Source organism: Mixophyes fleayi, chromosome 4 (genome assembly GCF_038048845.1).
Source record: "Mixophyes fleayi isolate aMixFle1 chromosome 4, aMixFle1.hap1, whole genome shotgun sequence".
Classification (NCBI taxonomy): domain Eukaryota; kingdom Metazoa; phylum Chordata; class Amphibia; order Anura; family Limnodynastidae; genus Mixophyes; species Mixophyes fleayi.
In genome coordinates this window covers 249,658,622-249,730,710 of record NC_134405.1, presented here as the reverse complement: position 1 = coordinate 249,730,710, position 72,089 = coordinate 249,658,622, and the positions used below count along the sequence as shown (strand labels likewise).

Genomic DNA, 72,089 nt, shown 5'->3' with positions numbered 1-72,089 from the left:
ACTCTCAAAAACCACTCTTTGCTAATGTGACAGAACAGTTTTGTTTGCTACAAATCAAATAGCAAATACTTTTTAATCTGTCCGATTGATTTCTGTGTTATCACCGCAGACTAATCTCTATGTGTAATGATATTGCAAAATGTGATCATGTCAGCAATGTCTTTTATGGTTGACTGTTATCTTGTAATTACTAAAACTTATTTACGAATTTCAATGCATAAAACCGCAGTGCAAATGCTCCTTTGTGACATCACATGCCTGCTTTTACGCTACAGCACATGGTTGTTTGATGAAGCACGCAGAGCCGTCTTAACGCACAGGCATGCGTGGCAGTTGCCCGGGGGCCCCATGAGCATAAGGGCCCCATAGGTTTGCCAACTTTTCAGAATATTATTATGGGAGATTTATTCAGAACCTTCAAACCCTCTTTATTAAAACGTTTATGTGGACTAATCAACTCAGTATCAGCTGTTATCTGTACAAGCGATCCTGCTGTTGCGAATACATATCTTGACCTTGACGGAAAAAATGTACACATACTAAATGTACATAAGCAAGACAAAATCAAAACACATCATTTTTTGAAGCCATAAAGCTATAATAATTTTAACAGTCCATGTCAATAAATAAATAGTGATGATGTCAGTGGCCTCCTCCTGCTACCTACTAAATGGAAATAATGAAAGAAATTAAATGGAGCGTAATGAAGTTTGAAGGCTATGACGCTTTTTTTAATACTTAAACACTGATTTTGTTGTAGGTACCAATAAATATAAGCTTCATTTTATCGATAATTTACATTTTAATCCTGTAAGTGGTTGTTTAGGCACGGCGTCAGTGCTCTTCTCTGCACGGGGGCCTATAATGCTGTTAAGATGGCCCTGGAAGCACGTGAATTTGTGATGGTATCTGTGGGGTGCAAATTTTTTCACTAGCAGAAGGGAGTGGTAGGGTGGCTTGGAGATGTTGCTGGGCAGTTCAAATATTTTACTATGGAACCATTAAACCAATTGTAAACAGAGAGAGATAAGGGAATACACTCTTTTGGAAAGTGTCTAATCAATGATTAAGGGCAGGTAACATATTTATTTATTATTATGTATGTATTAACAGCTTTTTATATAACGCTTACATATTACAGGGTCATTCACATCAGTGACATGCTCAAATTTATTATATAAATCATTTTATGTTATATAAATTACTCAAACTTAAATACACTTTTTATATTGGCCTCTTTCATCTTTCACCATAATCTCATCTATGATAAACAATGTTTTTTTGCTCTTACTTTCCTACAACAAATTCACAAACACAGTGAATTAACAATTTGCTAGTGTACATAAAACAAAACAAAGATAAATGGTTTAATCAGTGCAGATAAAGTAGAACCATAAAATCTCACTAGTGCACTTAGTTGCCATAACAACAATGAACATATTTCAAAACATTGTCATGTTTTTGACGGGTGCAATGAAAAAAAAAGTACAAAGGAAACGTTTTAAAGAACTGTAAAATAAATAACTTAAAACAAAACCAATAGTATTGCAAAAGGCATATGTGAGCCGACCAAAACAAAAATGTATTACTTCTCCGGCCAAATGAATAGAGCAAATCATATTTATTTATAATGTATTTGGAGGTGGTTGGATCTCATTAGAACATCAAAATGAGCATCGTGCTAACCTCTGCCAATTTATAAAGCACCATATTATATGTTAATTTTAAAAACAATGGTAGCTTAAAATTACCCTGGCCCCTGAATTATATTAAAGAGATTGGCCAGACCACCCACTGCGTTAAAGCCCTCCTCCTGCACAGGCTATTTGCTATACCCAGTGTTGGCTCACCCACGGGGCTAAAGTTATAGATTACCTCTGACTCTTGAACTGGCTATTTACCATACCCAATGCTGGCTCAACTACTGGGCTGATGTCATAGACTCACTCTGACTCCTGATCTGCCTATTTACAATACCCAATGCAGGCTCACTCACTGGGCTAAAGTTATAGATTCACTCTGACTCCTGAACTGGCTATTTACCATACCGAATGCTGGCTCACTCACTGGGCTGAAATCATAGACTCACTCTGACTCCTGATCTGGCTGTTTACCATATCCAATGCTGGCTCAACTACTGGGCTGATGTCATAGACTCACTCTGACTCCTGATCTGGCTATTTACCACACCCAATGCTGGCTTACTCACTGGGCTGAAATCATAGACTCACTCTGACTCCTGAACTGGCTATTAACCATACTCAAAGCTGGCTCACCCACTGGGCTAAAGTTATAGATTCACTCTGACTCCTGATCTGGCTATTTACCTTACCCCAGTGCTAGCTCACCTACTGGGCTGAAGTCATAGACTCACTCTGACTCCTGATCTGGCTATTTACCATACCCAATGCTGGCTCAACTACTGGGCTGATGTCATAGACTCACTCTGACTCCTGATCTGACAATTTAACACACCTAATGCTGGCTTACTCACTGGGCTGAAATCATAGACTCACTCTGACTCCTGAACTGGCTATTAACCATACTCAAAGCTGGCTCACCCACTGGGCTAAAGTTATAGATTCACTCTGACTCCTGATCTGGCTATTTACCTTACCCCAGTGCTAGCTCACCTACTGGGCTGAAGTCATAGACTCACTCTGACTCCTGATCTGGCTGTTTACCATATCCAATGTTGGCTCACCCACTGGGTTGAAGTCATAGACTCATTCTGACTCCTGATCTGGCTATTTAGCATACCCAGTGCTAGATCAACTACAGGACTGAAATCATAGACTCACTCCTGCTCTTGAACTATTCACTACACTCAGTGCAGGATCATACAATGGGCTAGAGTCGTAGACTTCCTTCTGATCCTGAACTGGCTATTTACCACACTTAATGCCGGATCACCCATTGGACTATAGTCATATTCTCACTCTGAATCCTGAACCGACTATTTACCACACTCACACACTCAATGCCAGACAGCTCTCAACAACTCATTTACATATACCTTTCATTTTCACCTAAGAAATTGCTGTTCTATGGCCAAATTCACAAAGGTTATAAACAACTTTTATGAATTTATTGTTACTAATGTAAAAACAAATGCCTTATTATTTGTCATTGCAAAGACTGATATATTTACACATTTTATACTTAAATTTACTGTCAACTTTAGCTGTTCCCACTTTCCAGTCCAACTTTTAAGATCTTTTCTCATTTCCACTCTGGTCTTGGCTTTTGTGGGTGAGGTTTTAAGAACACATTAAAAAGCAATGATTTCATCTAACTCCACTATTGTGAATATAGCTCATAATGTTAACGATCTTCTCATAATTATATAATTAATTTACAATGTACTCTATATAGTACAATTAATTTTTTGTGGAACAATACAAAATATGGATATATTCTGAGGGATACTTTTATTAGACATATGGGAATTAAGTAAATTATTCATACCAGAGATAACATAATATTGTAATTAATGAAAGATGGTTAAAAGTATCCAAAAAATGTCCTTAAACACCAGAAATATGTCATTATACATATGATATCTTATTTAGCATTTTTCTAAAGCTCTGAGTTACAATGCAATTGTGTAACTTTTCTTTTGTCATTACATAGCGTAGTAGCAGTTTGTAATATCCAGTAACTAATACTTTGTTTGTAATATTGCAGAACAATTAATGTTCCTAAGCAACAGTCTTGCAAAACCGAAAGGAAATTGCAACCCCAGGACAAGTTATGGTGGTTATTGTTTGCTACTCAAAGTATCACTGTGACATGTTCATTACCATTGTAATAAAGGTTAGTGTAGGGTGTATTCTCTAACCTTGGAGCAGGTAGAAAGTAGAATTACATTGGTGGTAAAATAGTTATAAATGTACTCCATATACTGTGAAAATCCCCATACTTTTACATCCAAGATGATAGTAATGATATCCAGAAGTATAAGTGGTGATATTTAAGCATAGACTACAGCAGCATTACATTTCTTAGATTCTAATCACCTTGGGCCTGAGTCATTAAGGCACATATCTGACTGTTTTGAGTATAGCCTCCGCAAAATCGTTTTGCGCATGCACATAATCGTCTGGTTTTGGTTAAAAAAAAAGTTTACTACAGCCTATGTTTTAGGGGAGTGAACGGGGAGGGAAATGATTAACGTAGGCAATGTGCAGTAAGGGCGTTTCCGTGCAGGGATGGCAAAGTCAGCTTCCAGCGCACGGATTTCACCTGTATCCCCTGCATCAGCAAGGGGTCTAATCTAAGTGCTGTCCCTGATCTGCCGGCATTATAGTCGCCAGACCCGGCAGAATTAGACAGTTGTAAAATAAAGGTATTAAAAACAAAAATCCTCCAAACGATATTAAACCTTGTGCTGCCACCCTATTGCTAGTCACAGCAAAATTGGGGGGAAAGTGTGGGGTCCTCTGGTTTTACTTCAACAAACACTAGGTAAATGTATTAAAGTTTCCCTTTACAAGGCAGCGCCGCTTTAAATTTTAGCTGTCAACTCGCCGATTCCCGGCGAGTTGAAAAAACCGGACTTTAATACATTTACCCCTAGATATATAAAATAACTGGTTTATACAGGTCTAGAGTCGGGAGCCTGAGACACCAGGGCACTTCAAGGAACAATGACCAGAGGAATCAACCTATGGCACGTCGAGTTCTTGGGAGGTCATGACCCAGCGACCTATGAATGTGGACCTAAATACTGTAATATGGTATCTTTGTGATGTCACTGCTTTTTACAACTGTACAGTGTATAAACTGTTCACCACTGGCTTTGTAAACTAGAGAATTCTAATAGAAGCTTGTGTTATTGCTAACAAAAGCATGCGTATGCATACCACACTTGTAATACGTTGCAAATAAAAGCTTTGTGCTTTGGAACCACAGTGATCGCATTGGAGAATCTTTATTGCAAATGATGCAAATGATACATACGGACATAACACTACATACACGTTATGTGCTCTATTTGGATATATCTTTATATGTGAGGCTAGTATTATATTTCATGCAACAAACGCATTCTTTCTGGATTATTCTGTCTCATTGCCTTGCCCACTGTGGAAGGATCCATTATGAAGGACCCTTGTGATATCCAAGTATTATATCATGGCATTTTTGCATTCATTCAGTTCAGTTAGTTTCTCTCACAGTGGATGCTACAAGCAAATCCATTTTCATCAAGGTTAGATTAATCTCCATGAACAGTACTTGTTAAGTATCAGCCTGTGTAAGCTTAGGATGGCAAGTGAGAGGAGGCAGGGAAATTTAACCCATGAATCTCTGGGTCAAAAATAATTTGTCTGTACTGTACATAGGTTAAAAGGGAATGCAGGTCAAATCTAGGAAATGAAGGGAATATCAAAATCACTCTCTATATATAAAAGAAGAAGTTTGTTTGTTTGCTGGTGAATATCTTCCGCAGCTCTCATGATAAAGCTGTCAAATCCTACATAGTTATTTATTATTAAAAAGTAACCTATTAGACCACATAGTGACAGCGTGACAATGAGACAAAGCGACAAATATTGAAAATATAATTTTTTGTTGTAAATAATTGTTTGACTGCTGGAAGGAAACCCTGCCACAACACGACATAACGGCAATGCGACAAAGCAACAAATCTTATTTTATAAATAGCATTTTTGGTCTATTTACCAAAGAATTGACTAATATACTGTATAAAAACCGCTACACATTACAAATCAGGCCAGCGCAACACCAGGTGACCCTGCTAGTATATTATTAAACATATTAAGCAGAATAATTATTAACATGTTCAAAATATATTTGATAAAATAAAATAAATCATATGGATGAAAAGTACAAAAGTACATAGCAAAACATAAGCCACAGTACCTATAAAACAGCCACCACAACTGCAATGTTCATTATCCCATGGATTAGTAGTCCCTCCTTTCTGACTCTGAGGCATACAGACATGCAAAGTACCCTGACAATGTTTTTACATGTAAACTTCTGTGCCACCTGTTGATGTAGTACAAATGGAAATGAATTCAGGTCTTTTTACAGTGACATAAGCATAAATTTGCACATGGACAAACCATGTTATGATGTAAGAGTTGTAAATGTATTTGTTGCATTGGGCAGTTTTATTTTAACAATGCAATTTAGAGTTGAGCTAGGATGTGCCCCCTTTCCTTACTCTAAATCTATCTGCTCTCCTTCAACACAACCTAGATATTGCCAAGGTGCAAAATTGCACCTTCTATCTTCATTTACTCCTGACTCTAATGGAGGCCTGATGTGTTTTTCAAACAGGTTGGCTAGTATTAAAGTACAGGAAAAATTAATTAACATTAAAAAAACTGCTAATTTAAATGTGTATGCATAAGGAATAATAAAATAAAAGCTTAATTGCTTGAAGTAGAAGCATGGAGTGCATTCAACAAATCTAAGGTAATGTATGTTAGAGCACACCAACTATAAATCATCAATTGAAGATATTGCTTAAAGTGTGAAACCATATTAGGCAGATGTGCTGTCCTAATATTACAATAAACTTAATACTGGCAATTCTCTACAAATAGTAGTACATACATTGATGCATAAATTATAGCACAGTGCCAGAACTTAGAAGGGAGCTCCACACAAAACTTTTATGAACATTCTTATCCCCAAATTGATGATAAAATGTTTTTATTATATAGATATTATTATTATTATTATTATTATTCACCAGGGGCAGAACACGTCCTCCTGAGGCACCTGCTCTGCTCTTAGAGTTCTGGCTTGGGGCATCACTGCACCAGCCCTGTGCATGTTTGGAAAAGGCCCCATTCTGCCAATCTAAGCATGCACCAGACACCATATGCGCAGTGTGGCATCCCCTTCTAGGAGCACAACAGGGTCCTCCGGATAGTTTTCCTATATTGCTCGGACACTTCACCTCTTGACCCTGGCCGCAAACACTGCAATGGCGGCAGTCCTGCCACTGCTATTAACTTTTCTTATGAAATATAACCATATATTAAAGTTTATTATAAACAATTGAGGGGCAACAAGAATGAAATAGGTGGCATGTGCAGCCATCCAGCCATGAAAGTGGCTGCACGGAGGTAGGAGTGTACTACCTCCTACTCCCTGTATGCCGCGTGATCAACCTGCACTGTACAAAGGAGGTCATATGATGAGGAAGTAGGCTACCACCGTTCTGATAAGATTGGAAATAGCCAGCTGGTAGGCTGCCTTGTGCCCCTTGCTGTTCTGAACAGTCTAGTTTTGAGATACAGGTAAAGTATATTAATTCAGTTTGAAAATATAGTAGGCATAGTCTTTAGGCCAGTAACTCCCTGGCATTTAATTTGTATAAATTTTGCAAGTGCAAATCGTATGCGAAAATAGCACTATTCATTTGCAAATGCATCCGATATGCGGTTCACAATTTAGATACACATGGTTGATGCATGCGTTGAACATGTTTGCATATGTTTTCAAACAATGTCAAACAAATAATCTATCAAATAATGTAATCAATCAAAAACAAGTATACTATCATTACAAAAATATTTCTTTGTGTAAAAAGCCAACAAAGTCTTACATAAAATATATCTGACACCTAAATAGTTTGTAAATTAATCAGATATAGGGTGAACTAATGGTGGTACTGACTTGATGTTAAACATCTGAGGGTGGAAATCATTAACATAATAAAGTATTCTATGCAGGAAAGTAATACTTAGACAGGAAAGTGGTTTATTACAATAATGTTTTGAACAATTAACATGACAGGAAAATAAACTTAGAAGTGAAGAGTCTGCAGTGAGTAGCATGGTATATATGCATTGCTCTCCACAACAATAAATCACAAAGCACATTAAAGAAAAACTAACCAACAGTCAGACATGTAATATATTTATAGATGCATTGAATTTTATAGGTAAAGAAAAGCAAAAATGCATATGGAGAATGCATATAAGAGACTTAGGGGTAAATTTAGCAACCTGTGGGTTTGAAAAAGTGGAAATGTTGCCTATAGCAGCCAATCAGATTCTAATTCTAATTTATTTAGTACATTCTACAAAATGACAGCTAGAATCTGATTGGTTGCTATAGGCAACATCTCCACTTTTTCAAACCCGCAGCTTGATAAATTTCCCACTGGAAACCCCTTTGGAGTGTTTTAAACAGCTGTAAATATATTTGTAAGTCCCTATCTGTTTATTGAAATTATGGCAGAAAACCAGAAAGGTGTGATTTGTAAATATTTTTTTATTGATCAACCAAGCTACCCCCATAGGTAGACCAAAAAATCTGAAAAATAGCCTTTGTGGTGCTAAAAATATAATTACAATATACCAAACCATAATATACATTAGAAAAAATGGCTGCTGGTTAGGGTATATCCGTGATTTCCAAAATGGAAAACTATACATAAATATAATAGAAAACGACACCAAAAACAAATACCAATAGAAATTGTATAAAACTCTAAAACAGCAATATGAAACACGGGCCTCAATAAAAATAGATAGATCAAATATAATTTATTACAAAAACTAACATATCTATCTATCTGTCTGTCTGTCTGTCTGTCTGTCTGACTGTCTGTCTGACTGTCTGTCCAGTGGCGCACGCAGGGGGGATTTCTGAGTCTCTAGAAATCCCTCCCTGTGCTAACTAAGTGGCCACTGTCCTATACAGCAGCCGCGGCACTGTCAAAGAAGCGTCCGCGCCGGTGCTGTATTGTATACAGCACCGCCGCAGATGCTTCTTAGACAGCGCCGCGGCTGCTGTATAGGACAGCGCTGGCGAAACAGAGCTGCTGCGCATGCGCAGCAGCTCTCTTTCGTGTTTTTTTTTTTTTTTTCGGTCGGCGGGGAGAAACCCCCCCCCCGACAATCCTCCGTGCGCCCCTGCTGTTTGTCTGTCTGTCTATCTATCTATATATCTATATCCTATCGCAACCTGTAGGTAAAGTAATCGCAATTGCGACCAGTTTCCTAAAGACTTTTCTCCTATTGGAGCCATTGTCGCACCTGATGAATTTAAATAAAAAGTAATGCTAAATCATTTCTTATCATTTCAATAAGAAATTAAAATGAACATGAAGAAAATACCATTGGTATAGTTCCTAACCTATATTAGATTTTGTGTTTAGACTTTCCACCATATTAGTACAACAGGCTACAGTACACTCTCTCCTCCTGTAACATTTTTTTTTCTGTCTGAAGGTCACTCTGACCTCTGCTCAACCCAGGAAAATTATATGTTATTATAACAGGCAATACTTCCAAATTCATGCCAAAATATTTATCGTCACTTATTATGGATTTGTTTGGTCATTGAAGGTACTTTACCAAAATTATGTTTTTGTGGAAAAAATGAGCACTCTCCAAATGATCTCACCAAGTCATTTGCTGTTTTAAATAGAAGATGAAGTAAAAAAAACTTATGTAAATAACCTAATTCTCCATTACTGTTGAGCAGACTTATGACTATTAATGTTACTGGAGTATGTTTCGAGGACAGGGATTTTCAATGGATATAAAAAAGAAAAGATAAGAAAGTCAAGAAAGTCAAAGGAAAAGTACATCATGAGTATATTCACCACATGACATAGTTTTATAATATTAATATGTTACTCTTCATGAACAATGCACTAGATGATACTGAAGATATGAAAATCCTCTCTTCTGTCTCTTCATCAATCATTTTCTTATAACTTAGGTGCAGTTGTTTATAATTGTTGACCTCAGATACAACATATCTGTGCTATAATCTCTGCATTGAATACAATGGTATGTAGCGAGCAGCTTCATAACCAATATGTTTGTGTATAAATACAGGACTGGAAAGGGCAATAGAAACAAAAACATATTTAATTTCAAAGTGGGCAGCACGGTGGCTAAGTAGTTAGCACTTCTGCCTCACAGCACTGGGGTCATGAGTTCAATTCCCAACCATGGCCTTATCTGTGTAGAGTTTGTATGTTCTCCCCATGTTTGCATGGATATCCTCCGGGTGCTCCAGTTTACTGCCACACTCCAAAAGCATACTGGTAGGTTAATTGGCTGCAATCAAAATTGATCCTAGTGTCTGGCTGTCTCTGTCTATCTGTCAGTGACGGATCCAGGGGGGGCTATCGGGGCAATCGCCCCCCCCTAGCAGGGGCTTGCTGCAGACAGCTGCACAATGTGCAGGTCCGTTCGGCAGTGACAGTCTGCTGCCCGGCTACTCTGAGCAGCCGGGCAGCACACTGTCACTGTTGAGCAGACCTGCACATAGTGTGCAGTCGCCGGCAGCCTGAGAAGGCAGAAAGGGGGCGTGGCCTAAATCCCCCTCCCCCTTAAATCGCCCCAGGTAGAACAATTGTCTAGATCCGCCCCTGCTGTCTGTGTGTGTGTGTATGTTATGAAATTTTGACTGTAAGCTCCAATGGGGCAGGGACTGATGTGAATGAGTTCTCTGTACAGCGCTGCAGAATCAGTGGCGCTATATAAATAAATGATGATGATGAAAGTGTATGGCATACATTCTAACATGATCCGTTTCACTCACTCAGTGTACAACTTATTTCTTTAACTACTACGGTAGCATGAACTGAATTAATAAATTAATGTTACAGTTGATTTTTTTGCCCCATCCCATTCAATTTTTTACTCCCCCTCGGTTCTCACTATTGGCAGAACTTTTTTGGTGTCTGTAAAAGGTGTCAGCAGTGTTGGATATGGATGTTAAGCCACACATGTTTAAACTTAACCAAGGTGTCGGTTTATTGAAGATCTTGTAACAAACAATAATGCAGGTACTTACAGGGTTAATGGTTCTACAACAGTATTCTGTATACACTTCTATATGCAGGTTGTAAGCTCTTTTAGGTATACTGCACATCTGTACAGTAACGTTATGGGACAGGCTCCGCTTGTAACAGAGGCTCAGGTCACTTATATGATGCCTCCGATCACTAACGCATAAGTTGCTACTAACACTGGTTCTCTCCTTTTATATATCAAAAGAAAACCTGAACTTCCAGTCCACACATGCGCAGTAGCGTAATGCGAAAGGGCCACATGACTGCTCCACCTCCTACTCCACTAGACCAACAGGAAAAGACAGGAGACGGAGCGTGGCGCTCTATACTAACACCCTCATCCCTCCCAATTTGCCCCATCCCCTCTCTCCCTACCCAACTGAATGATAGAATTGAATTATCAGCCCTTCTAAGATAGATGGAACTGTAGGTCCTATACATTTTGTTATTTCAGCAATTATGGCAGCACGGTGGCTAAGTGGTTAGCACTTCTGCCTTACAGCACTGGGGTCATGAGTTCAATTCCCGACCATGGCTTTATCTGTGAGAAGTTTATATGTTCTCCCTGTGTTTGCGTGGGTTTCCTCCAGGTGCTCCGGTTTCCTCCCACACTCCAAAAACATACTGGTAGGTTAATTGGCTGCTATCAAATTGACCCTAGTCTCTGTGTGTGTTAGGAATGTAGACTGTAAGCCCCAATGGGACAGGGACTGATGTGAGTGAGTTCTCTGTACAGCGCTGCGGAATTAGTGGCGCTATATAAATAAATGATGATGATGATGAATTTGGATAGAATTTGTAGCATTCCGATTTAATTATGTACATTCTCAAGAGATGGGCGGGTCTAGAGGCCAGACCACACTAACAAATGGGATAGGACAGGTGTGTGTATATCCTTCTTTTACCATGAGAAAGTGTGGTTGTATCCATCTGTAACATCCCCCCATATGGGACTCAAATTTATTGTAATGTCTTCTGTCATGACAGAATGCTGCTGGTCATTTCAGTATAAAAAACTGGATATATAATGTGGTGAGAACTGTGGAATTTTCAGTCCCATAGGATTTACTAATCAAATGTTTGTTCCCTGACCTCGGTTCCTAACATATACATAAAACTGAAGGCATTGCTGATGTGCCACACTATAACAAAATACAAAAATAACTTCCAAAAATAAAATGTATATTCATGGTCAACAATGTATCAGTGATTGTGTTACGATTACACATGTATTTTATATAACACAGTATATAAATTAATGTTACTCTATGTTTTCTAGTGAGAAATAACTACAGAAAATTGCAATGTTATTTCCTTAGATATATTATAACAGAGTTACAGCGTGACACTCTAGTCTAGTGTATCTACGACTTGTGCAGTATTTGTTTCCTTCTGCCCCTCCCCTCTTACTCATATATGTAATATGACACATATAAACACACACACACACACAATGCACCTTCTGAGTCACAGTGACACGTCACTTTAATCTCATAGCCTCTCCTAGAAGTGTCACAATCATGTGACCGTTGTTCTAGCTGAAAGCTGTCGTATTACCTGAACTAAGTGTTCACGTCATGACCCGGAAAAGAACGACTTGTAAAGCCACCTGCTGTTGAATAAGATTTAGAAAAATATTAAGCAACTTGCACTGAATTGTCAAACTGTGAGGCTGTGGTTAGCATACAGCCAACAAGTTATGTGTAGGTCAAATGTTATTGTTTTTTGTTCTTTTCATTCCAACAGAGAAACCAATTGATCATTCTAATTTATATTAAGCCACACATGTAGGAAGCAATTTACAGAGAAAAAAAAATTAAACAATATGATAATAGTTAGGTAGAATAAGGGACAGCAAATTACAGATAGATAAAAGGACCTTATTCTATAAAATGTATTAAATAAATAAGCAGCATACTTACAATACAATGTGAGTTTTTCTTTAGACTAAGGGGCATATTTACTAAACTGCGGGTTTGAAAAAGTGAAGATGTTGCCTATAGCAACCAATCAGATTCTAGCTATCATCTATTTAGTACATTCTACAAAATGACAGCTAGAATCCGATTGGTTGCTATAGGCAACATCTCCACTTTTTCAAACCAGCAGTTTAGTACATCTAGCCCTAAGATGGGTTGAAATTTAAAAATTGCGCCTATATATAATCATTTGTGATCATTTATGTGACCAAGATAGTTAAGGTCATTTATGAAAGTGGAAAAGCACACAGCACTTATATATGTATAAATGCCCTTAAATGTCTGAGTGACACATGGTTAGCTACACGCCCTCATCACAATGTTTGGAACTGTCCCTAAAATATCTCTCTGCATTTACTTTTGCTGTTTTGCGAGTCTGACTGGAAACTTTTGTGTATTTGAATGCTTTTATTACAATGGTAGTTGCAAGAGGTGTGTCCCTATTGAAAATAAAGGACTACTACAGATTACCAGCACCCCCTGAGTATTCCTACAATTCAAGTCCCATTGCAGGGAGGGAAAATGTTGTATGCCCACCCAGAGATGTGTGATGTTGAGGTTTGTTTGTTGGAAAGGGGGGGCTGGACACTAGGACCAATCAGAAGCCCCAGGGGTATATTTACTAAACAGCGGGCTTGAAAAAGTGGAGATGTTGCCTATAGCAACCAATCAGATTCTAGCTATCATTTATTTAGTACATTCTACAAAATGACAGCTAGAATCTGGTTGCTATAGGCAACATGTCCACGTTTTCAAACCCGCAGTTTAGTAAACATACCCCTCAGTCTCCATGTTATCACAGAGACTGTGGTTACTGATTGGCCTTCCCACTCACACCCTTCTATGCAGCCAAGAAATGAGGAGAATAACTCCCATGGAAAGCTGGGAGTGATAGGATGTAGAACAGGCATTACTGGTTTTGCACTTGTTCTGTGACTGTCACAGTACAATTGTTCTTAATTAAGAAAGTGTATGGTAAATGAAATTCATTAAGCATGCTGGGCTAGCATTACATTTATTATGGTTTAATACACACATTTCTCACACTGAATGAAACACTTGACTTTAACCTCCATACTTACACACATTGAAATACTTGGTGAGTTTGTAAACATTATGTATTTTTCAGTCAAATAACCTAAATATATAACAAGATAATAACGTGTCCCATTATTTATTCAGCAATATGTATATGTAAAAGTCTTAGCATTAAGCTGTACACTTGTTGATCCTTATTCTACTTTGTATGTCTGAGTCACACTGAGATAAGCCCTTTCTCCCATCTGGTGTAAAATGTATGCATAGCCCGTTTGTGTGTTATATACAGGGCCAGATTTGAATAATATCTACTAGTCCTGGGTTATTTCAAAATTGATTAAAATTACGCAATCTTTTAAGAGGGAGGGTTTCTCTCCTACTGTAATAATTGGCAGATGAGCAGATGCTAGGATTTCCAAAAAGAAGTAGGACACAGGGGAGAGTTGGCACCTTTTATTCCCAGACTTGCTTGTTATGAAGGAAAACTCTAATTCTACATTAACAAACGTTGCATTGACTGCATTTTGCAGCTCAATGTGATTTGTAGGTGTCTCAATAGCAGGATATTGATATATATACATATAGTATAGTATTTGTAGAGTATTTATAGAGTTTGACATATTTTGCTCCCAGAACGTACGTATAAAAAAGCGTGATTGTTAAAATGTATTATTAAACGTCAGCATACTTCACAGCGCTTTACAATTGTAATAAAAGGCCTACTGGGTATTAACAGACAAAGTGATCAGAGGTCTCTCCAATCTATAGTGTATCTTGAGATACATCCAACTCAATGTACAGTAGTATTGCTTTGAAAGGTATACGTTACTCATACAAATGCATATACTTATGCCCATGATAGCGTGGAGAAGCTTGACAGAGTTAGCAGTAGGCACAAAAGAGGCATTACACTTATCGTACCAGTGGTCAAAATGTGCTGGTATACGTTGGTATGCCCTACCGCCACTTCTCCTACTGCCTTCATTGTAACACTCTCGAATTCCATCCACTTACATTAAATTTCGTTACTGCCACTTCTAAATTTCCACTGATTCATACACAATATAATGTAATGAGGTGTCATATAAACAAGAGAGAGTAATGTCTTTATATTGTTATTAATACATGTGAAATTCGCATTTTCAATGTAAAATATAATAAAATAAAAACACCTTTCCTGCAGAAACCCATAGTAAATTACAAATAAGTAATTTGAATAGATGGCCGTGAACTGATATTATAAACCTGTAGCACTAATAAATGCAGTTCTATCAGCTGGAGATGTCAATACGCAAGTAGCCTAGATATTGCTGCAGGTGTCACTTTCATCATCAAGTGTCATCACACCAGCCCTCCAATACAAAAGAAAAACCTTCTAAAAAGCATACCTGTGGATGCGCCAAGGGGTATATTTACTATACTGCGGGTTTAAAAAAGTGGAGATGTTGCCTATAGCAACCAATCAGATTCTAGCTGTCATTTTGTAAAATGTACTAAATAAATAATAACTAGAATGTGATTGGTTGTAATAGGGAACATCTCCACTTTTTCAAACCCGCAGTTTAGTTAATATACCCCCAGGTCTCATTATGTTGTAATTTCCAGGGGGTGCACTAAACTTACGTGTAAATGCCCTTAATCTTCTAATTGGCTTATTAGAACTAAGGCTAGGTACACACTGGAGCGTTTTTGTCCAATAATCTGACAAATCAGCCAACATATGACCGTTCGGTCGGAAGTTGGGTTAGTGTGTATAGTGACACAATGGTCGAAAGTCATTCCAAAGTGTCGTTTGTCAGCTCATTTGGTTGGTCGTACTGTTTAATGTTTTCCGACCAATCCACCTAATCATGTAGTGTGTATGAGGTTCCGATTGATCCACGAGCAACTGCCGATAGTTCCTCGAGCTGCGACTCCTTTGGGGGCGTGTGTATATTAATTTCTGATGCCTGTACCAGTCCCACATGGTGTGGTGTCCACACTTCACTCATTTGGTAATTAGGTGCTTCTGGCGTTAAAGCAATAGCAGGTATCTATTGCATTAATGTGTATAGCATATGTCTGCCATTTTAATTAGAAACCTTTGTCAGTGTGGTGTTATAAAAAGACAATATTTCACTTATATGTGTATTGCTTATGTCTGCCTCCTTAATTATAGTGATGTGTCACTTTATTGTACACTCGATACACATTAATATAGAGGCAAAATATGTGTATTACATTTGTATGCCTGCAACATTATATACATTTTTGTATATAACACGTTTTTGTGTTTCCTATAGTTGTGTATAGATGTGTATTTTATTTATGTATATACTCCAAAAACATAATGGTAGGTTAATTGGCTGCTATCAAATTGAGCCTAATCTCTCTGTCTGTGTGTCTGTGTGTGTATGTTAGGGAATTTAGACTGTAAGCTCCAACGGGGCAGGGACTGAGTGTGTTCTCTGTACATCGCTGCAGAATTAGTGGCGCTATATAAATATATGATGATGATGATAATGATGATATGTCTGGTTGCATATTAGTACACCTGTGTAAATGGTACACAGGTGGTACACGTGGTAACGAATGTATGAAGAAAACGTGTTACCTTCGCTTTTTTATGAGGTTTGGGGTGGTTACTATTGAACATGCTCTGCCCCTTATTTAAATTTATTGGTGATATTGTTCCATGGACCTCATAAGTTGTTTCAGTGTGTACAAAAATCTAATCTTTGCTCACGACAATATGGCTGTGATAAATCGCTGCCTGGATGGTCAGTCTCTCGTTAATCATCTAAAACGTGACTAGGGCGTGCGCATTAATTATCCGAGCGATTGGACCTTTGGTCCAAGGTAAAGTTATTGTAGATAACACGTCGGTCGGAAAATTCTTCAGTGTGTACCTAGCCTTAAATATGATCAGCCATCGACACACAATCACACCTCCCCATGTCTAAGTTAACAAGCTATTATTTGAAAAAATGAATGAGTAACAAAACATGATAGGCCAACGGCTATGTTCTTCTGCTTGATAATGGCTGTAGCTGTAGTTATTTTCTCTCTTTTTGACCTATTTATGAATGGCCATATATGTCCCCCATTAAATGTAATCCTTTATAGCATTTTATTATTTTATTAAAATATCATGCCAGGACAGCACATCCGATAGGAGGTTGACTTTGCTAACCTAACAACTCTGGGTTCTGCGCAGAGCCGTTTTGCTTTAGTTAATGGACGGGAGAGCAGGAGGGCTGGTGGAGAGGGATCCCTCTCCAGTGATGCTCTCCCCATAGGGCAGAATGGCTAACGCCATCTTCAGCCATTGGGGTAAATCTCTGAAAATCTAGTGTATTGTTTTTTTTAATTGGCCCAGTCCCCAGTCCCCATTGAGAATTAGACTTTTGATAAATAATAATGTTACTTAAAAATGCCTAAACCAGGCAGAAAAAAACTTTTCCGTATGGTTTATGGCTTAATAAATAGGCCCTTTTATGCCTTGTGAATAAATCTGCTGTTGGTCTGACCCAAGAGAACCATTAATAAGCCACACACATACATAGTCCCTGATTTCTAGAAATTGTGCCAGTTTTTAAAATGTGTTCCATGGAATTGTTTGCTTCTTTCAATGCCCTTGTTTGTTTGTTTGTTTGTTTGTTTGTTTGCTAGTTTGTTTTAAAATATTGCTCGGTTTCCAGTGCTATATTATATTTGTTTGGTTGCAGAGTGAATTTCTAAATAAATTAAAATGTATTAAAGTTTTAAAGTCCAGTAGCATGTATTATGATCATCTACAGTGGCTGGGTAGGTTTAGTTTCCTATGTTTTAATAGTATGAACTAGAACTGTATTACGATCATGTCCAGTAGTCATGTCAGGTTAGGTAGGTAGAGCATCCTAAGTTTGCCTAGAATATAATACAGTCATATTATGATCATGTCCAGTAGTCATGTCACGTTGGGTAGTTAGAGCATCCTATGTCTGTATAGTGTATAATACAATCATATTATGATCAGGTCCATTAGTCATGTCAGGATGAGTAGGTAAAGTGTGCAATGTCTGTATAGAGTCTGTATATAGTGTAATAGTATTCTATTAGTATACCCAGTTTCCATGCCATTTTGGATAGCTGGTAACATAGTAACATAGCTGATGAGGTTGAAAAAAGACACCAGTCCATCAAGTTCAACCTATTTTGGATCTCCTGCGATCCTGCACTTATATTTGAAATTGATCCAGAGTAATCAACCGCCAATCTGTTTCAATTGTGAAAATCCCCCCAGACTCAATATTGCAGTCCTATTTTTACCCTATTTCCACTACTATCCTACATTTTAATTAATTATCGTATCCCTGGATACACCTTTCCGCTAAAAATTTGTCTAACCCTTTCTTAAACATATCTATTGAATCTGCCATCACAACCTTCCCTGGCAATGAATTCCATATCTTGACTGCCCTTACTGTAAAGAACCCCTTCCTTTGCTGGTTGTGAAATTTACTCTCCTCTAACCTTAGAGGGTGACCACGTGTCCTTTGTATAGTCCTTGGGGTAAAAAGTTCCCATGAAAGTTCTCTGTATTGACCCCTAATGTATTTGTACATAGTAATCATATCTCCCCTTAGACGCCTCTTTTCTAAAGTAAACATGCCTAAACTGGCTAACCTTTCCTCATAACTTAATGACTCAATACCCTTTATCAATTTTGTCACCCTTCTCTGAACCCTTTCTAGTTCCAAATTATCTTTTTTATAGAGTGGTGCCCAGAACTGTACTGCATATTGAAGATGAGGTCTTACCAACGATTTATACAGTGGCAAAATTACACTGTCTTCCCTTGCATCTATGCCCCTTTTTATGCATGCCAATACTTTGTTTGCCCTTGCAGCTGCTGCTTGACATTGAGTGTACATTGGTATAAAGTGTATGATCTTCACATCCAGTTTTCCGGTCATGTAGTATATATGTAATTTCATATATTTACATAGAGTGATATGTAGTATTACAATCGGTATACTGTTATATACAACTCAAAACACCTTAAATCCCGAAGAACTTTGTTTGATACTTCACCAAACAAACAAAATCTGAAAAGGGAGGCACTAGTTGTTTTTTGCACACCTAGTGGTAAAAACATTTAGCGATTGTTACTGTGACCTGTGTAAAGTAACAAGTATTGACAGCAAACACTGAAATCACATCTGTGTCAGCAAAACATTTAAATGATTTGAATCAGCAGCGATTTGATTTAGAATTTAGATTGAATGTACTGATAAATTATATTAATATTTTGTGGCACTCATGCGCAATTTTATCTAAACTATGTCTAAATTACGTGATTAGATTCCTAATCAGGGTCAAATTTGCATCAAACACTCATTCATATATCACAACATCATATGTTTTTATCAGTGACTTATTTTGTAACATGTCACTCTAATTAGTACACAGTATTTTTTGCCTAAAAGCTTTGCTTCTAAAGTAGGTTAGAGATGCTGACTTCATTTCCTGTGACTCTCGTGATTCTGAGCTGTGATCCACCACAACGGAAACTGTCTCAATATGTCTGAAGTAAAATGCCTATTAGGTTTTCTTCAATGCTACATGTTGCTAAATTAGAACAAATTGTGTTAGCCACATATTCTATAATAGTGAAACTGCCACTTGTATTTATAGTCTGAGATCTAAAACCATTTTACACCGGAAATACTGAACCAACAGGTAAGAACAATGTAATGAAGAATAGACGTGGCATCATAGATTCAGTACTCCTTTATAAATTACACCTCTATAATTTAGTGCTGCTGTGTATTGATCATCATGAAGAATATAGATTATGTAGCCATAATTCATTGATATATGTTCTCCCCATGTTCATGTGGGTTTCACAGGTGCTTCAGTTTCCTCCCACAGTCTAAAAACACACTGGTAGGTTAACTGACGGAAGACAAAAAAATGCATACTAGTGTGTGTGTGTGTGTGTTTGTGTGGAGGAGAATTTAGTCTATAAGCTACATTGGGGCAGGGATTGATATGAATGATTAATACTCTGTACAACGCAGCATAAAATGGTGTTGCTATATAAATAATCAATTATAATAATATTTTTGATTATACAAACAAGAAAAAGAGCGCCAAGCTTAGTGTAGTATTATCGACTATTTAAAACCCCCCAAAAAACATAATACTGCACTATGCTTGGCGCTCTCTTTCTTATTTGTGTATTCTAGATTCATACCTGGAAGAGGTATCTCCGGCAAGACCAGCCTACTGTATGAAGCTAATTTAATTCTATTTGTTTATCTGTGTTATATATGAATATTTTGTTAATCCCCTAGCGGTATAAATTTTATTTTTGTGATATATATATATGTTTGAGTATGTTTAACTTGCATTCATGTGAGTTTTGACACTAAACGTCCGGCACTGTGAAATTTGTGGCGCCTGACAACTAAATGATGGTGATATGGCACCAAGATTAACGGCTACCTTGGTATGTTTTTCACCGAACTAACAAAAGTTTTTGTATACACAGAAATATCTAGAGCAGTCATGTAAAATGACCTTACTCTGAACGTAGTATGAGAGCAATAGGCAGTGCTTGGTTAATAATGGAGTGGAGCAAAAAGATATTGCATGTTTTGCCATTTGTTCTCATTTGGTCTGTTTGTGCTGTCTCAAGCTAATCTCCAAATGAAAGGTGTTAAGGTCACTCAGAAGCTCTGGTAGAACCCATTCACAACAAAACTGCCTTCTCTATTTCCTTGTAAAATAATCCCTTTGTTATAATACAAACCAGTGTTATTCTATGTCTAGCTATTGTGAAAAGTGGAGGTTTACAGTCACCATCCCCATCCCCCACAGCTCTTGGGACTGTTTTTCTAAATGTAGACCTTTGACATTTAACTGGTATGTCTAACTGCCTGTATGTAATACTCCTTTTATTACCATAAGGTCACTCACTTGGAAAGGAGACCTGTAAGGTACAACACAACATTTAAACAATCTGTTTTAAATTGCTTTCCTTCACAGAGTCATTTGAAGTAGAAGGCGACTGTATGAATAATCTAGCTAAATATTTATTAAGCTTATAGTAGGTGAGTGATGCTCCACTCACATTTTCTAGCTGTGAGAAGTTCTGTGCCCTTGATGGGTTAATGGTTAACTTTTATTTACTGTTTAGCTATTTCTTTATTGAAGTATCAATTTAACTGTTTTGTTACACTTTCTGTTTTCTGAAAGGACTTCTTATTTGCCTAAGAACCCACTAAAGGTTAAGCTTCCCACCCCCACATTATCCCAAGTATAATACATTAGAGGGTCTTTGCCCCATGGTCTCAGTTGCTTTCAAATGTCACTGCTGCTAGATCACTAGGGGTGTGGGAAAAGACGGGGGAAACAATGGGTTTAGAAAGTCTTTTCTTTTACCCATCATTGTAGGATATTGACATGGGTTGGGCAATGCGATTGTTTTTCTTCCCAGGATATTCACCTGTCCCTACACAACAGAGTTTAAAGGCCTGCAATACATACTAGGGACCTAGAAGTTAATTGCAGTGTCTACTGTGGTATCAGCGGGGAAATATTAGTTCACTGTATCAAATGACGTTTGCGGGCATCAAGATCAGACGCTACTGCTAACCAAGAGTGACACTATTTTATAAGCAGGACCCATGTAACTGAAGATCATTGCTCCTGTCCAAAAGTAAAACCTGCTCCAATTTCCGGTAGAGAGAACATAAATAAATGAAATATACATTTTAGAAAACTAAGAGATGCTGATGTGAGTCAAAATACTTGGATGTTTAATTATCAAACACAAATACTAATAATGGCTTATATTGTTGTCCAATTGCACCAAGTTTCCTTGTATTAATTGCTGGATTCAGATTCCATTCACATCTTGTATATGAGTTTTAAATCAGTTTAAAACTTACTGCAGACATCATAAAACAAACTGAATTAGGTAAAAGCGGAAACTGCCGAAATGCCGGAATGAGTCAGCTTCCTGCAGCGCCCCATGCCTCTAGAACAAAGTAGTCCTCCGCTAAGGTTAAGAGTGCCGAAAATGAAAATTACACATCAATAAATTACACTTCTATAAATTCACATGCTATATATATATATATATATATATATATATATATATATTTATATATATATATATATATATATATATATATATATCTCTTTGATGAAGGAATTGCCAGCTGTATGGGATAATTTAAATAATTAAAATACCTATCCAGAAGTAAGGTCTATTAAAATACAAAATGTTGCCATTAACCTTCTTGATATGGAGACTCTTTTTGCCAGAGAATGGCTAACTGATATCATTATTGATGGCTTTTTATTAACCAGAGCCAGGGGCGGATTGGGAACTTAAAGTGGCCCTGGAAAAAATTATTGAAGTGGCCTCATGTCGGCGGGACCAAAATAACTGTAGGTGGGGCCAACACAAAAGTAGGCGGGATTTAGAACTACAGGAATTTGGTTGTAGTAACATTTAGGAAAACCTAGATGTGATGACTTTACACACAGTGGGTCATCTCTAAAGGGCAAATGTATAGTATACTATAGGCAGCCCTCTCTTAGTATAGTATAGGTAGCCCCCCAATAGTATAGTATAGTATAGGTTGCCCCCCTTAGTATAGTATAGGCAGCCCCCCTTAGTATAGTATAGGTAGCCCCCCCTTAGTATAGTATAGGCAGCCACCCCTTAGCATAGTATAGGCAGCCCCCCTTAGTATAGTATAGGCAGACCCCCTAGTATAGCATAGTATAGGTAGTCCCCCTTAGTATAGTATAGGAAACCTCCCTTAGTATAGTATAGTATACTAAGCCCCCTCACTTACCTTCAGTTGCTCTGAGCAGCGTCTTTTCTCACATCAGGCAGACAGGAAGTGAAATCAGACTTCCTGTCTGCCGAACAGCACCGTGGGAGCCTAGTGTCACTCACCGGACCGTGAGTGCCTCGTCACTGGTGCGTGGCTCTCCAGTATTCCTGCCAGCACCTATCCTGAACCGTGGCCGCCCGCCATCCTGATGGTCTGCGCATGCGCAGTTCCTAAGAACTCTTCTGACCTTTGCTTTTAGTTAATTGGTTGATCAGGCAACGCTCCCTATTTAAAGCACCTGTGTTCATTACCTCGTTGCCTGATCTTGGAGTCTCATTCCCTGTGAGTCTCTGAAGGTGTTCCTGTGTACTTCTCCGTGTCTTCAGCTTCCTGCTGATTCCTGCTCAACTCATTGCCGGTTTCCAGAACGCTACAAGTCTCCCGTGTTCTACTATGTCTCTTTAGTTCCCTGCTGATTCCTGCTCTAATCATCTGCGGCTTCCAGTCCGCTATTACCTCCAGTGTTCTACTCGTGTTCGCTATCTCCAGTGATTCCTGCATTGCTCATTGTTGTTCTACCCGTGTCTAGTTCTCTGCCTGTGTGCTGACCCGGACCCTGATTACCGCTACCACTCACCTGTGGTTTCTTTACTCGTGCTGGCGTGCAGCCGCTCAGCTGTTTCTGTATCCTCTCGTGGACAGCCTGCTCAACTGAACCACGGTATGCTTACTTTCTATTGACTGTATTCGTTTACTGCATATCCGCTTGGACTGTTCTCCACTTACCCACGGAATCCTCTATCTCCCTGAGACTGTGTTATTACTCCGCATATCTGCTGGGAAGTTTACCTCTTTGTTCAGTCGTGAGATACATATGCTAATTGACCTTCTGCTATTAGCCTGGATTCCAGTAGTGAATTTGTCTCTGTCAAGCAGCGCCTGCCACACCAACATAGACTTGTGCATATTGTTTGGGATCAAGTTCCTTGTGCTCTCAGTGCCTACATTCTTTGTTTCCGCTCATCAACACTTGTACACCTCCTCACCTATTAAGCAGTGGTACAACTTGCTATACGCAGACCACTGACTTCCCCGCTACCTACCTGCACCTGGACAAGTCTTCTCACCATAAGCAGTGGTACAACTTGCTATACGCAGACCACTGACTTCCCCGCTACCTACCTGCACCTGGACAAGTCCTCTCACCATAAGCAGTGATACAACTTGCTATACGCAGACCACTGACTTCCCCGCTACCTACCTGCACCTGGACAAGTCTCTTCACCATAAGCAGTGGTACAACTTGCTGTACGCAGACCACTGACTTCCCTGTTACCTACCTGCACCTGGACAAGTCTCTTCACCATAAGCAGTGGTACAACTTGCTGTATGCAGACCACTGACTTCCCTGTTACCTTCCTGCACTTCTTCACGTCCATCAAGATCCTCGTGTTCATATCTACCTAATCATTAACCAGATTGCTGCTAGTCATTGACTTTTCTATTTGCATCCTCTCACCATCTGCTGAGTCATATGTTCCGCTAGTCACCCTGCTACCAGAGGACCACTGTGTAACCCACACTACTCTGGTAAGATCATCATCTGGTGATATCCCGGGCAAAGACTCCTAGTGCCCGTGACACCTAGCAATTGGCTGCCTGTTGCTGCCCACTGAACACCAATATTTTAGATTGCTTTCCTGTACGTGCCTCCCCCCGCCGCATCCAAACGCGCCCCCGGGAAAATCTGAGGTGGCCTCGTTAGGCCATCGGCCTACCGGGAAACTTCCCTGTAAGGTCTATGGCCAATCGGCCCCTGACCAGAGCAACAGTGGAAAATCTCTGAGAGAGTGATGTGAAGTTCTGTGTCTTTAACTCCCAGTTTATGAAGTCCCTTGATATTAGTGGAGGGACAACTGATGTGTTCAATTTCAGGGATAAAAACATACTAGAAAAAGACATCTGGTTATTTCCTATAAATGTACATGGAAACCACTGGGTACTTGTTGGAGTATTCATGATGTGGATGATTATTTTATACCTGGATTCAAATCATGGTTTTTCAACTGTTGCCCACATTCAAGAATTTGTAAATTATTACATGAAATGCTACAGAAAGAAATTGACTGTTCATGTACCACTTGACATTCCATAACAAGAAGACTCTTGGAACTGTGTCTTTATGCACATCTATTGTGCAGAGGATCAGTTGTACCCTTTCCAAGTGACATGACATGCGTACGGATGTGGATATCATCTGAATTGGTAAATGCACTAGAGTCACTGAAAATGCCATATTTCTGAAATATAGACCAAGAAGACAGAATCCATGCCCGAAAAGACATAGTGTTTTGAACTGTAATTATTTAAACATTCCACCAAGGGATAAACAAGTACATTAGCCTTTCTCTCATCAGCAATTTCTGAATATTACAGATCAATATGGTCTACTTGTTTTGCAAGAGAAGAATGTAAACATCCAGAGACGTCACACGTGATATTGTGTGAAGGAAAATGCCAAGACTGGTATCACTTAGAATGGATTGAGAAAAAGGCAACCAAAACACAGGGGAAGAATGTTTGTCCAAAATGTCAATCAAAGTAATAAAAATCTTTAGAACAGAAACAGGTTGAGATACATTTTAATGAAACATACATTAGAGTTCATCATAGATTACCATACACAGCTTTTAACATCATCACATACTTATTTTCGGAATATACCTTTAAGATGTCTTACAACAGTTCACTAAAACGCATCCCAAATTACTACTATTCTTTTGCTCATGACGACCGATATGGCTGATAGAAATGTAAAATAATCCTCTTAACAATGCCCTCTTTGTTTTTGGACAGAATATAACATTTGCTGCTACTAATGTTCAGCTTGTACACATTTGGTTGTTACATTATTGTATTTGCACAAAGGACACAATGCAGTGAAAGCACAATTGCCCTTTCCAACTAGTTATCATTTAAGAAAACTGTAGCATAAAACATTAATCACTGGTTGGTATGGTTAAAAGTTAAAAATGATTGAAGTGGAAGACAGACATACAGAGCTATCTGAAGACAACTCACTGGAGCTTGCTGGGGAGAGGTGCAATTTCTAAATCTGTTTTGAAATACACTAATAAGTTTGATACTCTTTTGACTGCATCAAGCTAAGCATTAGGAGTTTAGTGTTACAGCCAGTGCAATCATTATCCATTATAATAGTAGATTATTGAAATAAATTCACTTATTGATGAGCAAGCTGGTACACCTCAGGTTGTCAAGGACCATAATTGTTTACTAATATAGAAAACTGCTGGCAGAAATATTGAAATCAATATTAAAGTACATTTTCACAGAGAACTGCAGTGTGAAGTTTAAGTTTAGGTTAAGCAAGTTTTAAAATAATTAAACAATGCAAAATTGTTAATTTTTTTTATTTGTTCATATTTAATACATTAAATTGACACTTAAGGAGAGGAAACATACCTACTTCACAAAGAAGGTAGGGTCCCCGGCGCAGCCGTCTAGGAGCCGTCGGTCTGTTGAGCGCGCAGGGTGTTGAGGTGAGTTGGTGTGTCCGGGGATAGTGACAGGTACTGCAGGGGAGGGGGGGGAATGAGTAAAAATCACTGCATGGGAGACTGTATTGGAGAGGTGATTGAAAATGTCTGCAGGGGGAAGGGGGGTTGAGGGACAATGTCTGCAGGGGGAAGGGGGGGTGAGGGACAATGTCTGCAGGGGGAAGGGGGGTGTCAGGGACAATGTCTGCAGGGGGAAGGGGGGGTGAGGGACAATGTCTGCAGGGGGAAGGGGGGTTGAGGGACATTGTCTGCAGGGGGAAGGGGGGGTGAGGGACAATGTCTGCAGGGGGAAGGGGGGGGGGTGTGAGGGACAATGTCTGCAGGGGGAAGGGGGTGTGAGGGACAATGTCAGCAGGGGGAAGGGGGGTGTGAGGGACAATGTCTGCAGGGGGAAGGGGGGGTGTAAGGGACAATGTCTGCAGGGGGAAGGGGGGGGGGTGTGAGTGACAATGTCTGCAGGGGGAAGGGGGGGTGTGAGTGACAATGTCTGCAGGGGGAAGGGGGGTGTGAGTGACAATGTCTGCAGGGGGATTGGGAGGGTGAGTGACAATGTCTGCAGGGGGAATTGGGTGTGAAAATGTCTGCATGGGGGGCAATGGCTGTAGGAGGGGAAGAATAAAAAATGGCCAATGTGTGAAGGGGGACAGTATATGACTGTAATGTATGTGGGGGGACAGTATATGACTGTAATGTGTTTGGGGGACAGTATATGACTGTAATGTGTGTGGGGGACAGTATATGACTGTAATGTGTGTGGGGGACAGTATATGACTATAATGTGTGCTATTAAGTGATTGTGGGGCTGTTTGGGGAAAATTAGGTATATTTATTAAATTAAATTATTAATTATTTAATGCCTGAGATGGTTGTGGGAAATGGTTATTTTTATTAAATATAAATGCTATTTAATTTCTTGCTGGGGTTGTTTGGAGGGAGGGAAAGCGGTTTATTTATTAAATGGGAATACTATTAATTTAATGTTGGGGCTGTTTGTAGGGAAATAGGTCTATTTATTAAATGTATATACTATTTAATGCCAGGGCTAGTTGGAGGGAAATAGATGTATTTATCAAATGTGAATACTATCATTTTAATGTTGGGGCTGGAGTAAGGCCTAATTTTAAAACGTAGGTGTTATATTGATTTAACACCGCTGCTGGTTGGAGTTTTCTACATTTCATGTAACCATTTTTTTCCCCAATTAGGGCCCCCAACATTCCAGGATCCAGACAAGCAGTAACTGATCTAAAGACACCAGCAGCCACAAGTGGAGACAATGACAAGACAGGTAAGAGAGACCAGGACATTCTGCCAACTGTCCTGAATTTGGTGGATGACTGTCCTGCTTAGTCAGGATTTGGTCTGACTATAAGGACAGTTGGGAGGTATGTACTGCTTCACATTGTACTGCTTGTGAAGGCAGAACTGTGTGCACCTAATAGTAGTGCTCACAGTATTGCCTGTGTATTTGTTGAAAATGTGTCTAATAACCATATTACATCATAGTAGCCCCCCTGTCTTAAGTGCCTAGGGCCCCAGAGCATCCAGCTCTGGTTAGCAGGAGGGAGCGGATAGCTACTCTCAGTTCCTGGATAGGACACAGCCTGCAGATCAAGCAGAGGAGCTCTAAGTCTCATGAGATTTATTAATCTTGTGAGACTAAGAGCTTCACTGCTCACTCTACAGGAAGTTCCCACCCTGATGGATGTCAGCAGCATCAGAAGCATAGATAAGTGCAGTGGGCTGGGGGTGTTGTAATGTGTTTCTGGGGTGGGGGGTGGCATGATAGGGAGGGCCTGATAAATGTAATGTTTTATTATAATGTATGTATCAATGCCCCACGTTGACCATGCCCCCAACATAATGTGGGTATGCCCCTGGTGGCGCCGCTGCTGCGCAGCGGCACACAGTTTTGTCCTGCTCATCAACAGAGATGGGCCTGTATGCTTGAAATGCCAGGGCTGATTTTTAGTCCCAGTCCGGCCCTGGCTATGGGCCTTTGCAGACCCATTCTGGCACCCAGAATGGATGGGTAAGGTACTCGCAGACCCATTCCAGCACCCGGAATGGATGGGCAACTTACTCAAACACCCATTCCGACACCTAGAATGGATAGCTATGGCACTTACAGACCGATTCCGGCAACCGGAATGGAAGGGTAAGGTACTCACAGACCCATTCCGGCACCCGGAATGGATAGGTAAGGTGCTCGCAGACCCATTCGGGCACCCGGAATGGATAGGTAAGGTGCTCGCAGACCCATTCCGGCACCCGGAATGGATAGGTAAGGTGCTCGCAGACCCATTCCGGCACCCAGAATGGATAGCTATGGCACTTGCAAACCGATTCTGGCAACCGGAATGGATGGGTAAGGTACTTGCAGACTGATTCCGGCACCCGGAATGGATGGATAAGGTACTCGCAGACCCATTCCGGCACACGTAATGGATGGGTAAGGTATTCGCAGACCCATTCCGGCACCCGGAATGGATAGCTATGCCCCCAACATAATGTGGGTATGCCCCTGGTGGCGCCGCTGCTGCGCAGCGGCACACAGTTTTGTCCTGCTCATCAACAGAGATGGGCCTGTATGCTTGAAATGCCAGGGCTGATTTTTAGTCCCAGTCCGGCCCTGGCTATGGGCCTTTGCAGACCCATTCCGGCACCCGGAATGGATGGGTAAGGTACTCACAGTCCCATTCCGGCAACCGGAATGGACGGGTAAGGTACTCGCAGTATAATTCCGGCACCCGGAATGGTTGGGTAAGGTACTTGCAGACCCATTCCGGCACCCGGAATGAATGGGTAATGTACTTGCAGACCCATTCCGGCACCCGGAATGAATGGGTAACGTACTTGCAGACACATGCTGGCACTGAATGCTCCATTCCGACATAGATTGAGACAGACAGCAATACTTCACTCAAGACACCAGAAGAGGGCGCTGCAGGGAGCTACATCATTCCGGCATTGCGGCACTTCCGGTGTTCACCCATACCTTGAACAAACGCACATGTAAGCTTCCCTGAGATTATTTTAAAATGTTGTCCGTGTGTACATATTGTGACTTTTTTTTTACTGAATGTCTAACAAAATATCTTAGGAATTCAAGTTGCAGATCAAAATATCCAGTGACAACATGGTTTTGTTCTGCCTTTAATAAACACAGTTCTTTATCATCAGAACGGATCAATGTTTGTGGATTTTTGGTTTGCGATGGGGGCTAATGTGGATTCCAAGCTGAGTGCTCGCAGATTACCTCACACACACACTGCTCCCATTCACATTCCAGTTTTATTAGTGAAAATGTTATGAAAATAGGACAGCAAATTGTATTTAATCATTTCTGTATGTGTGTGTAAAACCCTAATGAAGAGAACATTGCGTGCTTCTTATTCTGACCACATACTATGGGATCCCTGGAGCCTTTCTGCTGCTGGATAGGGTTACAACAGTTTATTTCCTGCCTGGGCAGGGTGATAAGAGAGAGAGAGAGAGTGTATATGAGTGTTTGACTTTGCAGCTTAGACCGACGTCATTCTTTTTGGCTGGACACACGAGTGGGTGTGTCTAAGGCTGTGAGCTTAAATGATGTCACTGTAGAATCCATGTGGTACAAGCCATTCACAAAAATCCCTCCCTCCTCCTGCTTCATATAAATAGCTTGTGTGAGCTCTGTGTTGCAGCTCAAAATAAAGCCACCAAGCTAAAGTAACTCAAGGAACCAAAACAAGACTGGCTTTTATTTTAAGGCTATATTATTTATTTTTCTAACAAGACTTTTATATTATATCCATACAAAGGAGTCCAAAAGGCGACTGCATTGAAAAAGAAAGTAACCCTTATTTTTTTTACAAGACAAACCAGTGTTATTCGTTGGACTTTCTCTGTGCACTACAGCGGGTCTGGATAAAAGAAGCACAGATTCCTACCTGAGATCTAAACTTTTGAGAAGAGTTTGCCGCTTAGCTATGGTCAATATGGAGATTTGTGGCATGGATTGCAGCACAATGAAAGCACTCCTGGCAGAGAGAGCGCACCAATGCCTGGTCCTGGACTGTAGATCGTTCTTTTCATTCAGCTCTTCCCATATCATCGGCTCCAGCAATGTGAGATTCAGCACAATAGTAAAAAGGAGGGCTAAGGGCAGCATGGGCTTGGAACACATTATCCCCAACGAGGAGCAGAGGTGCAGGCTGATTGCTGGGATGTACGAGGCTGTGGTGCTGCTGGATGAGAGGACATGTGAGCTGGAACCCCTTAGGAAAGACAGTACTATGATGTTGGCAGTCAGCGCTTTATGTAGAGACCCCCGGGGCAGCAGGATCTTCTTTCTAAAAGGTACTTGAAAATTCCCCTCCTAAACTTAACTTACACATCCTGTCTGTATTAGTCCCGTCCCTTTTACTTTTAAAATATCCCAGTTATCCCTATGTGTTGTGTTACCTCGCAGTAAAACCAATCAAAAGTCATAACATGTATCTAAATGACCAAAACACCAAATCTTATGAATGTCAAATGTTCTTTCTTTCAGGTGGATATGAAGCATTTTCGTCCGAGTGTCCTGAATTTTGTAGCAAATGTTCTCCTCCCGTCGGTCTAAGCCTACCCCTGAGTGCCAGCAGTGTGCCAGGCAGCGCAGACTCTAACTGCACACCCTGTGGAACCCCACTATATGATCAGGTTAGTATATGTTGCTCTGATGATACTATTAGATTAGCAACCATGAAAGGGTTAAAATCTTCTGCTAAGCTAGCCTCTCCCTCCTTCACCACTAGCATTGAAACAATATTTAACTGTAAACAATAGTTACTACAGTTTAAAGACAATACATATGTTTACTTCCTCAAACGCAGCTCAAAAAAGGGCTCAATACACAATAGCTGCTGCTATGAACACAAAGTCTAAGAAGAATGGCTACATTGTCCGAGCTAGTGTTTAGACTGAAGCTAAAACATTTGAATCCCCCTCTCTTTTGTGAAATAAGGATATCTGCTGTGTGTTTGACAATGTTTCCAAATGACTGACTGTTTTCTTTTATTACTATGTTACAGGGGGGACCAGTGGAAATCCTGCCTTTTCTGTATTTAGGCAGTGCCTACCATGCGTCCAGGAAAGACATGCTAGATACCCTTGGCATAACTGCCCTGATCAATGTTTCGGCTAACTGCCCAAACCATTTTGAGGGACACTATCAGTACAAGAGCATCCCAGTGGAAGACAGTCACAAAGCAGACATCAGCTCCTGGTTCAATGAAGCTATTGACTTTATAGGTAAATATTTCTAGAGTGTCTATTTAATTAGTATAGATTCCCAAAGAATCTAAGTAGTGAGTGAATAGCATTTTTTTTACTCTTACTAGTGGTTGATGACAGTCACATTGCTGTTTACACAGGGCTGTATCTACCCTATAGACAAACTAGGTATATGTTAAAGCATAGCACTGTTCATGGGAAGCATATAAGTTATTTTAAGTCATATTTATATTTCTTTAATTTTCTTTTTTTTCCAACGCCAAATAGATTCCTCTCTTTAAATGAGGAAAAATTAAACATAATGAATAGTGAACCATAATATGACCTGTTGTGTCTTAGACTGCCACCTAGTGGTCAGTACTGTAAGCTTCCATGATGTGTGAATTGCTCCCACTTCTTTCATTAAACAAGACTTCTTTTGATACCATACATTTTTCAAGTTAAGACATAGCAGTCTCCTATTGTTTTTGTGTTCAAAGTATCAAGTATCTTTAAAATAACTTATTGTTTTTTTTCCAGACTCTATCAAAAATAAAGGTGGAAGAGTGTTTGTCCACTGCCAAGCTGGCATCTCACGTTCTGCGACAATCTGCCTTGCTTATCTTATGAGGACTAACCGTGTAAAGCTGGATGAAGCTTTTGAGTTTGTTAAGCAGAGAAGGAGCATTATTTCCCCTAATTTCAGTTTCATGGGACAGCTGCTCCAGTTTGAATCACAAGTGCTGGCACCTTCCTGTTCCGCTGAGGCTGGTAGCCCCACAATATCAGTTTTGGACAGGGGAACATCTACCACCACCGTTTTCAATTTCCCAGTCTCCATCCCTGTCCACCCAGCAACAAGCTCACTGAGTTACCTTCAAAGTCCAATCACTACATCGCCAAGCTGCTAGGTGACCCAGCTAAAGAGCCTGAACTGAAACACATGGACTGTATGTGTTATTAAGTGCAATACTTTTGAAACACTTTTTTTTTATTATCAGAATTTTTTGTTTTTGCTTTTGAGCCTTCACAGTCAACTAGACATGAAGGACAAGTTTTTGCAACCAGATGAACTGGTGAAACCACAGATGACATACAACTGACATGACTTGTGATTTTGGACATACGTCCTTACCACTAAGGAACTCAAGAAAGACAGGTCATAATTGCCTTTTGTTTTACGTCTGATTGTTGTTCGATTATAATCCCCGTTTAATGGGGATTCAACAGTATTTCCATTCCTGAACTTTTTGTATTTGCTCATAGTTGAAGAAAGGCTGCGGCCTATAAATTGTAAAATATCTACGTCCTTTTATTTATACTGCAAGCTTCGTCCTGCCTTCAGAACCTACGATTTCAGCTTTTTAACGAAGCAAAGAAGAAATACCTCAGTATTTTCTGGTACTGTAATTCCTGTTTGTAATGCAAGACCAGCTTCAGTTTCCAAAGCACTGATATGAAAAGCACTAGGCTGGAGCCTTCTTCTGAGTTTGCTGACCATTGTATATAAGCTCTGATTTTATTTATGATGCAAAATAATATATTCCTTCTCCTGGGAGAAGACATTTTTAATACAGAACTATGACTTTTTATACAGATTAGAATAAATTATGACTTTGTACTGAAATGTGCCTCTATCTCTTCTATTATTTTATTTTGCTTTCATTAGGAGAATTTCAAACATAACCATTTTTCTGTAACTAATTCATAAATGGACAAACTAACGTCATCACTTCCCTGATCGCATTATAAAGCATGTGAAACATATATATATCTTTATTCTGTAATACATCTATAATCAAGGGAGATACTATACTATCTTTTGACCTGAAATTCTACAATTTGTCGCCTCATTATAAACTGCCCCGGTGAGACACTTTATAATAAATGCAAGTACTAGGTTTGCTTCTAAAATTGCTATGAATGTTACATTTGTGGCTTACACACTGCAGATTGCAACTAAGTACAATAAAAGCTGAATAATAATAAACACAAGCACATTCTTGACATGTACACCTTTATTTTCTCATTGGGAAATATTTGGTTACTATTATCATTATTATTAAATTATTTATGTATTCATTTATTAGGGACCAATATGATTTTCAGTGCTTTACATAAAGTAAGGCAAAGCAACATAACTAAATAATAAATAAATGGAGACAAAATGTGATATATTTCTGCTCAACATACCTGGATATTGTAGGGGGGTTGCTTTTCATTTACAATGTCTAACACTTGCTCATATACTAGTAGCCCCTGTGACTGCTGTTCATATCTAGCACAGTCAGTCCTGTACAACAGATGTGTGTCTTTTACATATATTATGCAAATATTCACATTTGTTAGCACTGAACTGTCCCAGCGGTAGTGCGTCATTGTGGATATTTAGCAATATATAAATAAACATAGAATAAAGCGTGACAGACTGTGTAAAAGTATCTACGATATTATCAACTGATGACATCTTACCTGGAAATCTGTGTACAAAACTGAATGTCCTAATAATACACTTATAAAATAAAAGCTGATAGCTTCACCAGTGTTCGGGGTGAAATCCAGAATGCATTGAACATAATGTTGTCCACTTAGCCTCTTATTGCTAGAAAGAAAGGTAAAAGTGCAACAGTCAAAATAATAATATTACATAAAACAATGTACATTGTAGAGCAGAAGTGGGCAACAGGAGGCCTGCGAACCAGCAGAGCCCCCCGAGCCTTCACCTGCAGCCCTGCAATCTTATCCAAATGCTGTCAGCTGACTTCCCATAGGAGGAGGGAGTGCACTCTGCTCTCCCTCCTTCCTCTGTGCAGCCCCTTTGAAGGCTGGAGGGCCATGCATGTGGCCCTTCAGCTATTTCACTTTGTCCCTCACTATCGTAGAGGGCAGACATTTGTTATTTTCTCTAGTCAAATGCTATGTTTCTATACCTTGAAAGGTTGAAATGACCTGCATCCTTTCATAACACATTACATTAAAATATTACAACATGTTTTAACATCTGAGAAAGTACACTGTTTATTCAATGACAAAAACTGACATGAGGCTAGATTTACTAAAGTGCGGGTTTGAAAAAATGGAGATGTTGCCTATAGCAACCAATCAGATTCTAGCTGTCATTTATTTAGTGCACTCTACAAAATGACAGCTAGAATCTGATTGGTTGCTATAGGCAACATATCCACTTTTTCAAACCCGCACTTTAGTAAATATACCCCATGGACTCTTATGATATGTAAATCACAGCAGCACAGTTGAAAAATTCTGTAGTTATCAGACACACTATGGGCCCGAGTCATTAAGGAGGGCAAAGCATAAAAAAAGAGTAATATTTGCACGTGGGCAAAACCATGTTGCATTGGAGGGGGAGGTAAATTTAAAATGTGGGGACAGATTTATAGTTGGGGTAGGACATGTCCTAGATCAACTTTAAATTTCAGTGTAATTATAAAGCTAGCAAGTATTTGTGTGCTAGATGAAAAAACTGCTAGTATTTAACTTATGTGCAAAATAATAAACTCATTTGCACCCCTTGAATTGTAACATGGTTTGTCCCGGAGAACATTTACTCCTTTTTTGCCTTAATGACTCAGGCCCTATATATACATATTTAAAGAGAGAGAGCACCCACCAGGGTAGCAAATGTCCCAAAAGAGACTGAAACAATAATCATTTGTTTGCTTTGCTGGTTGGAATAAAATTCTAATCTAATATGCTAATCTGGTGAGTGCTGCCTCTCTTTCAATTTGGATTTTATTAGTGGGTCTCCCTGCTAGTTTCTACTTTTGCAGCCCAGTATCATACATTATTTTCAGAACTCTCAGACCTCGATATCATTCATTGTCTATTCCCGACCATGGCCTTATCTGTGTGGAGTTTGTATGTTCTCCCCTTGTTTGCGTGGGTTTCCTCCGGGTGCTCTGGTTTCCTCCCACACTCCAAAAACATACTAGTAGGTTAATTGGCTGCTACCAAAATTGACCCTAGTCTCTTTCTCTCTGTCTGTGTGTATATTAGGGAATTTAGACTGTAAGCACCAATGGGGCAGGGACTGATGTGAGTGAGTTCTCTGTACAGTGCTGCAGAATTAGTGGCGCTAAATAAATAAATGGTGAAGATGATGATGATGATGATTGTCTATGCTACTCATGCTGTAAAGGGCGATCTTGTTTCTACATATGTACCCTATGTAAATTACAGAATAGTATTTTGCTTTTCTCTATTTCTCAACATCATGGTGGCTTTTTTGCTGCCTTGGTGAAATGTTCGCGATTTGTCATTTTCCATCAAGAGTAACTTAATCTGTCTTTGTCTACAGGGCCATTAAAACTATGATCATATCTTGTACTGTCCGATTCAGGGGAAATAATCTCATATTTCCTGTATTATATTTGGAACTGCCTGTTCCACTGCTGATATGCTAAATAAATCCCAAGGTTGATGAACTCTTACAAAAGGACATTTCCATAGTAATCATTTTCATCATTGCAGCTTAATGAATTCATGAAATATGGTAACGATAATTGCATAAATATTTATGATGCATGAAGTCACTTATGCATTGTGTACATGGATAATATATAGTAACAGGAGGCAGGGACATGTAACTTAAGAGTTAACAGCTTGTAAAATGAAGATAACATTTATTGACGTAGCGGATCTACCTCCTGCATATATACAGCTCAGCATAATAACTTCACAACAATGGAGGTCTTTTACATCGGAGTAGCATAGTTTGACAGAGCACAAAAATTGTTTTCTTTTAACTCTTGTGTGATGGTATAAAAAAAGGCCTCGGCACTTGATTTTATACTGAATAAATGTTTGTTCTGCATGGTAGGTGGATGGGGGGACATCAGTGGGGCACGCAGGGGGGTGCCCGAGTCTCCGGAAACCCCCCCTGCGCTAACTAAGTGGCCACCATATTGGCACTGTCCTATACAGCAGCCGCGGCGATGTCAAAGAAGCGCCCGCGGCGGTGCTGATACAGCACCGCCGTGGACGCTTCTTTGACAGCGCCGCGGCTGCTGTATAGGACAGCGCTGCCGAAACGGAGCTGCTGCGCATGCGCGGGCACATGCACAGCAGCTCTCTCTCGTGGTTTTTTTTTTTTTTGGGTCAGGGGGGGAAACCTTCCCCTGACAATCCTGCGTGCGCCCCTGGACATAGAGCTTTTGCATTGCAAACATGCTCCAGTATCGGCACATAAATGAGATTTAATTGTGCCTGTGAGATAGTTAAAGTCGTGACGGAAATAGGGCTGAGTTCTCTACTTAGCACATACTTGCCAACTCTCCCGCAATGTCCGGGAGACTTCTGCATTTTGTGAGAGTCTCCCGGACTCCAGGGCGAGTGTGGCAATCTCCCGAATTCTGCCCACTTCACTAGGAAGTGGGCAGAATTAGATCCCAAATGCCGAGATTCATCGGGCGTGAATCGCGGCGTTTAGCCGAAATGACGCAATTTTGCGCGGCCTCGCCCCCTCACGCCCCCCTCCACTGGCTGGCTCCTGGAAGGGAGCTGCAGAAAGTAGGTAAGTATGACTTAGCATAGCGGTGCAAAAGGCTTTGGGCCTGAGTCGTTAAGAGGAGCAAGGCAAAAGAAGGAGTAAATTTGATCCTGGACATACCATGTTACAATGCAAGGGGTTCAAATGAGTTTATTATTTTGCACGTAAGTTAAATACTGGCTGTTTTTTCATGCAGCGCACAAATACTTGATAGCTTTATTTTTACACTGACATTTAAAGTTGATCCAGGACATGTCCTACCCAACTATAAATCTGCCCCCACATTTTAAATTTACCTCCCCCTCCAATGCAACATGGTTTTGCCAAGGTGCAAAATTACCCCTTTTTTTTTTGCTTTGCACTTCTTAATGACTCAGGCCCGATTGGAGACAGATTTGATGAGTTTAATAAATGTGTGGTGGTTTTGTGCAAGTAGGCCAATGGGTTTATTATTAGTAACTCAACAATTATACACTTGAAATAAAAACAGTCCTGTTATTACTTATTTTGTCCAGCAGTTCATTGAAAGGAATAAGGAAAAGTTTAATGAGGAAGGTGGTGCAAATGCTGCCAAACAAAGTGTGCTTTATTGACCTCTAAGACCTCTACTCATCATAATAAAATATTAAATGATAAAAAAATTAAATCAACTTTATTAAATAAGGAAAGTGAGGCAGATTTGATATTGTTATTTATTTCTAGAAAATTAAGACATACATCTGATAAACTGCTGTGGTTAACACATTTGTGCACATAATACTATGAAGTCTATATATCAAGGCAAACAGACGTGATTTGCGCGGTACTACATCAGACGAGGGGACATGAGTGACATTAATAGCTACCACATACTTGCCTACTTTTAGTAGGCGACGTCCGGGAGAGGGGCGTGACTAATGGGAGGGTGGGGGCGAGGCACCTCGAATCGCATCATTTTGTCCCACCCCCACGAGTAAAATGATGTTTTGTCGCGGGGGGTGGGGCCAAAATGTCGCGATTCTCGGTGAATCGCTTCATTTTAACAAGGGAATTCCGGGATGTGGGAGAAATGCCAGCTTTCCCAGACTTTCCAGGAGAGTTGGCAAGTATGAGCTACCATGTGACTTGTGTTGCCCCCTTCTGCCCACTCAGGTGGAGGATGTAAGCTGTGTTCAGTTTTTGAGCATAACATTGATATATAATAACTCAATATTACATATGGAGTCGCTCTGCTCTAGAAACAGAGCACTGGGGCGCTCTGGGGGTATATATGTTTATAAATAAGTCCAATTTTGTAATCAAACTAGTTTTTTTCTGCTGGTCTAGGAAACATACTTTAATAGACTGTTGTATATATCTAAAAACCATTTTAATTAATATAATAAAAATGGGAGTAAGAAAGACTATTTTTCTAACATTGCACAAACTAGCACTAAAGCATAGCAACTAACCAGCAACTGTCTAGTACAAGTTAGAATATGAAAGCAAATATCTGATTGGTTGTAATGATTTAGTACAAATTTGCATCTAAATGAGATATTAGCAAATAAGTCTTAGTATGTTATAGCTTTTGAAAGCGACTATCTAGTATTTTATGACTAATCTTTAAATATATTTTTTTACAAAAACCTGACATCAACTTAGGATAGATGTTATAGGTAAATAAGCCATATCTGTTTTCAAAGCAGTTGAATGGGTAGATACAGTATATGGTTTGTATTGATAGACAGAAAAATATTCAAAATAAAATGAAAAATAAAGTGTAGATTAAGCCTTATTATATGAACGTTCTATTAACTGTTAAAAACTTTATTTCTTAGTGCTGCCTGTGAAAGAACAACAGCTGAGATGAGACGGATTCACTGCTCTTCCTTTTTACAAAGGGAACTAGCTACATCCACTATGAACCAGACGCATCCAGATCACAGCACAGATAAGCCCTGCAGACTAATGAAAAAAAGAACCTGCATAGCATTTTTGTCCACGCCTGCATGTTATCCTAAAGTGACTCACTCCACAACACAAACAAACAGTTGTTGCCCCTGTATTTGTAACTTTTGCCACAATGAAAATCAGTTTGACTTGTTTACAGTTTGTAGAACTGATGGTTTAAATGAAGGAGAGGAATCTAAGCTGATCCACATCATTATCAGTTCGTAACTTTTACCAGTGGTCACGCACCCGCAAGTTTCCTGTCTCCTGACAGGCAAAGGTTTGTCTGTGTCTCAATCTATATAAGTCATGTTTTCTCCTGCTTGTCCTTACACGCCCCCTCCTTCCATCCGTTTGGGTAGGGTACTCAATTCTGAAAGTGGAAATGTCGGCAGGCTAAATGCCGACACTTCCATTGCGGGGACAGCTTGAAAATGTTGACAGTGTGTTTGTCGACATTCAAAATGTTGACAGTCACAATTCCGACATTAAAAGACAAATGCTGGTGGGTCCGGCGGCTATGCACCACCACCATACCTATTCCGCCTCTTCTATTGTAAGGGGCTGCAAGTGGCCATAAGTGCAAGGTACGACTCAGTCTTCATGTGGCCACAACTGTAATTAGTGCTTTGTGCGCATGCGCAGAAGTAAAATGTGTGTGTGTGTTGTTAGGGAATTTAGACTGTAAGTTCCAATGGGGCAGGGACTGATGTGAATGAGTTCTCTGTACCACGCTGCAGAATTAGTGGTTCTAAATAAATAGATGATGATGATGATGATGATGATGATGATACGCAGTATAATGTGTGACAGACAGGGGCAGGCTGGGCTGGGGGACAGGGGGGCATCAGTCCCCCAGGCCGGTCCCATAGTGGGCTACCTTAGACTGGTTACTGGGCCACCTGCATTTTTTTTCCTCTAAAATGGTCCTAATAGGCTGCTGAAGCGAGTCTTGCCCCCCAGGCTAAAATTTGCCAGCCCTCCCCTAGTGACAGAGAAGTCTTATTACCTCAACATTTCAGTGTGGCAGCACTTGTCACAGCTAGAAAGCGCTAGGGGTACAAGCGCCTGTCTGAGACCACTGTAAAGGACAGCTAATACAAGTAAATTGGATATTGTGGCTACTGGGGCAGCATGGTGGCTGGCTTAGTGGAGTCATGAGTTCAATTCCCGAACATGGCCTTATCTGTGTGGAGTTTGTATGTTCTCCCCGTGTTTGCGTGGGTTTCCTCCTGGTGCTCCGGTTTCCTCCCATACGCCAAAAACATACTGGTCAGTTAATTGACTGCTATCAAATTCACCCTAGTCTGCTTGTGTGTGTTAGGTAATTTAGACTGTAAGCCCCAATGGGGCAGGGACTGATGGGAGTGTATTCTCTGTACAGTGCTGTGGAATAAGTGGTGCTATATAAATAGCTGCTGATGATGATAAAATTAATCAATGAAAAGGGTCTTCAATAAGAGATGGTGGATAGACTGACTAGTGATTCCTACTGCAATAAAAAGCAGTTAGAGTGTGGTACAAAAATGCAATGGATGCCAATGTATTGCCTCAAGTTTTAGTTCATCTATGACAAGTATAGGTACATACATGCATACAGGCAAATAGTGAATACCAAAGCTAAGAAGGTAAAGGAGGGTATGATGTAACTTTTTCAGCTTTGCACTATGTACCAGCTATTTTGCTTTTCAGAAATAACCTCGTCAGTGATGAATAGTAATAGACCATATTTCCTATAGAACAATCCAGGAAGAATAAGTACCAGTGGGACTGTAAGACTCTAAGGGCTAAATTTACTCAACTGCGGGTTTGAAAAAGTGGAGATGTTGCCTATAGCAACCAATCAGATTCTAGCTGTCATTTATTTAGTACATTCTACAAAATGACAGCTAGAATCTGATTGGTTGCTAAAGGCAACTTCTCCACTATTTCAAACCCGCAGTTTAGTAAATATATCCTTAAGTCTTTAGGAAAGTGACATTTGTTGATATATGTTAATTGACCTGATTCGCCTGTGCCAGTAATTTATTATGTACATTTTAGCCAAATCTGGAGCGATTTGATAATTAATTCAGGAATTGTTGAAATTTATCTGACTTTCAGAATTGTACAAAATGATTCACTCACCTCTAGATATAATCTGGGATTTTACCAGTTTCATAGGCTTGACCTGACATCAACAGACTCATAGTATGTCTGTGTGTGTGGGTGATGGAGGAACCATATGGTATATTACTAACACTAATATTAATAATAAATGTACCAATTCTCTGATCACCTATCACATGCCTAGGGAAAGTATACAAATGCCTAGTATATTGGTAGCAGTACACTGAGGGTGACGTGGGTAACAATCTGCTACATTGTAGACGAAATTTTGTTCTTCACATGCATAATCTACTTAGTGATGCAGACGGATAATTTTGTTATGATGAATAGTTTCTAAATGATCTATGGCAATTTATATAATTATATACTACATGCACAAGTAGCTAGCAATTAATGATTAAAGAAAAGATCATTTTTAATGAAAAGTCAAATTGAAAAATTGACTTTTACTCAAAATGTTATTTTTCCTCTACTTTGCGTCACCAATTGTGATAAGTTGTGGCCAGCAGACAAAACAACAGACTAGAGTGGCACAACGGGATGCGGGATACCCAACCCGGCATAACATCAAGTCAATCTAGCCTGACTTAGTATACATTCTTTGCCCCTAAATATGTATCATAATGAAGTGGAAGGCCTACAACACAAAATAACACAAGGCTGTGTGTGAACTATTAAACTTCACAAAACCTTTATCAGACACATTGCAGATACTGATCGACTATGTGATAACATTTCCTGTTTATGTGGCTACTGACAATGTGATCGTCTTTGGAATGTCCTGGGATCTTTAAGCCACTCTATGGGGTTTATTTATAAATGTGCCAATTATTATTAATACTATTATTATTATTAATATTATTAGTGTCACCGGATTGGGCCAAGGTAATAAATAGCTAGGTGTTGACTAGGCAAGGGAATGCAGAGACAAACAGGCTACTTTTTTTTTTTATGGCCCAAAGTCATATTAATTTGGATTAATATTGCTCACAACAACATGGCTGTAAAAAGTCGCTAAAGGGACATCCGCTCTTCCCTTTATCGTCCTAAACAAGACTAGTGTGTATGCAGTCCATGGACCGAGCGATCGGACCATCGATCGCATGTAAAATCGCTCAGCATAAAAAGTTGGTCGAAATTTCTGTAGTGTGTACCCAGCTTTACATAGTGCTATCCCGATGTGTTATCAAATCAGTGCACTCTCTATCATTAAGGTGTAAACTTGCACAGATTTTCTAAAAAAAGTCCTTTCTCTGTAATAAATATGTTATATTCTACAACACACAGAACTTTATCTGCCTATTGTCTGTGTAGCTTTAGAAAGATTACCCACATCTTATGAACATGCCATGAGGAATTTAAATTCTACATATACAGTATATTTAGTGATCTGCTGCACAGCATGGAGGTATGACATGAATTCCAATTGACTCTCTGAAATGCCTGCAAATGTATCTTGTGTATATTAGACAGTACTGATATATCTATCATTCAATCTGTATAGGTCTGTTCTTTATTGCAGCATTCCATGTCTGCAGGGAACCATCACTTTGCCATAAACATTCCTGTGGTACATGCAAACAAATGCAGGTGTGATATTTTAAGATCCTGATCAGACGCTTGTTATTGTTAGGGTGGGATTAGGACTTTTCTCCTTCCTCTCCGCACATGTGCCCTCGTGAAAAATATATCAACATTCTTGTGTGTACATGTCATTGTTGCTGATTTTCCTGCTCATTGTTTATGTCACTAAAATGAATGATAACATAGATATAAACACAGATGCAAATGTATCCCGTAAGATAAGTCTAGCTGGCTAATACCCCTTTCACACCAAAATCCCAGGTCAGGCACGGGATAATTTACACGGTTTCAACTCATGTTGCAACCATTCACACTGCACTTTGGTCCCAGGTATATCCCGGGTCACCACCTTTCACCCTGGACCTGTGTCTGCCCTGTATTATCAAATTGAGCCCCTCCAATCATCATCATCATCATCATCATTTATTTATATAGCGCCACTAATTCTGCAGCGCTGTACAGAGAACTCATTCACATCAGTCTCTGCCCTATTGAAGCCTACAGTCTAAATTCCCTAACATACAGAGAGAGAGAGAGAGAGAAAGAGAGACAGACCAGGGTCAATTTTGATAGCAGCCAATTAACCTACTAGTATGTTTTTGGAGTGTGGGAGGAAACCGGAGCACCCGGAGGAAACCCATGCAAACACGGGAAGAACATGCAAACTACACACAGATAAAGACATGGTCAGGAATTGAACTCAGTGCTGTGAGGCAGAAGTGCTAACCACTAAGCCACTGAGCTGCTTTTAACTAAACATGGGTGGAATAACCGGGGAACACTTTTCAGACAGCAGTGTACCCGGCTCCAACTTGGGAATAATCCTGATCGTGACCAGGATTGTGAGCCCGGGTAGCACTACCTGGGTCGCCCCATTCACACAGACACATGACCTGGGTTATTCCCGGGTCCATGCCTTTGTGTGAAAGGGGTAAAAATGGTCTTGGTATTCAGATGTTTTGTTCTGTAATAACCAGCTTACTAAGGGGTCTGATGGAGTCACATATTCTCTCAACAAAAAGTTAACATAGATTTTACACAATAAAAGCAGGAACTGACAGAGATGTAGGGAAGGTTCACAATGAAATGTCTGTTCAGGTTTACAAACAAATAAAAAGACCCATCCTAATACAAATAAATACAGTTAAATAAATAAAGTTCTACATTCATGTGTGTTATGTCTTTTTGCACAAAAAAAAAATCACTATTATAATGAACATGTAAAGAGAAACGGCACAGAAACTCCTTAGGAAAGGTATATAAAGAAAGGAGAAAATAAGTAATTTAGGAAGTGTAACTGAGGTGGAGCACAAAATCAGCTTCGTTCCTGCCATAGGCCTAGATTTGTTCAGATAAAGAACATAGTCTACCAAGCAAGATGGTGGCATTTGCAGTGGAGCGGAGGATTACACAGGAAGTTTACACAGGATGTAGAGGAGTGGAACATGCTATACATGTATTAGGTGTATTAGTGCACCTAGTTTTCAAAGCAGGCCTAAAATGCTATTTTATTTTTCCTGAGTGGGCATGGAGGCACTTGATTAGGGTTGCTTGCTGTATAGAGAAGGCTTGGCCATTTTCACTATGCACAAAGTCTTACATTTTCACCAGCTCAGAGCTCAGAGCTGGTGATCTCTAAGTCACATTCTATACTTTTAATGGGATGCATTTGGTGTCTACATATTTCTGGGCACAATCCATGTAACGTAATAAAAAGCTCAATGTCCCCTCACTGTCATAATTAATTTAAGACATAAATTAGGATAAACCTAGCAGTAGTTTAGGAGAAAAATGGAAACATTTAATTGAATGTAAGGTGTTTTACTTAAGTGGCAGGAGGTTGAACTTTGATGTGATAATCCCAGTTTTTAACAGTGCAGCTCTTCAGATATTTCTGCCTCTCGGAACACTGAGGTGGCAGTGGTGTCTCCTGAGTAGGTGTGTATCTTAAAGTGTAAATGGTGGACCATCTTGATGCAATCTTGCAAAAGCAAGGCAGTGGGCTTCATAAACAAGGCCCAGAGTTTGTTTTTTCTTGAGCATTTAAAAACAGCTAGCACACCAAGCAGAACATATAAGATAATATGAAGTAGACCTCATCTGTTTTGGAGTTTGTATGTGCTCCCCGTGTTTGCCTGAGTATCTTTCGGGTGCTCCAGTTTCCCCCCACACTCCAAAAATTTACTGGTAGGTTAATTGACTGCTATTAAATTGACCTTAGTTTCGGTCTGTGTGTGTGTGTGTGTGTGTGTGTGTGTGTGTGTGTTAGGGAATTTATACTGTAAGCTCCAATGGGGCAGGGACTGATGTGAGTGAGTTCACTGTACAGCGCTGCGAAATTAGTGGCGCTATATGAACATCTGTTGTTGTTGATGATGATGATAAGCTGTATAGGCCCGAGTCCGTGGCATTGATTTAAATGATTAGAGGCAAATACATTTTTAATAATATTTTTGATTGATAAAAAAAGCAGCTACAGCAGCCAAACAATGTCAATATGTCCTCTAGAGTGTAGGTAGCTGATTATGGACAGTACCCCACTTTATTATTTATTTATGGCCTCATAACCTCACTGGTTCATAAAAGTGTCAGTCTACCTTCTAAAATCAGCAAAGTCATATACATTCTGCATTAATAGTCCTCTTTATTTTGAAGTGAAGGCCATACAAGCAAAACTTCCTTTTAGATCCCAAATAAGGTATAACAATTATAGGAGCCTGTTCCCACGGAGCCTGTTACTTTGGGTGTGTCAGGCTTCTGAAATATGGAAAAATTTATATTGTCAGTTCAAGATTTTGGATAGAAAAATTAAGACTGCTCTGGGAAAACCAGGACACATGTAAGACACACCTTTATTATAAGCTTAAGCGCTTTACATAGTTTGTGTCTGTTGCTTGTGACATGTCTTTTATGTTATTTTGTGTCTATCAGTCTTCCATTGTGGGTTTGTATGTACTGGTGGACTATGAGCTCAAGTGTGTTTACACAAATCACTTTTTAAGTTGGGACCTATGTCTTCAGAACACTTATTTGTATATTAACAGAACACTTATTTGTATATTAACAGGACACTTATTTGTATATTAACCATTTAATTACAAAATAAATAATTAAAACAATTATCGAGAACACTAGGACTATCCAGAGAACTCCGGTTTTATGGAAATTTACTGGCAAAGCAGCAAACTTCTTTCGCAATACAGTTCATGGCTGCTCCGCCCTACAAGCACCAGTCCTGCTATGTTGTAACCTCAGCACTTCTATAAACAGCTCAAGAATTCACCTCGCTAACCCAGAGCAGCTGTGCTGGGGAAAAATACAACTTGGCAAAGCAGCCATGACGAGGAAAAAAACGCGCACACACAATATGAACAGGATGATGCCGAAAGAGTTTGTGAGACAGACAGTTCAGGCATGTACTCTAGGTTAGATTCCCTATATGGCTATGTAAGGGAGATGTAGGAAAGTGGATTTTTTTTAGTGGAAAGCGAAAAGACTTTTGTAGAATACAAGTGATCAAACCTGAGAAGAAACAGGATTGTTGTAGCAATTGCTAATTTCACTGATGGAATAGATACTTATAGCTACTAAGGGATTCCCTGCCTTTTATAGAGCATGCATTTTACACACATAACTGTCTATGCTTCAGTGACTTATTATTTGTTTTTACAATCTCTGCGCAATCTGCATTCTGCAATACTCCTTTATGGGCACAAGAACGCCTGCTTGCCTGACGGGCTCATTTCAAGGTGCACACCTAAGTCACTGCATTTAGAAAAACTCCCATATAAACAATCTATGCCTAGCTTTCCGACTTGGTGGACAAACCTCAATACACTTGTTCGCAGATCCATGCACTGCTGCGGAAGACTAGGCACACTTGTGCCGAACTAATGTCATAAAATACAATTTTTGCAATTACTTTTAGTGACTCAATTCAAAATGAATTTTACTTGAGATACACCTTTTAATGTGGGAAGCAAAGCAAAAGGAAAAGGAAAGAGTGGAAAAAATATATACTTGATACGTAAAATTTATATTCGGCCACAAGTTAGTTAACAATTTGCCAAAGCTTGTGGTCTCTTTAATATGTTGGCCTTGTCCACTGGGACGCACACCTGAACTGTGCAGTGATCACTAGTCCTGTAGTCTCACCCATCTTCTTGTCACATGAATCGGTTATAGAGTGTGCATTATCTTTAGTAGAACCTTTTATATTTGCCTGATTTTGTCCATTTCTACATAAAAAACACCCTTGTGTGTCACATGGCTCAGTGCTATTCAATACGATTTCAGTCAAATGGAAATTTTAATCAATTCAACCTCCTGTCAATAACCAACCTAAACATATTTTTGATGTAACTGATGACTACTTTTGTTTAAACCACTATCCAGCCTACTTATAATGTATTAATGTATTGTTTTGGATGTAGTATACTGTAGAATATATATATATAGTCCCACTTCAGCTTCATTAGTTATACAGGTATATGGACGTGATCTTAGGAGTTATTTCACATCACTGCATTGGTGATGTGATTGTGACAATCATCGGAATTAGCTACACTGGCTCACTATTCATTACTGTTATCTAGCTGGTTAAGTAGTGACCACTATTCTGTAGACTTAAGCTGGATACACACTACAGGGTTTTTGTCCAATAATCGGCTCAACCAGCCGACATATGACCATTTGTTCGAAAGTCTGGTCAGTGTGTGTAGTGACACGATGGTCGAAAGTCTGCCCAAATGGACGATTGTCGGCTCATTTGGTTGGTCGTACCGTTCAATATTTTGGTTCCAATCTCCTTTCCGTTGTGTAGTGTGTATAAACTTCCGACCGATCCACGAAAATCCTCCGATACTTCCTCGACCTGGGGGGCGTGTGTATGTAAATTTGCGATGCCTGTACCAGTTCCACGTGGTGTACTATCCGCACATCACTAATTTGTGTTTTGTATAGATGTGTTTTTTAATGTCGTAGTCGTACTGGTCCAGTACTTTGACCATAATCTCCACCTCTCTTGGGGCTAGATTTACTAAGCTGCAGGTTTGAAAAAGTGGGGATGTTGCCTATAGCAACCAATCAGATTCTAGCTTTCATTTATTTAGTACCTTCTACAAAATGACAGCTGGAATCTGATTGGTTGCTATAGGCAACATCCCCACTTTTTCAAACCCGCAGCTTAGTAAATCTAGCCCTTGGGCTCATTGGATTTGCTCTTTGCTCTTCTTGAGTATCTCCATCCCCCACCTTAACTTTTTCAAAATTTTTTGGCCCTTCCAGCACCATCTCTGACTCAGTCTCCGTCTCCATAGCTGCAACCCCCACTGACACCTTCTCCTCACCCGCAACCCAGGGCCCTCTTAAGACCATCTTGGGCCCCCGGGCACAGCAGTGCACCGGGGCCCCTATAAATACAAAAAATAAATAAAAATGATTATATATATATATATATGGGCCCGTCGGAGGAAGCCAAAAAAAATCTGGAAAAAGAAAAGAAGAAAATACTTACTGTGCTGTCAGCTGGCGATCCAGCTCCCTCCCTGGTCTCCTCCTCCGTCGCGCTCCGCAATGGATGTCGGGCGGGCGTGATGACGTCACGCCCTTTGCTGCAGGGCCCCCGGGCACCTGCCCATTGTGCCCTATGGGAAAGACGGCCCTGCCGCAACCCCCACTGACACCTTCTCTTCACTCGCCATCTTCTCACGCTCCTCGGTGCCAGACAGGCTCCTGTCATTTTATACACTCAGACATGGGCATTCGTTTCTGCTGTGGACCAATCAGCGGTGATGTCCGCAGAGAATGGAACATTCCATTACATGCGAAGGGATTTTATTATTAGGGAATAAATATTGCATTGCACTTTACCAGTTAAATGTTTTTTCTAAATTTTATATATGGTAATAAACTTCTATTTTATTGGAATGAATGAAGAGACAGTGTGGTCTTCTCTTTTTATGCGGCTTTGGGTGTTAGCTATAGTGAAAACTCTGCCCCTTTATGCTAATTTCTTTGGTATATCTTTACGTGCCTTGCAAATTTGTCTTCAGTGTGTACGAAATTGCAATCATTGCTCACGACAACATGGCTGTATTATTATTATCATTTAGTTGTTGGGCGCCACAGGGTTTTCGCAGCGCCTTACATAATACGAACAGTAGACCATACAGGGTAAAACATTACAGAACAATAAACACTAAGTACCAATGCTTCGGAAACTCCGGGCAGACATATGGAGTGAGGGCGGAGCAGAAGAGTCGGTATGAAGACAGGAGGGGAGAGGGGCCCTGCTCATGTAGTGTGTACGCAGCTTTAATCTGCGTACACACTGAAGAATTGTTCAGACCGACGTGCTATCTCAAACTATTATACCGGCGACTGAAGTTCTGATCAGTCTGGCGATTCATGTATACACACTGACTTGATTTACCTTCAGATCTGTGCTCTTCATCTGGTCCTTTATCTGGTCCTCTAGTCCAGAGAATGACAGCACAATATTCATTCATTCACTACTGTCACATTGTCACACTGATTAAAACCACCTTCTTATAGCTATCCACATGTCCTAACGAATTTCGTTAGCATCTGTGCCTCTGAAATGAAATATTCTTGTCTCAGAACGAACAAATGAATTATTCTTTCTACAGCTCTCTCTACATTTATTCACTCTGACATTCAGCGTTAGCATCGGCTGAAAAGAGCCCAACTCTGTAAACTCTATGAAGATTGTCAGCATGAATGCATACACACTACATGATCGTTAGGTGATTGATCGGAAAATATTGAACGGTATGACCGACCAAATGAAACGATGATCGGCACTTTGGGATGACTTTGGATCATCGTGTTACTATACACACTCACACGATATCTGACCAAACGGTAGGATGTCGGCTGATTTGTTGAATTATTGGACGAAAATCCTGTAGTGTGTACACAGCTTTAGTAATTGTGCAGCATCTGACTGCCCTGATTACACAGTTATTTAAAATAATTAATGTGTTCCGTAGAAAAAGAAAAAAAAAGTTATTGTACGGCAAATAGTTCTGCAAACTGAACTTAACATTAATCCTTCTTAACATTGTGAATGTCATGTTATTTATTGCTTTTTGATCTTTGATTGAAAAATTCTGCCAAATCACACCTAAATCCATTTAAAAATGGGCATCACTTTGGTGTTGTTTTGCTAGAAGAGGAAATGTCCCACTGATGCTCCATATATACATTGGCCGCAACTAGATGGATGAATGTGGACTGAATAACATTTTGATTATCACTAAATATCAGCGCATTATTGTGTTTCTCAGCTAGAGGATGCGACTATATTGTTACTCTGGAAAAATAAAAAGAATATAGATCTCAGTGTAATAAACAAATTAAGGTCTAGTGACTCAGACAGGATATGTGCTGTCATGAGCAAGTGGCAGACAATGGACTGGATGGAATTTTGTGTCAGCAAAATGCAGACAACAGAAGCCTCATCTCCGCTACTCATAGATTGGTGAACTTGTCATTTTCTGAGCATCCAGTGAGTCAAGAGGAACATATAGGATTGACTGTCACAAGCTGATTTTCTAACTTTAATATCTCTGATCCTTCCCATCAACCCAACAAAGAAAACAGGATCCACTAAGTGACATGACTAATCAAAGGGTTAGAGTAAATGGATATGTTGTCACTCTAATTAATACTAATGAGGAGTGTTAGCAAACAAACACTACCACAAATACACCACATTATTATACTTCATTTATAAAATGCATAATCCTTTCAAGAAGAGTCCTTATGTATAATATACATCTTTCAAGCTGTTTTGTAAATTTCAAATTCTGACTGAATAGTCTTACAAACCACAAGGAGTTTCCCGTCTTTGAGGAAGGCAGTGATGTCACTTCCTGATGCTGACAAACCTGTTTATTGTTAACCAAAAGCATGTTTTATTTACAGTTACTGGCTCCAGGATTTGTCTATTGTCTGGCAGACAAAATAGAAGCTTTAACACTTTGTTATTCTACAAAAGGTGTAAGAACGTTATGACATACTGTAGAAGCTGTAAAAAGGTTAGGGGCCACCATTTAGCCTGAATTCTCCATATGACTTACCCTAATACACACTATTAGTAGCAAAACTGTTAATCCCACAACTCATACTTTATAACATGCTTGCCTACTCTCTTAAAATGTCTTGGAGACTCCCAAATTCCAGGTTTGTCTCCCGGACTCCCAGGAGAGCAGAGAAGTCTCCCACATCCTGTCCCCAATGGGCCTCAATGACGCAATTCATGGCGAATTGCATAATTTTGGCCCTGCCCCCACAACAAAATGCCAGGGGGTGGGGCCAAAATGACACGATTCACCATGCCCCACCCCTCTTCAGGGATCAAAGTAGGCAAGTATGTTTTATTATAATAGTGTCCACAAAGATATGGTGAATAATTAAGCAATTATTATGCCAGTCAAGCATAACAGTACATGATTAACTATCTTTCCTATAATTACACAGTAGCTAGCATGTCTGCAAGAGGAATGTATTTGAAAAAACAGAAGAGATTTGACAGCTCTCTGTATGCCCATTATGTAAGAATCAGTGGTGGAAGTGGTGGTGTATGCGGTGGTGTGCCATACCGCCACTTGTTCTACTACTTTGATTGTAAAACTTATCATTCATTTACATTCCCAATGCATGTTCCATACCGCCACCTCTAAATTCCCACTTTGACCACTGGTTAGGATGATCATTTTGGTAAAGCAGTTATTTAAAATAAATGTGTGCAAAACGAAAATAATAATGTTCACAGGTGTCAATTTTCTAAGAAACGACTCAGTCCAAGTGAACCACATTTACTTCAGCAAGGTTAGGACTTAATGACATAAATAGACTGAAAACATTGCTTCAAGAGGGTCCTGTTTCTGACTGGTTTGCTAAAGCTGGGTACGCACTACAGAATTTTCCAACAACTTTTTATGCCGATCGATTTAACATGCGATTGATGGTCCGATCGCTCGGTCCATGGACTGCATACACACTAGCCTTGTTTTAGAAGATAAAGGGAAGAGCGGACGTCCCTTTAGTGACTTTTTACAGCCATGTTGTCGTGAGCAATGATTGCAATTTCGCACACATCGGTCGGAAGTTTATACACACTACACAACGGAAACGAGATTGGAACGAAAATATTTAACGGTACGACCAACCAAATGAGGCGACAATCGTCCATTTGGGCAGACTTTCGACCATCGTGTCGCTGCACACATTGACCCGACTTTTGAACGAGCGGTCGTATGTTGGCTGGTTGAGCCGATTATTGGACAAAAACAGTGTAGTGTGTACCTAGCTTAAGGAGTGTGATGTAGTGTAATAGATACTTCAGCTGTACAATAAATACTGCTTATATGTGATGGTTCCTTATACAGTATGTTACCATTGAATTATAGGATCAAATAGAGGAGCGCATTTACAAATCATATCATTAAGACAGATCCTTATTTCCCATCCAGTAATGCGCAATCACATTAGACCCTTCCTCTACATTCATTTTTACTTTTCCAAATAAAATACTGGTGCTGGCTATATGTAATATAATAAATGTATGATCTGTCCCATAGATTACTTTAGCATTTCATAAAATACCTACTATGTTAACCCCATTTTTAACAATTCGGAGGAAACAAAATTTAATTTCTGCCTTTCATTTAAGGTATTTTATGTCATATCTAGGCAAAGTACTGAGTGTAGCATGAAAATATATTTATTTCATACTTTCAGACATATATTCTCGACTTGTGCTTGGCATTAACATATATTTCTAGTACATTTTTAAACTGGAGGTATTAATATCATTGCCAAAAGCTAACATCACTCAACAAGGCTCACTTCTTGTACATAGATCCTATGCATTGTTCTGAGCCACACTTTAACCCTGTGGTTGCCATGTTGTATAACAGAACATGGCGACAATTCACTTTAAAAGAATCTTCTACTGTGCAAATCTTGTAAAAATGTTATGTGTTTTGTGGTGAAAATGGGACAGTAATAAAAAGAAAAAAAAGTATACATTTCTTTTACTTTTTATGCAGGTGCTTGAGTGAACAAGACAGCTCAACTTGCTGATATTTCAAGAGCGAGAGTGTGTGAGATGATGTCAGGGTGAATTCCAAGGGTGAGATATCACGCACAAGATTATTATAGCCACATACAGTGTGTGTGTATTTACATGCATTAAAACTGATATTTAATTGGAGATCAGTTGGTAACACAATATTAGTACGGGATACAATCAACATTTGGAAGTCCTTTTTTTGTCTACCTCTTATGTACTCATTGCACGGACAGACTAAGGGGTGTATTTATCAATTATTGCTGCAATTTATCATAGCTATTTATTATTATTTTCATAATAATATGAAAAATATTATGAAAATAATAATAAATGTCCTGGCAAAGTACTTTCCCCCCCACCAGTGATGTCTTTAGCCGCAGCAGTCAAAACCATCATTTCCATCTTTGGCCAGCTTGGACACACTGCGCGTATGTGGTCGAAAGGTCATAGTTCAAGTAAAACAAAAAAGTGACACAACACACACAAATAATAAATATATATATATATATAAATATATATATATATATATATATATATATATATATATATATATATATATATATATATAAAATCATTGCAGAAAATCACCATGCATATTGAATTACAAGTTATTTTTTTCGGTTATTTTTACTGATTAGGAAAATTACTTTTAGATTTAGCTTCTAGAAATGAAAGCCATGTTGGAATGATTCCAGTAGCACATAGATAGTACTCCCTTCTCCCAGCAAAGTGATGTCCAAGCCTTGAATTTCTTCCCACGGAGATATAAGCACAATAAAACAGAATGATGAATTACACCTAAAACCTAATAATTTTCCTATTATACTTAATCCTCTAAGCTCTTTGTTTAATGTAAAATGACAGTACAGTTTATCCTCCCTATGTCTTGTTCCTGGGTGGTGATGACAGGTAGCCAGTCTGGCAGAACATTAGAGCATCTATGAATCCAAGGCCAGTTCAACAGCTGAAGTTCTAGTGACATTCGTTTACAGTAATTAAGAATTTGTTATCTGTGCCATTGCTAGAAGCTGTCATGAAAACTAAGCCAAGAGAACAGCCCACACTAAGCAAATAAAGACTGTTTTTACACACACACAGACAGGTTTGTTTGTAGGCCGCAGCCATCTGTAACACTCTTCATCTCTAAACTTTAAAATAACAAGAGGCGCACAAATATAAACAATTGGTTATTATGTGTGGTAATTAATCCAGCTGAACAAATGTTGCTGTTGACTGTGCTAAGTATTGAGACAACTTGTTGAAATTGGATATTTGCTGTGATATTAAGGTCAGTAAATTGGATCTAGCTTCGTTTTCCCCACAAAAATCAAGTGAACTGGACTTACACTCATTTAACTAGATCCATATTTACCTGAGGTAGCAAAATTGCCTGTTATGATGGGATGTTTATTAGCTTGGGTGTAATATACTTTGGAAGTGACATACAAGTTCTCAACAATTGTAGAGGCGTTAACTAGCAGGTTTGACGAGAGATAATTACTGGGTTAATTGAAGACCCAGCCCAAGTACTACATTTCATCTGTTTCTCAGGGCAAAGACGGTGTCACCCTTTGTCCCAACAGTTCAATTACTGTGATCATTACCCATTAGGGAGTGTCCCAAAAGTGGTCCACGAATACAGCAACCTGGAGGAGCTCACTTTGTGTGAAGCTAATCTGTGCTTCTCACAATCTTGCAGCTATACATAATTCATGAATTTAGCTATATTATTTGTTCAGATTTGCCAACTTCTGCCAAATGATTACATTGATTTGATGTCATTTCATACTTTCTATCTGTTTAAAATTTATTTAGGACACTCCTGGGCTTTCCACTTATTTTAAGTGAGCATTTTGTCAACATTTGCTCATGCTCCCTTTTTAATGGAACGCAATGTGAACAAGCTACTTGGAAAATCGTACAATCATTTGGATTATTGATTCTGTTGTCTACATACCTCTGCTGTTCACAAAAACAGCTAGGAAAATTGTGTACCAGAACCAAGTGATGGAAAATTGTGCATCGGTCTGACCCGTGGTTTATACAGGCACTGGTATTATGACAGAGTGCTAATGTGAATAAGCATTAAAGTCCAGGGCTGTCCATGGAATTATGAATAGATGACAACAACATTAAACCACATAGATGTAAAAATGAACACAAGTGAACAAAATAAAACTGCAATATCATTCAGATGAGAGTTTTGTCAGAGCATCAGTGGCTGCAAAAACCACAGATAAATCTTAAACACAATTTTCCAAGGTTTTCCTCTGGTTTACAAATTTTACACTGTTCCTATTGTGAACAGCAGAGGTATGTAAACACTGGAATCAATGATTCCAATGACCACCTGATTTTCAGAGTGGTTTGCTCACCTTGCGTGCAATCTGGAAAGCACCTTGATCAAATTCAAACAAAATGCTCCTATGAATGAACTCCAAAGCCCAGGACTCTCTGTGAAATTATTACCAGATATCAACTATAAAATGACAGCCATTAAATTATTTTTTTTTTTAACAGAGAACACTACCATTCTTAGATTTGGAACACTATATATGCTGAATGCAATTATATTATAATCATAACCAATCGTAATGAAGTAAAAGTCCCCTCAGAACAAAGCATTACTAGCCAATAATGCTCTGGTTGGAATGAAGTCCTACAGCTTCACCTGAGGCCTTCAACCCAATAAGGAGGTTTGACCCTATTCTGAGGGGATTATTTCTCTTCTAGGCTATATATGTTTTTTTTTTATTATTATTATTATTATTATTATTATTATTATTATTATTATCAAGAACAGACACTTCCTGTGATTGTTATTACCATACTGGAATTCAGCCTTATATATTGACAAAGTTAAACCTCTTTTCGTGATGAAAGTGCCAACATATTAATATTGCTTTAAAAGTTGGCATAGTAAAGGGTGTTGCAGTCCAGTACTCTTACTGCTGCTGCTTTGAAATATTAATAGGGACAGCTTCCCATAATCTGAAGAGAGCTAGTAGTCACAGAGACAGTTCTTATAGTGATGGAAGCTACTGTAAGGCACATGGAAACAGGTAATATTATGAAGGGAGTTTTTGTGAGACAGGAAGGAAGCTGGTTACTGGGTTTGTGACAGAATCTATAGAGGAAATGCCATGTAACTACAGGAAGTAACTATAATTGTGGCAATGCGCTCTGAGCCGGCTGGCTGGCAACATTTCCAGACATTACTAGTAGAATAAGCTTTGAGAGTTGCATGCAGTATGATGGGTTTAGTCTATGATGAGAGAAAAGGGCATTACTGGCCAATAATCATACTTGGCAACTCCTTCATTGTTAGGGAGACTTCCAATTATGCAAAGTCCTCTTGGAATCTGGGCCACCCTTCTCTGTATAGCAACCACTATACAGAGTAGATCATGCCCCCACCTCTACTCAAGGGTATAGCTCATTGTCTTCACTAATACTTTTTTCCTCCACCCACCACTGTCTCCCCCCATGTTTGTGTATCTACTGTGTGTCTGTGTCACTTGCCCCTTCCCCCCTGTGTGTCTGTCTATATCATCTTCCCCAATCTCTGTTTCCCCTTTGTGTTGTCTATTTTTCTCCAATTTAGATTGTGTATTTCTCTCCCTCTGTATCCCACCTTTTGTGTGTATGTGTGCATAGCTCTCTCCCCATTGTATATTTATGCCCATTGTTTCTTCCCATTTGTATGCACAGACTGAGTGTAAAGCTGGGTACACACTACAGAATTTGCCACCAACTTTTTATGCCGATCGATTTTACATGCGATCGATGTTCCGATCGCTCAGTCCATGGACTGCATACAAACTAGGCTTGTTTTAGATGATAAAGGGAAGAGCAAACGTCCCTTTAGCGACTTTTTACAGCCATGTTGTCATGAGCAATAATTTATATTTCGTACAGATGAAGCATCATTTGCGGGGCATGTAACGATATACCAAAGACATTAGCATAAAGGGGCAGAGCATTCACTATAGTTAACACCCAAGGCCGCATAAAAAGAGAAGGCAACACTGTCTTCATTCATTCATATAAAATAGAAGTTTAGTAACATACATAAAATTTAGAAAACCATTTAAGTGGTAAAGTGCAATGCAATGAATATTCCCTAATAATAAAATCTCTTCGTATGTAATGGAATGCTCCATTCTCGGCGGGCATCATCGCTGATTGGTCCACAGCAGAAACGAACGCCCATGTCTGAGTGGATAAAATGACAGAGGAACCTGTCTGGCGCCGAGGAGCGTGAGAAGATGGCGAGTGAGAAAGTGTCAGTGGGTGTTAAGGTTGAGGAGAAGGTGTCAGTCGGGGTTGTGGGTGAGGAGAAGGTGTCAGTGGGGGTTGTGGGTGAGGAGAAGGTGTGAGTGGGGTTTGCATCTATTGAGACGGAGACTGAGTCAGAGATGGTGCTGGAAGGGCCAAAAAAATGTTGAAAAAGTTAAGGTAGGGGATGGAAATACTGAAGAAGAGCAAAGAGCAAATCCAATGAGCCCAAGAGAGGTGGAGATGATGGTCAAAGTACTGGACCAGGATGACAACAACATTAAAAAAGGTCAGTAGCAGGTGTAGTGTACCTGCTTGAAGGACTTTATTTCATTCTAGTGTCACATGAAGCAATGTAAACGCCTAAAGCCTAATTTGTAACATATTTTTTTATGTCAGAACGAAGAATTAATGCTGAGAAGACCTGTTTAGATGCCACTGATACCACTAATGTTACACCTGTTATCAAACAAGAAAAAATTGAAAAAGAAAAATATATAAAAGAAGTTCGATACGAAGTTCGATATTTCAGTGAACATGTATAGGCAGCTAAATGCTTTGGGCACATACCTGTACCGTTATAATAACCAAAATGGCGCCTGTTTTCCAGAATGTATGGAGGTTAAGCCCTCTATTATGGTGATTGCGCCACAGGGACCAAAACATAAACTAATCTTGAGCAGTGTGCAAGGTGAGAAAATGAGAGGATTTCTGTCGTTGAATATAAAGTACAGCTATAGAAGTTTAATGGTAAACTTTTTTATTTCCTTGTTTCGTAGATAAAAAAATCAAAGGGAATAGAAACCCAAGCAACATCAAGACCTGTTCTACCACAAACCAGTAGCACCTTTAAAGTGTAATACTATTTTTTTAACTTGTTGTATTGCAAAAAATTTTGTACATTTTTCCTGCAATAAAACTGTTGCATGAACACTGCATGGATTATTCTGGGTATTTTATAAATATTAGTTAATAAAGGTTAATATGACTTTATAACTTTAATAGTTTATAAAGGTATAAGCTTATAAAGGGTAAATATGAATAGATTCCCAACATAGATGCAAAGGGTAATAACACACGTGCTTTATACAAGTGTAATGGTCTGCAGCCAGACAGATGCAATACACATCTATAAAAAACACAAATCAGTGATGTGCGGATACCGCACCACGTGGGACTGGGTCAGACATCAAAAATTTACATACACACGTCCCCCAGGTCCAGGAAGTATCGGAGGATTGTCCTGGATCGGTCGGAAGTTTATACACACTACACAACGGAAACGAGATTGGAACGAAAATATTTAACAGTACAACCAACCAAATGAGGCAACAATCGTCCATTTGGGCAGACTTTCGACCATCGTGTCACTACACACACTGACACGACTTTTGAACGAGCGGTCGGATGTCGGCTGATTGAGCCGATTATTGGACGAAAACCGTGTAGTGTGTACCCAGCTTTACAAAGCAGAGATGGGGCTCCTTCTTCACCACAACACAGACAACATTATTTCTGGTGGCTCTTAGTATACCATACCTCCCAACATGTCAGTCATCAGGAGGGGGACAGGGTGTGTGGCTACATCACAAAGGGGACTGTCTATTAGATATCTTCCTTCCCCAACACTCCCAGCTATGGGACAAATATGTCCCTAGACTGAACAGAGCCCTTAAATCGGGACTGTCCCACTGAAATCAGAACTGTCCCACTGAAATATGGATAGTTGAGAGGTATGATATCTATATTAGAGACACTTGAGCCTATTTATCAACAGCCCACCAACTTAAGTGATAAGTAGTAGCTACTAACTATATTGGGCTTTCAGTTATAATTATGTGGGAAAAAGTAAACTAGCAGTTAAAAAAAAAAGACTACATTTATAAAAACAAAACAAAAACAAATACCTAAATATATTTAACCATCTTCATTCATTGAAATGCTTTATTCAAATAATAAAGCTTTCTCAAATTATATGAATCTATTATTGCCATCCTGTGATGGTAATAATAGAACAGGTATTGCAGTGGTAAAAGTGCTACTATGATACTTGTGAAATAGACATTCCCATGCAAACAGTTGTAAATCTCCCTCTTGAAACCCCGTGTTTGCCACTGGCTGCAGGCATGGTTGTAACTGACTTAAAGCAAACACTGGATAAAAATGTGTGTGTACATGTTCATATGATTGTATTATTTATTGGACTATAGACTTTATAGCATGTTTACTAGGCTTCAACAAAATTGCCCATGTGTAATTCTGCTGTTACAGTTGAAAAACTGTTACGAATTATCAGTTTCTTTGTATTCTTTGTAGCACTGCGAATGAGCTCTTTTGCAGACAGCTGCAAAATTGTTGCAATAAACAGTAGTCTTAGTTGCATGTCGAGATCTAATGTACTGTAGAGAGATGGGAGAGAAATGGCTAACTACTTTTCAAACTGAATAGATACATTGGGCCTGATTCATTAAGGCACGAAAAACAATGATTTTGTGCGTGTAATCAGCACAATTACTCTTCGCATGGTCAGAACCGTAAAATACATTACAGAACGCAGCCACATTCAATTAATCTTCGAGTGCAAAGGACATTTACTACAGCCTACGATTTCAGGGAGTGAACGGATGCACCTAGTCAAAGTATAGTAAGGGCCTGCCAATCTCAAGCGCACACAGCAGCATCCAATTCTAACTCTGGACATCTCTCAGATACTTGTTTTTTGCTCCAGCTACAGGTCTAGTCTAAGTGCCGATTACTAGTGATGACGAATGTGTATGCCTGCTAGGGCATGTATTTGCAATCAGGAGCAACTGTAAAAAAATATTTTATGTACAGTAAACATTCATGACATCCTAATAATTTCATGGGGAATTTTTTTTTTTTTTAACGTTTTGTCATTAATGCTTATATTAACAGGTGACATTAATTGAATAGGTTTTTTTTCCGTGCGCCCTTGGGAGTTTATATTTCACATATGTATTGGAAGTATACTGCAGTGTCCTGTCAAGTAGAGCAGAGCAGACTTACTCCTGTATTCATCACCACAGGTATCTTCACATCCGCTCCTTGTTGGTGTATGTATACCCAATTTACGTGCATTTTAAATCAAATGCACATTGCGCTCAGTATGCATATCTTAAAGAATCAGCCCATTAGCTGAAATCTTCAGCTCACAATGTGAAAGTTAGAAGCTACTAAAATACATGCTTATATTTCTACTAATGAAGAAATGTGTATGACAATAGTTTGAAGGTTAAGTAATTTGCAGTTGGGGAGTATTTCAAATAAAAAAATAAAAAAATGTATCTTCCCTCTAATTCACGAAACAAAGCACAGAACGCATTGCTCATGTCTGCATGCACAATGCAAGCATGCAGTCAGGGTCAGAGTGGTGGAAAGGACACAGGGCTGACAGACTGTATGCTGTATCACCATCCTGTCACTTTGTTTACTATTCCATCACAAAAGTAATCATGTAAAATTAGTGGTAGAATACACTTATTTCATTGACACAAAAGAGACATCAGACAGGTTGGGGCCATGGTGCCCTGTGATAAAGATGGCAGGATGGCAGAAACGCTCCAGGGAAGAGGTGGGGGCAAAAAATTTGAACGTGGGCCTAAATGCAGCATGTGTGTTTCATATGTGTGGGGTATTAAATGGCTGGCATCCAAATCGACATGATTGGAGTTAGGGAATAAAGTCACTAGCAGTCAGCTGCACACCATCAGCCTTCATAAACAAGTACAGTATTTCACACTGATTACATACATTTTTGTCTGAACCTTGTACCATGAAGAGCAATGACAGCAAGCTCTGGCATGGTTGATAATTGCCATGCTACCCTAAAACTGTATAGCGTAATAAATTGTATCCTCTATGGCCCTTTTTGCCTGACAGTAGTGAAATGACCATGAGAGACATGCCAAGGATTGATTACATGGCGGCACTTGCTGTACAATTGTTTTATGCAGTTTTTGTTTGAATTACGCATTGCAACATCCGCTGAATGTATTAATCCTTTACATACTTGGAGAATGAGTACATGGCAGTCACAAGTCCCAGTTATTTTTAGCAATGATGAGGGTTCAACAGATAACATGGCTGCCCAGCTGGCGTTCTGTAAAAGTGATATCACACATACGGCTGCAGGGTGTTCCACATCTTACATTTAAGTAGAACCTCTGCTGAAACATCTCTTATTTTATAAGCTTTGTAACTTTGTATCTTTTGTTACGTAAAAAAACTACACCATATAACTTCATGGTTATGATTTGTTAACAGTTATTACCACTTTTTAATTTGCAGTTTATGTACGACATTCATATCTGCAGTATCTCAACTCAAAGTCATGTTAATAAGAGAATCTAGTGGCAGATTTATCAAGCCTACTACATAGGAAAAGTGGATATGTTGCCCAAAGCAACCAATCATATTCCAGCTGGCTGGCCACACATGGGCTAGTCCTGCCACTGGAGTGGAGTGCAGAGCAACAAGAGCACAACATGGCTACTCATTTTGGGGCCATATTGCATGAAATCTGGCCATTTGATGCCAGAGCCGTAACTTAAAATTGTAGCGCCTGGGGCAAAAAACAAAAATGCTGCCCCAATAGCCCTAAATATAAACCAAATGAACCTAAAATATTCATAAACTGCGTTCCCCTTAAGTGTCGCGCTCTTGGCGGTCGCCCCTATCTCACAGCCCTCACTACGGCCCTGTTTGAGGCTCAGGTTGAGTGCTGGATCATTTTCAGTCTACACTGGATCCTGTTAGTGCTTTGAAGATCAGCGCATACAAGCTATTAGCAGATATTTGCTGACTGCATTTATAAAATTGGCAATAATGATCCTTATAGGTTTCGATAATACCATTATCGGATATCACAAATGCCAATATCAGGCCAATCACCTGACAATAACTGTAATATATACTTCATGTGTGTCCAGTGTTAGGATCAGGCTGGTGGTAAGGCAGTTGGGATTAGCTTGAAGTGGAAAGAGCTAAGCATAATTCATCTTTGTTTCTCAAGGAACAACTGCATTTCTGTATAATCTAGAATTGAGGCACACATTTCTTACAATGTCATCATTTTTAACCAGCTCATATGCCAAGTGATTGTTTAACACACACTACATTTGTGACCTGAGGGTGCAGAAAGACATTTACAGAGCAAGACAGTAGACAGTTATAGGATTCATAGACTTTACCCACAGTATTGATAGACTCACACTTCAATTATCTTCAATCCAATCTACATTCAGAAGGATTCTATGTGATCAGTTTCAAGGTTAGGGAATTGGGGGGGATTTGGTTAGATTGGGGGTGGCGAAAGTTAGGGTTAGCCTGCTGGAAAATATGCTAGGTTTATAGAAGGGGAAACCGCTCCTTCCTCCCATCGTAGAACTCCATCATACTTTATATTTAAGCATTTGATTGATATGAAACGAAACGCAAGCAATTGCTGTAGAGCAGCAGTATACCAACAATAAAATCTCTCTTTCTCTCTATACAGTGGTCAAAGTGGAAAAGCGGTATGATAAATGTAATAGGAATGTAAGTGAATAGAATTTGATAGTTTTGCAATGAATATTGTTAGATAGTTCGATCACTGTGTGTATATATATATACACAAGTTAACCCGTGTATGATACTCATGCATTCTAGTCAAATGAAGCTACTTAAGGTGTTAAAAAGGTTCTTGTCATGCATTTGGGCCTAGCCTAGGCCTCCTCAGGGGAAGAGCGTTACTTCCCGACGCAAGCGCCCTTTTTTAACGTGGTTTTGTCCACATGTCACCACCTCATCATTTTTATCCGCTCTGTCACCCCGGCAACCACCAACCACTCCCCACTGTCACCCCCAACAACCACCAACCACTCCCAACTGTCACCCCCGGCAACCACCAACCACTCCCAACTGTCACCCCGGCAACCACCAACCATTCCCAACTGTCACTTCTCCTTCAAGAAATATATATATATATTTTAAAAATCTTTATAAACACTTTTAACAATTAACAAATTAAATTAACAAATTAAAAACATCTTAGTATACCAAATTTCAGCCCTTTCTGAGTTTTTTTCCCCATACACACTAAGAATTTAGTAGGTCAGTATATAACTCCGCCCAGCAAGTGGCACTGCAGCTTGTTTTTTTTTCCCACACACACACAGACTAACACACGCCACTAGGCTTATATATATTATATATATATATATATATATATATATGCACACACACTTGCACACCTAACCATATACGGTTTAGGAACAAAATCACATTGGGACTGAATGTAGGTTCATAGTATTACATAATAACTTAAGAATCTTGTAATTGGCAGCCCTTCATCTAAAACTAGAGGGAATCGTCTTGCTCGCACTGACAAGTCACAGGAGGGATTGCACAGCATCCGGGATAAAGGATCTGCAACACATGTAAGCACAGCCAGAGATTTCCAGGTGTGATACAGAGCTATTTCTGTGCATGAAGACTGAATTCCAAATATAGGCCCCTTTGTTTCTCAGGCAGTTATGATGAGCTCAAACAATGTGGATTTTTTCTCTTTAATATGAAACACATGTCTTGTGGCTTTAGGTCAATAATAATAAAATGGACACAGCAGGGAATTTTTATGTGCCAGCAGTTGAATAACGGCTTTCTAGGCAAAAAGACCACGGCTGAGCACTGCTCCAACATTTCAGCCAAACACATTCCATTTCTCTCAGTAACAAGATGTTTTCAGAGATTTTGCAACATTAAAATTGATAGAAATACTTTGTACATGATTAATTTCTTTAACTAAATCTTAAAATGAACTATATTAGGGTTCATGCAACATAAGCACTGATTCACTATGCAGCAATGATATATAATTGACTGTTGTATTATCCATATGCACTAAAACATTACATGTGTCTACCAAGCATGGGCAAAATATGGACTTAAGTTATTTTATTTGTTTTTCTACATCTATTAATCATTTTGGGGCAGGGGCTGGCTTGCTCAAGGGGGGCAAGGGGGTATATAGCCCCTGGGCCGGTACCATAGTGATAGCCACCTTGGGGCACCTACATCTCGTCCTCCTGGGCTAAAGTTTGCCAGTTAGCCCTTGTTTTGGGGCAAATGATGGAGAAGATAAGAAGAAGATAAGCATTTAATCTCATACTATCAATTAACTTGGAATGTAGTTATAGGGATAGATTTACTTGAAATGGTCAATTCATGTATATATACAGCTTGAACATTGGAGGATCTTGTTGCTGTGAGAACCCAAAACATGAATCCATAGTTATGGAATTCTACCATATGCATATATTAACCCAACTGGAAAATTAACCTAAAATGTGTTCTTAATTAGATTTTAGATGAGGTAAGATAAGGATTTACATTAGATAAAGTAAAGGTACTTATTTATGATATTAAAATTGTATCTATAATGCATTCCTGAACATCACCTTGTAATCCCCTTTTATTTTATTGTTTTTTTGTCTTGATTCTTCCAAGGGAAGAAAATATTGAACAGCATTACAGTACACACAGTATAGCCCAGCGAGTCCCAAAGTGTGCGCTGCGGCTCCCAGGGGTGCCGTGGCACTGTCACAGTGGTGCTGTGGCCAGGGCAAAAAAAATAAAAAATACTTACCTATCCGGCAGCGCGCGGGACCCAGCATCCTCCTCCCTGTTCTCTTATCACGTCTGACACATTCAGTGATGAGCGGCAGGAGAGAGGAGCCGAAAGAAAGAAGACCGAAATAAAAGAAGAAAGAAAACCAAGTAAGGTAATTAAAGAAATGGAGGTGAAATGGTGATAGGAAACAGGAATGGAGGGCGCAGTGTACTGGTGAAGGGGCAGTGAGAGGACATGAAGGGGCAGTGTGAAGACATGAAGGGGCAGTGTTATCATGAAGGAGCACGGTGTATTGGTGAAGGGCCAGTGCGAGGACATGAAGGGGCACAGTGTGAGCATGAAGGTGCACAGTGTAGTGGGGAAGGGGCAGTGTTATGATGAAGGAGCACAGTGTAATGGTGAAGGAGCACGGTGTGATGATTTTTGAACATATTGGGCCTGAGTCATTAAGGAAAGTAAGGCAAAAAAAGGAGTAAATGTTCTCTGGGACAAACCATGTTACAATGCAAGAGGTGCAAATTAGTTAGTTTGCTATTTTGTAAATAAGTTAAATATTGATTGTCTTTACATCGAACATACAAATACGTGCTAGCTTTATTTTTACACTGAAATTTAAAGTTGATCCAGGACATGCCATAAACCAACTATAAATCTGTTCCCACATTTGAAATTTACCTCCCCCTCCAATGCACATGATTTTGCCCAAAGTTACTCCTTTTTTAGGCTCTGCTCTCCTTAATGACTCAGGCCCATTGTTATTGTTTTGTTTGATCCTATTCCTCTTCATGATAGCTGTAATTTGTTCTTTGACAGAAATATAATTTTAAAAAATATATAAAAATATTATTTTCCCTTGGATTTATGTGTATTATTTATGCAAACAACTTAATGAGTATGTGTCACGCACCGGACTCCCGCTGCCTCCCCGGGAGCCGGCGGGTGTACCCGCTAACTACAGAGGCCCCCACCAAGACCCGCTATTTCTTTCACTTACCTGGTCCACGCTGCTGCAACTCTCCAGCGCTGTCTCTCCCCTTCTTCCGTTCAGCGCTCAGTGGTTCTGCGCATGCGCAGAACCGTCTAACTGCTTTATGTGTTCTCACTGCCCTCTATTGGCTGGTCAATTGGAACTGCACTATATCTACTTCCTCTGACCAGAACTCAATGCTGGTTCTTTCAGTCAATCCCTGACTTTAAGATTGGAAACAGCTCCTGTGTCTTTGCTATTCCCTCAAGCTTCCAAGCTACGTCTCTCCGGGGAACTCACCTCCAGGTGACTACGCTGCTGCATTCCGGTAAAGCACTTCCAAGTGGCGACACTATCTTTTCCTGCTAACCAGCTCCCTAGTGACTACTCCGCTGAACATCTCAGTTATATTCTCTCTCTCGAGTAACCACGCTGCCAACCTCCCGCCTAAACACCGCTATCAAGTGACAGCGCAGCTTCTACCTGATTCTACGCTCCGTCTGCTGTGTTCGCTGAGAACTTCTCCAGGGGACCGCGACCTGCAAGTGGAAGCCGCAAAAGCCCATATTCCCTTGCGGGAATCTCTGGTGAACACCTTTCACTTGTTAGACTCCGCGCCCCTCGCTGAAGTAACGTCAATCTCAGCTGAACTATCAGGATCCAGTTGAAGTCTCTCTGGTAACGTGACACTAAGAACCAGCCATGTCAGATCCTGATAGAGAACCTTCCGCCAAGGACATGCTTCAACACCTGGTTGGAAGAGTGGAGCGTCAGGATGCAGTTCAGATGCAACTTCTGCAAGGTTTGCAAACTCTTGCATCCCGTTTAGACGCCTTACAGGAGACCCCGCCTCAGCCGGCTGCTCAACCACAAGCAGTCGAAGTCCCTGCTGCAGCCGCTTCCTCTCTGCGTTTGCCTACACCCTCCAAATTTGATGGTGATCCTACCTCTTGCCGAGGCTTTTTAAATCAGTGCTCCATTCAATTTGAGTTATTACCTCAGAATTTTCCTACTCCCAGGTCAAAAGTCGCTTATATGGTCTCCCTCCTATCCGGGAAAGCCCTGGCATGGGCCTCGCCTCTTTGGGAACGTAATGACAATCTTCTCAATGATGTTTCCGCCTTCACTTCGGCATTCAGGAGGATTTTTGATGAGCCGGGACGAGTGACGTCCGCTGCTACTAGCATCCTAAGACTACGTCAAAATTCCCGTTCTGTGGCTCAATACGTTATTGAGTTTCAGACCCTAGCTTCCGAGCTCCAGTGGAATGATGAGGCTCTTGTTGCTGCCTTCTGGCAAGGGCTGTCAGATAAAATCAAGGATGCCCTCTCTTCTCAAGAATTGCCACCCACCTTGGATGCCCTAATTTCTCTCTGCAACCGGGTAGATCTTCGGCTTCGGGAAAGATCGTCCGAGAAAGACCTTCCTAGACGGTCTACCTTTCGTCTAGCTCCTCGTTTTCAACCACCTACGTCTACGGACGAGCCTATGCAATTGGGGCGCTCCCGTTTATCTCCGGATGAAAGAGAGAGAAGAATGAAGAATAAACTATGCCTATATTGTGGAGATCCTGGTCACCTCCTGGCTTCATGTACCCGGCGTTCGGGAAACGACAAACCCTAGCCTGCACTGGAGAGGTCAGTCTAGGGACTCTTACTTCCTCTCCAACTTCTTTTCCAGACCTAACGTGTTCTTTCCCTGTCACCTTACATTTGCTTTCAGGGCCCCAGTCGTCCAAGGCCTTGTTGGATTCTGGAGCAGCCGGGAACTTTATGTCACAATCTCTGGTTACTAGGCTAGCGCTGCCCACTGTTCCGCTGAAAAAGCCCTTGGCTACTACGGGCATTGACGGTTCCCGTCTCCCTAATGGAAGTATTCTTAAACGAACAAGACCCATCTCCATGCAAGTTGGGGCTCTCCACTGGGAAAAGATTTCCTTTCTCGTTCTTCCACTAACCATCAGCCCAATCATCCTAGGTCTACCATGGCTTCATCTACATTCACCCCATCTGGATTGGCCTTCATCACAAATCATTGCGTGGGGTCCTGCCTGCCCTCGCCAATGCCTAACACCAGTCAAACCTCTCGGCTTCACACAGATTCCTTCAGAACCCACCACAGTTATGTTACCGCACCAGTATTCTTCCTTTTCGGATGTCTTCTCTAAAGCCTCCTCTGAGCGTCTACCACCCCATCGAGCTTGGGATTGCCCCATCGATCTCATTCCAGGGAAAACTCCTCCACGAGGTCGAGTCTATCCGCTCTCACTGCCCGAGACAGAGGCTACTACACTCTACATCAAGGAAAATCTGCAACGGGGTTTCATCAGACCTTCCTCCTCACCCGCCGGGGCCGGGTTTTTCTTTGTGAAAAAAAAAGATGGAGCTCTCCGTCCGTGTATCGACTACAGAGGCCTGAACTCCATCACTATTAAAAACCGCTATCCCATTCCATTAATCACCGAACTCTTCGATCGCATTAAAGGTGCGAGAATCTTCACTAAACTCGATCTACGCGGAGCTTACAACCTGATCCGGATTCGCTCTGGGGATGAGTGGAAGACGGCTTTTAACACACGGGACGGCCATTACGAATATCTAGTGATGCCGTTTGGCTTATGTAACGCCCCAGCCGTCTTCCAGGGGTTTGTGAATGAAATCTTTCGCGATCTGCTATATTCCAATGTCGTAGTATATCTGGATGACATCTTAATCTTCTCCAAAGATCTTCCCAATCATCGTTTACATGTGGCTGAAGTTCTTTCCAGATTACGTACCAACCATTTGTTCTGCAAATTGGAGAAATGCATATTTGAGGTTCCTAAGTTGCCTTTCCTGGGCTATTTGGTTTCTGGCTCCGGTCTACAAATGGACCCGGGGAAAGTTCATGCTATAATCAACTGGCCCCAACCAACTACACTCAAATCCATTCAACGTTTTTTGGGTTTCTCCAATTATTACAGGCGCTTTATTGCTGGTTACTCATCTGTGGTGGCACCTCTGACAGCTCTCACCCGAAAAGGGGCAAACCCGCAAAATTGGACCGCAGAAGCATTGGAAGCGTTCCAATTTCTCAAAAGAGCCTTTTCATCGGCACCTATCCTCCAGCAACCCGATGTCTCTCTTCCTTTTTTCCTAGAGGTGGATGCATCTTCCACCGGTGTAGGAGCAGTTCTTTCGCAAAAAAATATTCAAGGCAAGTTCCATCCCTGCGCTTTCTTTTCCCGCAAGTTCCTGCCAGCAGAGAGTAATTACGCCATTGGGGATAAAGAACTCCTGGCCATGAAGTTGGCTCTAACTGAGTGGCGTTATCTTCTAGAGGGGGCTCGTCACCCAGTTACGATCTTCACGGATCATAAGAATCTACTCTATCTCCAGTCAGCCCAATGCCTGAATCCACGTCAGGCCCGCTGGTCCCTCTTTTTTACCCGCTTTGATCTGCGGGTCACCTTCAAACCCGGTATCAAAAATAGGAAAGCGGATGCATTATCCCGGGCTTTCCCAGAAAATTCGGGATCAGACACCTTGCTGGAACGTCCCATCCTGGACTCCAAATGCATTAAATTATTCTCAACTTCCTCAAACCCCATTCCCCCCCAGGGAAAAACATTTGTTCCTCCTCATCTACGGAAGAGCCTTCTTCACTGGTGTCATTCTTCACGATTTTCAGGTCATCTTGGCTCTCGTAAAACATTCGAACTACTCTCTCGACAGTACTGGTGGCCCAAATTCCACTCCGAGGTTAAAGATTTCGTGGCTGCTTGCCCTATCTGTGCCCAAAACAAAATTCCTCGCCAGGTTCCACAAGGGTTACTTCAACCTCTTCCACTACCTACCAAGCCCTGGACCCATCTTAGCATGGACTTCATCACTGACCTACCTCCAGCTAATAAATTTAATACCATCTGGGTTATTGTGGACCGTTTCTCGAAAATGGCACACTTCGTTCCACTCATCGGCCTTCCATCCTCAGCATGTCTAGCTCAACATTTCATTAAGGAAATCTTCCGACTACATGGCTGCCCTGCTGAAATTGTCTCGGATCGTGGGGTACAATTTGTCTCAAAATTCTGGAGATCCCTTTGTCATCTTCTGGGTATCCGTTTGAAATTCTCCTCCGCATATCATCCCCAGACCAACGGCCAGACAGAAAGGGTCAATCAGGATCTGGAGACGTTTCTCAGGATATTTTCTTCAGCCAACCAGAGTAATTGGGTGGATTTGCTACCCTGGGCAGAGTTCGTACATAACAATTCCTTTCACGAATCCACATCAACCACTCCATTCTCCGTGGTATTTGGAGGCCATCCGCGTATGCCAGAGTTTTCTGCCCTCCCTTCCACCCAAGTTCCAGCAGTTAACACTCTTCGACAGGACTTTCTATCCATCTGGTCTCGAGTTCGAAAGGCCCTTCAGAAATCCTCTACTCGCTACAAGCTGGCAGCAGATAAAAAACGCAGAGCTATTCCTCTTTTGAAGGTTGGCGACAAGGTGTGGTTATCTACAAAGAACATCCGTCTTAAAGTGCCCTGCATGAAACTTGCTCCTCGCTACATTGGTCCTTACAGGATCATTCAAGTAATCAGTCCCGTGTGTTTTAAGCTACGGCTACCACCCACTCTACGTATTGCCAATGCCTTTCATATCTCCTTATTGAGACCACTCATCATTAATCGGTTCTCGGTTCCTGTCACATCTACCACTCCCCTTTCTCTCCAACAAACTGATGAATTCGAGATCAGCCATATTCTGGATTCCAAAAATTCTAGAGGAACAATCAAGTATTTAGTGGATTGGAAGGGGTACGGTCCCGAAGAACGCTCCTGGGTACGGGCTGCAGACATCCGTGCTCCTCTTCTGCTGAAAAAATTTCATTCCAAATTTCCGAAGAAACCAGGTCCTAGGTGTTCGGTGCCCACCTCTAAAGGGGGAGGTACTGTCACGCACCGGACTCCCGCTGCCTCCCCGGGAGCCGGCGGGTGTACCCGCTAACTACAGAGGCCCCCACCAAGACCCGCTATTTCTTTCACTTACCTGGTCCACGCTGCTGCAACTCTCCAGCGCTGTCTCTCCCCTTCTTCCGTTCAGCGCTCAGTGGTTCTGCGCATGCGCAGAACCGTCTAACTGCTTTATGTGTTCTCACTGCCCTCTATTGGCTGGTCAATTGGAACTGCACTATATCTACTTCCTCTGACCAGAACTCAATGCTGGTTCTTTCAGTCAATCCCTGACTTTAAGATTGGAAACAGCTCCTGTGTCTTTGCTATTCCCTCAAGCTTCCAAGCTACGTCTCTCCGGGGAACTCACCTCCAGGTGACTACGCTGCTGCATTCCGGTAAAGCACTTCCAAGTGGCGACACTATCTTTTCCTGCTAACCAGCTCCCTAGTGACTACTCCGCTGAACATCTCAGTTATATTCTCTCTCTCGAGTAACCACGCTGCCAACCTCCCGCCTAAACACCGCTATCAAGTGACAGCGCAGCTTCTACCTGATTCTACGCTCCGTCTGCTGTGTTCGCTGAGAACTTCTCCAGGGGACCGCGACCTGCAAGTGGAAGCCACAAAAGCCCATATTCCCTTGCGGGAATCTCTGGTGAACACCTTTCACTTGTTAGACTCCGCGCCCCTCGCTGAAGTAACGTCAATCTCAGCTGAACTATCAGGATCCAGTTGAAGTCTCTCTGGTAACGTGACAGTATGTCTGTCCTGACCTAAATACTTACTACATTATTTTGACCCAACTACTTATAAAACGGGACTGCTTGGTGATTATTTTAGTTTAGGAGTGCCTTGAAAAAATGATGGAGTCCCTAAGGGTGCCGCAAACTGAAAAAGTTTGGCAACCACTGATATAACCTGTTTTACAATAGTTGAATTTTTGAAATTCGAAAAAGTCTTAAACTGCCCAGAAATCATCAGCAATATTGGGCAATAATCTGTTTCTTATTTATGTATATTACATTATAGTGTCATATTAGGGAAAAAATTCACTTAAATATCTTTTTGTAACATACCATAGGATGAATCATTTCAATTACCATAACTTATCTGTGCTTTGCTTCTTCTATATAGATTTTCACCATACCAAATGAATAACTTTTTTCTGACTTATTTAAATAAGTGAGTGTGTGGGCAAGAGAAAAATATTTGTGGCATTATTAGCTTTTCTTTCAATACCAGCATGGAATACCCCATTGCATAATATTAACAGCGGCACAATGCTTGTACAGTCCTCCTATTGTAACCATTGTGCCTGGGAATGTTATCACTATTGTTCTAAGGTCCAGCTAATGTGTATTGGTAATTCAATTACTTCTAGACATTAGAAAACAGAAAAAACAATGAACCATTCATATTGGTTACAATGTTGCTCTTACACTATGGTGCCTATCTCAATGAACTGTAATATACTCATGTAAATATGCAATTGATATCCCTTTGTGCTCAGTATCTAAGAAGGAAAATGTTATGTTGGCCCCAGAACATACATAGACTCATCTTTCCAGGTGACAGAACTGATTAGTGAACAAGTTATGCTCACTATGGGTC

General features: G+C 40.2%; 1 protein-coding gene and 1 long non-coding RNA gene across 2 annotated transcripts; both read left to right on the top strand.

The window, feature by feature from the left end:
- The first annotated feature begins 29,883 nt into the window (after window positions 1-29,883).
- On the top strand, window positions 29,884-33,077 carry DUSP1 (dual specificity phosphatase 1). The gene is made up of 4 exons (XM_075209630.1): window positions 29,884-30,556; window positions 30,750-30,898; window positions 31,270-31,489; window positions 31,991-33,077. The coding sequence occupies exons 1-4, from the start codon at window positions 30,187-30,189 to the stop codon at window positions 32,359-32,361; spliced, it is 1,110 nt and encodes a 369-aa protein (XP_075065731.1). The 5' UTR covers window positions 29,884-30,186; the 3' UTR covers window positions 32,362-33,077.
- A 12,266-nt stretch (window positions 33,078-45,343) lies between these two features.
- LOC142150111 (uncharacterized) lies at window positions 45,344-57,792 on the top strand. The gene is made up of 4 exons (XR_012691014.1): window positions 45,344-45,402; window positions 52,643-52,725; window positions 57,554-57,634; window positions 57,723-57,792. It is a non-coding gene; the product is annotated as an uncharacterized LOC142150111 (long non-coding RNA).
- Window positions 57,793-72,089: the final 14,297 nt, after the last annotated feature.

Coding starts and splice junctions, on each gene's coding strand:
- DUSP1 (XM_075209630.1), top strand. CDS start 30,187: ATGGTCAATATGGAGATTTGTGGCATGGATTGCAGCACAATGAAAGCA. Junction 30,557..30,749: donor CAGGATCTTCTTTCTAAAAG/GTACTTGAAAAT, acceptor TCTTTCTTTCAG/GTGGATATGAAGCATTTTCG. Junction 31,490..31,990: donor TGAAGCTATTGACTTTATAG/GTAAATATTTCT, acceptor TTTTTTTTCCAG/ACTCTATCAAAAATAAAGGT.